The sequence below is a fragment of the Prosopis cineraria genome, unplaced genomic scaffold (assembly GCF_029017545.1).
Source record: "Prosopis cineraria cultivar Desert tree isolate PC_DT_omini unplaced genomic scaffold, ASM2901754v1 PC5, whole genome shotgun sequence".
NCBI lineage: Eukaryota > Viridiplantae > Streptophyta > Magnoliopsida > Fabales > Fabaceae > Prosopis > Prosopis cineraria.
The window spans coordinates 39,056,176-39,125,013 of record NW_026555336.1 but is presented as its reverse complement, the minus strand read 5'-3'; the positions used below and the strand labels follow the sequence as shown (position 1 = coordinate 39,125,013).

At 33.4% G+C, this 68,838-nt stretch overlaps 10 protein-coding genes and 1 long non-coding RNA gene across 22 annotated transcripts; 5 read left to right on the top strand and 6 right to left on the bottom strand.

Annotated features, from left to right (window-relative positions):
* Positions 1 to 324: 324 nt before the first annotated feature.
* On the bottom strand, positions 325 to 1,405 carry LOC129310391 (uncharacterized). The gene has a single exon (XM_054952212.1). The coding sequence runs from the start codon at positions 1,332 to 1,334 to the stop codon at positions 489 to 491; it is 846 nt and encodes a 281-aa protein (XP_054808187.1). The 5' UTR covers positions 1,335 to 1,405; the 3' UTR covers positions 325 to 488.
* Positions 1,406 to 4,296: 2,891 nt separating this feature from the next.
* On the bottom strand, positions 4,297 to 7,548 carry LOC129312085 (uncharacterized). 11 transcript variants are annotated; one of them, XM_054954652.1, is made up of 6 exons: positions 7,459 to 7,548; positions 7,114 to 7,226; positions 6,940 to 6,997; positions 6,205 to 6,813; positions 5,693 to 6,110; positions 4,297 to 4,708 (listed from the first exon to the last, which is right to left on the bottom strand). In XM_054954652.1, exons 4-6 carry the CDS (start codon positions 6,285 to 6,287, stop codon positions 4,604 to 4,606), a joined length of 606 nt encoding a protein of 201 aa, XP_054810627.1. In that variant the 5' UTR covers positions 6,288 to 6,813; positions 6,940 to 6,997; positions 7,114 to 7,226; positions 7,459 to 7,548; the 3' UTR covers positions 4,297 to 4,603. The 11 variants fall into 11 exon arrangements, with proteins under 11 accessions (XP_054810627.1, XP_054810625.1, XP_054810633.1 ...); XM_054954650.1 differs by having other exon boundaries at positions 7,114 to 7,246; positions 7,459 to 7,518; XM_054954658.1 differs by lacking the exon at positions 7,459 to 7,548 and having other exon boundaries at positions 5,693 to 5,827; positions 5,951 to 6,110; positions 7,114 to 7,392.
* Positions 7,549 to 10,523: 2,975 nt separating this feature from the next.
* Positions 10,524 to 14,224, bottom strand: LOC129310283 (pentatricopeptide repeat-containing protein At2g17670). Its single transcript, XM_054952094.1, has 3 exons — positions 13,953 to 14,224; positions 11,713 to 13,325; positions 10,524 to 11,121 (listed from the first exon to the last, which is right to left on the bottom strand). The coding sequence occupies exon 2, from the start codon at positions 13,153 to 13,155 to the stop codon at positions 11,716 to 11,718; it is 1,440 nt and encodes a 479-aa protein (XP_054808069.1). The 5' UTR covers positions 13,156 to 13,325; positions 13,953 to 14,224; the 3' UTR covers positions 10,524 to 11,121; positions 11,713 to 11,715.
* Positions 14,225 to 18,419: 4,195 nt separating this feature from the next.
* On the top strand, positions 18,420 to 24,218 carry LOC129310717 (protein STRICTOSIDINE SYNTHASE-LIKE 6-like). The gene is made up of 4 exons (XM_054952634.1): positions 18,420 to 18,998; positions 22,491 to 22,798; positions 23,267 to 23,399; positions 23,667 to 24,218. Exons 1-4 carry the CDS (start codon positions 18,540 to 18,542, stop codon positions 23,982 to 23,984), a joined length of 1,218 nt encoding a protein of 405 aa, XP_054808609.1. The 5' UTR covers positions 18,420 to 18,539; the 3' UTR covers positions 23,985 to 24,218.
* A 541-nt stretch (positions 24,219 to 24,759) lies between these two features.
* LOC129310408 (DNA replication licensing factor MCM2) lies at positions 24,760 to 30,180 on the top strand. The gene is made up of 17 exons (XM_054952239.1): positions 24,760 to 25,081; positions 25,163 to 25,344; positions 25,769 to 25,941; positions 26,031 to 26,220; positions 26,328 to 26,547; positions 26,650 to 26,857; positions 27,127 to 27,261; positions 27,350 to 27,541; positions 27,623 to 27,795; positions 27,882 to 28,070; positions 28,200 to 28,316; positions 28,508 to 28,592; positions 28,669 to 28,812; positions 28,902 to 29,027; positions 29,115 to 29,297; positions 29,551 to 29,712; positions 29,805 to 30,180. Exons 1-17 carry the CDS (start codon positions 24,864 to 24,866, stop codon positions 29,919 to 29,921), a joined length of 2,814 nt encoding a protein of 937 aa, XP_054808214.1. The 5' UTR covers positions 24,760 to 24,863; the 3' UTR covers positions 29,922 to 30,180.
* A 196-nt stretch (positions 30,181 to 30,376) lies between these two features.
* LOC129310409 (protein STRICTOSIDINE SYNTHASE-LIKE 5-like) lies at positions 30,377 to 31,941 on the top strand. The gene is made up of 4 exons (XM_054952240.1): positions 30,377 to 30,778; positions 30,864 to 31,171; positions 31,240 to 31,375; positions 31,704 to 31,941. The coding sequence occupies exons 1-4, from the start codon at positions 30,377 to 30,379 to the stop codon at positions 31,872 to 31,874; spliced, it is 1,017 nt and encodes a 338-aa protein (XP_054808215.1). The 3' UTR covers positions 31,875 to 31,941.
* A 1,972-nt stretch (positions 31,942 to 33,913) lies between these two features.
* Positions 33,914 to 34,455, top strand: LOC129310893 (squamosa promoter-binding-like protein 5). The gene is made up of 2 exons (XM_054952793.1): positions 33,914 to 34,221; positions 34,298 to 34,455. Exons 1-2 carry the CDS (start codon positions 33,960 to 33,962, stop codon positions 34,453 to 34,455), a joined length of 420 nt encoding a protein of 139 aa, XP_054808768.1. The 5' UTR covers positions 33,914 to 33,959.
* A 903-nt stretch (positions 34,456 to 35,358) lies between these two features.
* On the bottom strand, positions 35,359 to 38,649 carry LOC129310306 (isocitrate dehydrogenase [NAD] regulatory subunit 1, mitochondrial-like). 2 transcript variants are annotated; one of them, XM_054952121.1, is made up of 5 exons: positions 37,976 to 38,649; positions 37,830 to 37,886; positions 37,293 to 37,532; positions 36,686 to 36,764; positions 35,359 to 35,921 (listed from the first exon to the last, which is right to left on the bottom strand). In XM_054952121.1, exons 1-5 carry the CDS (start codon positions 38,516 to 38,518, stop codon positions 35,647 to 35,649), a joined length of 1,194 nt encoding a protein of 397 aa, XP_054808096.1. In that variant the 5' UTR covers positions 38,519 to 38,649; the 3' UTR covers positions 35,359 to 35,646. The 2 variants fall into 2 exon arrangements, with proteins under 2 accessions (XP_054808096.1, XP_054808097.1); XM_054952122.1 differs by lacking the exon at positions 37,830 to 37,886 and having other exon boundaries at positions 37,976 to 38,645.
* Positions 38,650 to 41,908: 3,259 nt separating this feature from the next.
* On the top strand, positions 41,909 to 42,952 carry LOC129310412 (uncharacterized). The gene is made up of 3 exons (XR_008593108.1): positions 41,909 to 42,077; positions 42,437 to 42,593; positions 42,702 to 42,952. It is a non-coding gene; the product is annotated as an uncharacterized LOC129310412 (long non-coding RNA).
* Positions 42,953 to 43,564: 612 nt separating this feature from the next.
* Positions 43,565 to 45,251, bottom strand: LOC129310529 (phosphoserine aminotransferase 2, chloroplastic-like). The gene has a single exon (XM_054952391.1). It carries the CDS (start codon positions 45,142 to 45,144, stop codon positions 43,849 to 43,851), a length of 1,296 nt encoding a protein of 431 aa, XP_054808366.1. The 5' UTR covers positions 45,145 to 45,251; the 3' UTR covers positions 43,565 to 43,848.
* Positions 45,252 to 50,371: 5,120 nt separating this feature from the next.
* On the bottom strand, positions 50,372 to 55,544 carry LOC129310689 (G2/mitotic-specific cyclin-1-like). The gene is made up of 11 exons (XM_054952606.1): positions 55,338 to 55,544; positions 55,147 to 55,228; positions 54,978 to 55,034; positions 53,702 to 53,747; positions 53,418 to 53,570; positions 53,212 to 53,337; positions 52,648 to 52,737; positions 52,312 to 52,533; positions 52,116 to 52,214; positions 51,070 to 51,248; positions 50,372 to 50,929 (listed from the first exon to the last, which is right to left on the bottom strand). Exons 1-11 carry the CDS (start codon positions 55,390 to 55,392, stop codon positions 50,785 to 50,787), a joined length of 1,254 nt encoding a protein of 417 aa, XP_054808581.1. The 5' UTR covers positions 55,393 to 55,544; the 3' UTR covers positions 50,372 to 50,784.
* Positions 55,545 to 68,838: the final 13,294 nt, after the last annotated feature.

Sequence of the window (68,838 nt, the reverse complement as noted above, 5' to 3'; positions counted from 1 at the left end):
TTTTATTTCACATAATTACAACATAATCTTTCAAACTCTATCATTTATGATCCTTGAAAAATGTTTAAATTTCAAGGATCTTGGCTATCATTAAAATCTCTGTTTTTCTGTATCAGCTATATCACCTTGGCTTTCTTTAAGTTGAGATGTCATGAATGCAAGACAAAGTGTGAGAACGAGATAGGTATGGACATTTAATCTTTTATTTCAAGCTGTATATGTTTTTAAGAAGCCAGAACGCCAGATTATCATTATAATTCATTTAGAAGTGCCCCATCCAGAAATTTAAAAAAAAAAAAACTAGAAACAAGTAAGAAGGCCTCAAATTATAAAGTATAAACTTCTGTTTATATTTCAGAGTATAAATATTCACTTACATGTATATATATACGTTCATAAAATTGAATCCTCATCCCTAAAATATGGATGGCTTGCAGGATTTTGAACAGAATTTGCCAGAGATTGATTCTCTTATTGAGAGATTATGTTCAAAAGGGAGCCCTAGTTTTGATCAACCTCCTAAACACAATCTCCAACCCAGTCTCAAGGCTTTCAATGGCCATCTCCAAAGCCTCCAATCTTGCATGAACAATCTTCATCTTCTCAACACGACCACCTTCGCTCACAACACTGTTCAGTACTGATTCTACACTCTTCAACTCATTCACCATTTCTGATTTTTCTTCACATGCTTCCACGGTCCCTTTGTGCATCCATTTCGCGACCACAAACCATTTTGCCTCCTTTGGCATGACCAAGAAGGCTAACAGCGATTGGAAGATTGACACGTTCATCACAATGGCTTCTCTGATCACTCTTATCACAGAAGCCATCTGATCATCGAGATTCAGAAGTGGGGTAGCACCAAATCTGCTTTCCATATGCTTCAAGTCTGTGATCAGCGTCTTTACATTCTTCTTCATCTTCTTGGTGAAGAACTCGTATTCTGCTACACTTTTTTCAACAGACGAGTCTCCTTTTCTTCTTCTGACAGCAGAATGAAGGGCTCCAACGTTTTCCTTGATCTGCAACAAAATGTCCCTCGTGATGCCACATGTGTCCAAAACCCTAACCGATCCATCTAAAAGCTCCTCCACGCAGGTATCAGCTTGATGCTGAGAAACGGCCATTTGGGTTGACGGCATGTTAAGAAGCTCGTCCAAGCTCACGTAGACATCTTCAAGCAAGAACAGGCCTGAACGAACCGAGTCTGATGTGGGTGTGGATGTTGCTTCCCAAGTCTTGAGATTGTTGAGCTCTTCGTCTACTTTAATGGTGGTAGGGTGAGATCTAGAGGGCAAGCTGATAGAGCGAGCATGGTATTTGAGAACCATGCCTGATCTGTTTTCTGCGTGTAGAGCCTCAAAATTGATGTTTGTATTTAAATTTCAAGTCTTGAAATGCTGTTTATGTATAAGTGACGGGGACATTTTTTAAGAGGGAAAAAGTAGAGACGGCAGAGAAGGTGAAGGAGCATGTGGTGCCCGCGTGGATTCCCTTTAAGTTTGGCGAAATTGTCTCGTTTCTGCCCGACATTGAGTCCCACAATTGTTATATGTTGTCATTGTTATTTGAAAAATTAGATATGTTCTTGTCTTATTATAAAATTAATATATTCTCTTCAATCTGATATATAATGAAAGAAAAAGTGATTTCTTATTTTATTTATAAGATATGTTGTTGATTTTATATTATAATTTTTTTTTTTTTACTATCATTAATGCTAGTGATGAAGAAAAAAAGTACATTAAATTATTTATATTTTATAAAAAATAAAGTTATAAATTTGTTTTCTTTTAGAGAGCGATGATTAATTTTAAGATTTTTTTTAATTTTGATTGAAATATACCCAAATGATTTATAATTAGAATTAAAAGGAATGTCAAAATTTACACAAATAACCTTTTAGCATATGCATATGTGCGTATCTTTTTTTTTTCCCCTTCCAATCCCAGCCGCCTCATAAACAACGGCTCTCCTCATCATCAAAAGCAAATTTGTCTGTTTTTTCCCAGCTCAAGAGCACATTTCTCTTACGAATTTCTATTAAAACTAGTATGTAGAAGTCACATGATTATCACATAAATTTTTAAGTGTGAAAAAAGCATAAAAAACAACAATTGTCATTTTAAAAAAAATAAATAATATGTTAGAGGACAGAGGATTGTGGAAGATTGAGAAACATTTTGTGGCCATAATTTTGACAATCAATCAAATGTTATATATATTTATGGGTGTAAAGAATATTAGAATAAATTTGTGTTGGGAAACAAAAAAACGCCATTAGTCATCACGTAGTGTGCTTCCTCTATTGCCACACTAGCCTCCCATTTCCATCAACAAAAGTGAAGCCTGCTTCATCTTCAAACATGTCACCTGTCTCGCCTGTCCCCTTAAAAAGCTGCTTCCACTTCAAAACGATTTTTTTTTTTAAAAAAAGGGTTTTTGGGAGAGTGAGATTTGGGTCTTCTTAATTAGGAATTAAGAAAATGGGTTATAATTTGAGTGTTAGATAAGTATTAGAAGTCCAATGAACACTTTGTTTAATGTGTGCACGAGTGGCATGTACTCTTAAGTCTTAATGTCTCCTTTTTGTTTAACCAATGCTTTCATTACTCACTCCTATGAGCTCTCGATCTATTGGGTTATCGAGCTTCTCACCCCTTTTCCCTTCCGGTGATTGTTTTTACGTGTTTTAAAAGTTTCATATTTTATTTATTAAAAAATTTTAACATTTAATTATTCTCTTATTAAGTAAAAAAATATAATTAAGATATCTTTTATTTTTATAAAATATCTGATAAATAAGATCAGACCAGTAGGTGCTGAAAGGAGGACACGTACACGTATTCTGCTGGCAGGTGGCGAGGATGGGTTGTATGTCAGGCTTGTATGTCAGACTCAGACTCAGAGTGACACAATATTTAATTAAGTTTATTCCAACTATAATCGAACGCATTCCATAGTACCGAAATCTAATTATATCAGCGGCCTCGGCCGACCTCACCAGGATAGTTTTATTTGAGAAATTATTATTAATCAATCAATTAGATCTCATCATCTCATGTCTCGTGCGTGTTTTTTTTTTTTTAAGAAAAATATATAAGGTCACAAGGAAAAATCAATTTACATTAGAGTATAAAATATTTCTGCACTTTAAAGACGGTTTTACAGAAGCTATACCTCTCAATTTTCTCTATAAATTATTTCTACTAATATTATTAATACGAATGTGAAAAAAATATATAAAATAAAATATATAAAATTTTAAATATGTCTCTATATAATAAATTTAAAAAGTAATATCATATTATTTTTTATGAAGAGTAATTTTAAAAATATTTTTTAAATGTTAATTAAAAAGTCATAACATAGCTTATAAATAAAATTAAATAGATATTTTTAAACGTGCCTGATAAATGAGACCGAAAGGAGTAAGTAACTAATTGACTTTTAATGCTTGATGAAGAAGCCTATGGGTGATGTGTGTCTAACCCACAACTTCATAACATTGCTCTTGACAAAAGAAAAATCACTATGAAGTATAATACAAGTATTTAAAATACTTAAAAATCTTATAAAATCACAAAATATCTGGCAAATCCCAAGGAATTTAGGGATAAATAAGTTATAAAAGACAATGACCAATTTTGAATGAGTATTTATAAATAATAATGTTTATATTATTAAATATTTTAGCAATATTTATTTTATTTCAAAAAAATTTTAAGGTGTCAAGCACTCATAAAAAAGATTTTAGAATATTCAAAACTTTTAAAAAAGAATTAAGGAACAAATTTGCATAAAAAAACATTGTCAGAATCTCACATGGGACCTAACATACATGTCATGTCACCAAAAAATAAAAAAAATCAACGGTTGACTAATAAAAAGTGTTTTTTGCTCTTAAAAAAATAATTCAATGAATAAATTATCTCATTTATTGATATAAAGAATCAACATTTTTTAATAAAGTTCAAGGTAAAAACACACCTTAATCTTAATATTAATGATGTAAGCCTAGGTTCCAGGTCTATGTTGGAAACTTTGGGCTCAAAGATTATTTAAATATATTCGTCACTTATCCCTTTGAAGGAGCGCATGCATGGACAGAATATCTTAGAGAAATGTTCACGAGTATTAATTGACGTGAACAAGAGGGGAAGCTCAGGGAACCACATACTGGTGCCATATCTTGCATATATTCTTGGAAAAGAAAATTCGATTGATTCAGTTGATGAGAGCTTGTTTAAATTATAATAGTAATTAATCTGTTTCTGTACAAATCCGTGTGACTGACAAGGAAACAGCTCAACTATCTATCCATCTATAAGTCATGTTCCTTTTGAATGAAGACTGGATTTATCATTCAAAACAGAAATACAATTATACAAACAGAATACAACCTAAAAATGAACTAATCTCTCATCATTTACCACCTCCAATCAACAAGTTGGTAGACGATCAACCACCCGAAAATTAGCTTCATTCTCAAGTCCCATCCTAGCTAAAGAATAAACACTATCAATTACACCTCTATACACAGTCTAATGATACATGACAGTCCTTATTGAGGACACTAATTGTATATGCGATAATTATCTCAGTAAAGGTGACGTCTATGATGATCTTTGATGCATAATCTGGTTGCTTTGGTGAATTGGTGCTGCTGCGGTAAACCTTCACACGTCCAAAACCTTCTCTCCAGCTGAAATCCAGTCCAACATATCAAACCTCAACAATAGCAGGAGGATATATTCCAACTTTAACACAAAAATCCACCTTCCAGTTAGTTTGCCTGTCTTGAATGATACAACGTATTTTTTGTCTCAGAACTATACAACCAACAGTTTTTAAAAGTCACAATAACTAGTATTCACATAATGGGATATCAATTACTTGTACATTTTCATGGCCACATCTCCACTTTCTTGTTAAAGATACCCCTATCAGTATGAAGAAGAAGAGGGAATTGAGACAGTACAAAGAGGAATATTGGAACACTTGCAAGTATAATAAAAAGGAGACTCCCACAAGTACTTTGCATGCTTCAGCATGAGGTGAATGGTAGAGAGAAATGCTATTATCATGGTTACAATGGAGATACGAAGTAAGGAGAGACCTAAAATCAACTTTATGGGTAAGGATTTGAGGAATTTTTCCTCTGAGCTGTGAGAGGTAAGGATTGCTAAAAACATTAGAACAAAAGTTGAAGAAGATAGGAGAAATAATATAGCTGAGAATATGAAAATTTCAAGAATAGGTTGTTTCAACAATAATGGAAATCCAAAATTTTTATCATTTCCTCCTGGAACAGTAAAAGCTGCAGCAAACATGATTGTGACAATTAGAATGCCTACAACACAACAGAATAAGAGAACAAGAGGATTATGTGTCCTTTATCCAATTTTCTCCTTCCTTCATTAAGTAATTCCTCAGCTGTCAAGCCTTCCTTGTTTTGAACTACTCTATTAGCTAGAGTATTATACTCTCCACCTCCTGCATTTATTTCAAAAGATTAAAAAAAGACAGCATTTTATCTCAGAACATGGTTACGTGATTTGTTACTTTCCTTTACAATTCCTCAAATAAGTCACGAACATTGAATGTTTAACTTAAGAAAGATATGAGATAGGAAGAACATGACAAAGATATGGTGACACAACAATGAATGCATGTTTCTTTTTCTAACCTTGAACCATTGCAATTCTCTTTGCATTTGTAGTGTTGGTCCATAGATGTGGTTAAGAGATGAAGCAGGAGCCTGTGTAGCTGCCATATGGAGCAAGGCATTTCCATGTCCATCTTTGCTTGTAGCTATTACATCCTTCAAGCGAAGCCCATGAATGAGGCTAAAAACCCTAGCTTGTTGGCAATTAACAGCACAGCAGAAAATGTTTCGAAATGAGCTGTCCCCAATAAGCATAATTTCTGGGTTTGCTTTTGATACCTGAAACACAAACTCAATATTCCCTTCTTTATCTGCACGAAACAGAGCATCTGCAGAAGCATTCACTTGATCACACTTCCTGGCATTCATGCAAACTAGGGGAAGAATGTTAACCGCTAGAGCATGCAGCAACTTCAGCTCTTGTAGTTTCTTAATTCCTAGATTTGTAAACATTAGTCTTTTTGTCAGGTGAGTTTATGAGGATTAAACGCTAGGAAAAGTAAGCAATTTTGGGAAGAAATAAGCTAGCATGTCTTAAATTATTGGCATAAGAGATAAGCCTTTGTAGTAAACCTGTTGCAACTTGTAAGGTAAGTGTTAGTCCCACTCCACGCATTCAAAAGTTGAGCAAGAGATTAAAAAAGATTAAAGATGAAATAAATAGGAACACATATTTCTTGGGATGTGAAAAAAGATTAAAGATGAAACACACTAGTATTCTGTAAAATTAAGGATAATTCAGTGACTAGTTTTCGTTCAAACCTAAATAATACTCGATGCTGATCAAGGTCAATGATGAATGCAATTTTTTCATGTGCCCAGATGTAACTATTCTATAAGAGACAAAAGTTCAGGGTGTACAAATATAAGTACCGAAACATTGTGTTCGCAGGCAACAGCGAAGAAGCATAGGAGCTAGAGAGCCTTTGTCTGGTTTGAGATGCTCCAATGGAGTAACAGAATACCAAGTATGTTGAGATTCTTACAAACTAGCCACTGGAGTGAACAAGTAATTTCTGGAGACTGCAGTCAAGGCACTGTGACCTTCATCGATGAAAGATTTTGCAACGGTCCAATTGTTAGGACATATAGCCCCATATCCTCTTTCTCTGCCTGACGAAGTGGTTGGAATATGTGATGCACTTTCAGGTTCAAGTTCAGGCAGTAAACGGAGAAGGTCAGAATTGAAGTATAGGGTGGTGCTTTCAAATTTTGGCAACGACAAGGTCCTTCATAGCTTGCAATAAAGTTAGTGGCTAGAAGCTTACCTGAAGGAAGCTTCAAGCTTGGGCACGTTATCCAAATCTAAAACGGGACCGAATCAACCTGCGATCACAAATTCCACTAATCATTCACATCAACTTAATCAAAGAAGGAAAGATTAACGCCTGCGAGGGCCAAGAGAATAAAAGAAGAGAGCAAAAGTTTAGTTTGCCACTTACAGCTTCAAGGGTGGACGGTGAATAAGAGCGGAAGGAAAATGCAGCCACAAAAATAACAGAACGGCCTTTAAGGTGAACAAGTCGCCAGCTCAGGTGAAGCTTCCTTGGATTCTCTACACAAAACAGAAAGAAACTAATAATTTATCGTCAGAATTGGTGGAAAGTGACAGAGGCATGCACTTCACAACTTTTTTTGTTTCTTTCTGAATTTCATTTTTTATTTATGCAGAGAGAAAGGAAGAAGGGAAGAAACGAGAAGGCTGCTCTCTCTCTCTCTCTCTCTCTTTAAGAGTTAAAGTTGAGGTGAATAAAGATAAGGAGGCTGGGGAGAAAGAGAGAACCTACCACGCATGATTGATCCGGAGGAATCGAATGAAGTTCCAGAATTGGCTCCGCTACTCTGCGTCTCGGCTCGACCACCGAACCATAGAGAAGATCTGGACCTACTAAATTAATCTATTTAAATTTAATATTTTAATTTTAATTTTATATTTATTAAAATAAAATATTTATAAAAATTATCAAAAAAATTTAACAAATCTAATCACCAAACAGTTTAGATTTATAACACCAAAATAAAAATGATAACTCATCACTAATTTAGGTAGTATTGATTTAATTTGAATAGTTGAATAATATTAAAATTTTTGCTGGTAAAAAACAAGCCAGTAAAAAATAATATTAAAATTTTTTATAACTTTTACAAATTTATCATCTAAATATATTTTAAATAATAAAAATTTAATGTTAATTTTTTTATAAATGTTTATTTTGGTAATAAAAAATTACAAACCTAGGTTGCTTAGTGATCAGATTTATTATTTTTTTTGTAATTTTTATAAATATTTCATTTTAATAAATATAAAATTAAAATTAAAATATTAAATCTAGTTCCATAGAGTCAGTTACTGTAAAGCAGGGAAGATGTGGAGGAGCAAAGTCACTTCCTAAGCTGATACTCTATCTCATTTCGTTTATAAGGAATATTTTAAAATATTTATTTAATTTTATTTATAAATTATGGTGAATTTTTTAGATAATATTTAAAAAATATGTATAAAATTATTTTTTATGGGAGAGAAAAAAATAACATGATATTATTTTTTATTTTTATATAAAAAATATATTTAAAATTTTTATATATTATTATTTTTTATATTTTTTTACATTAATATTAATGAAATTAATAGAAATAATTTATAATGAAAAAAATGTCTGAAATCTGGCCTGGTCAAACAAATAAAACAAAAAAGAACTAACAATTTCTGTAACGTTGATTTGATTGATGATTTAATTTGCCAATGCAACAAAATCTGCCCCCAAAATCACAGGACCACTTTTCTCATTTTGTATTCCATTTCGCAAAGCAACTTTTCTTTTTCTTTTTTTTTTTTTTTGTTGAAATATGGACAATGGCAAATTATTCTTGTCAGGTATTAAGAATACTTCAACGCATTCTCCGCCTGGCCAACACTATCATCAGCAGCCTCTTTACAATGATAGGATTCTTCGTTCGACTTGGGAGGCAAAAAATTATTATGAATCATTTCAATGTTTAGGGAGAATGACAAATAAATTTTTCAAAAATGATAATTTAATTCTGTAAAATGTGATAATATTTTTTAAGTCTTAAGAGATATAATTATTATTAAAATTTTTATAAATTAACAAAAATATCCTTTAATTTAAAAAACATACCCCCTCTATTAAAAAATATAAGACATTTTTAATTAAATTTTACCTCAATAAAGTAGTTATCTACTTTTAAACTAACCCTATCTTTTCATATTTATCCCTATTAAACACCTTATAATAAATATAACATCACTATTAATAAGGAAACTTTTAAAAAAATAATGTTTACACCTTAAAAAACTAAAAATATTTTACATTTTTTAACATCTAACTCTCAAAAAATGACTTACATTTTTTAACGAAGAAAGTAACAAAAGTTTTTTCATCAGAATTTAAGTTTTGAAATTCACAACTTTAATTTAAAAATGACTAAAATAATTTAAGTATTCACAATTTTCTCTCATCATTTTTCTTCAATTAGCAAGGTTTAACAAAAAAAATTTAGTTCACAACTCTAATTTAATAAATAATAAAGTAATCTAAGAATTCACAACCTTCTCTTACTATTTTTTTTTCAATCAGCACAGTCCAACAATTTTTTTCCTCACAACTTTAGTTCTAAAATTTACAAGTCTAATTTAATAAATGATTAAAGTGGTTTAGGCACTTATAACTTTTTCTTACTATTTTTCCTCATTTTTTTAAATTAAAAAGTATTTTTTATCATTTCATCAAAACCTTCAATGACTTAAAAGACATTATCACATTTTGCAAGGTGAAATTGTCATTTTTACATTAAATTTTCAAAATTAATTAAAAAGAAAATAAATACATATATTGTTCAAATTAACTATGAACTCATTATATTTATATTTCCAAACTTCAAGCTCAATAAAAGTTCTGGACCCAGGCGCAAGTGAGTCTCCTAAAATTGAGATCTATAAATTTCTGTACAGTTTCTCTTTTTAAAATCTTTTTCATTTTATTTTTTATGAAAAAAAATATTCTCTTTCTTTTTCAAATAGACAAATTTGAGAAAATCCATAATTTTTCAATTTTAAAGGATCCATTTCCATCCGACACCAAGAATTTGTCAAACAAACTGCATGAACTGCCAGCTGATTTCCGTAGCTTGGGGCTTGTTGCACAGAGTTGCTTTGGGTGTTGCCCACCCAAGACTCGTTTCCTTGAGTTTTGCCGTTGGGTAGAGCTGAAAATATAAGTCAAATTATGTGGGTTGGCTGAATAACTGATTATTAGGTTTGAGTCAGGTTGGGAAAAAAATTAATCTAAATAAAAAAGAATTTTTTTTTTAATCCGGACCATATAAACCGCGAAACATAATTAATCTTGATATGTTAAAATTAACTTATTTAACCTATATTATTTTTTCAAAAAATTTAACAAAAAGGGAAAAGGGAAAAAAATTTATAAATATAAAGTCATATTAGGCATGATTTAATTAACTAAATCAATTTATATATTTTATAAAAACATTGTAAATTAACATTTTAATATATTTAGATTGAATATGAAAGATTATCAAATTAAAACGTATTATTTAGATGTATTTAAAAAAATTCATAAAAAAAAAATAAATGAGTTGGTGAGTTAACCTATTTAATCCACCAACCTTCAAAGATTAAGTTAGATTGAAATTTTTTTAACTTATATAAAAATGAGTTCAACTCAACCCATATTTCTTTCAATTCATATTGACCAACTCCCTATATTCTCACTTTACTTTTGAGGCCTAGATCCCCAACTGTTTACGAAAAAACTCTCTTACAACTCCCTCCCACAAAAAAGAGGGCTCCAAAAAGTGGCCGAAAAAGTTGAAAAGGCTAGTCGCATTTCGCCATTTTCATATTGTTGCATGAATTACATAGAAGCATTCCCTCCACAAATCTGCGTAGAAATTAACACCTTTCAACATACCGCTATATAAAATCAATTGTATATCAATGCCGCAATGAGGCATGGTTGCACAGTATGAAACCAAAATAAGGAACAATTGATGACAAAATTAGGGTCTGCACCACAAACAGATCCCAGAAGAGTGTATGAAGGCGCCATTTGGCATGAAAAAACTGGCAGCTTAGAGCTTCCACATATCTTAAAAAGCTGAAAGTCGGGGAGTTCAATCGGGTTTCAGTACCTAGCAGTTTACCCTTCACACTCGATTTTGCTGCATCCCATTTACGCTGCTATGATGCTGGAAACTTGTTCAAAGCAAAGGATCAAGGCCGAGACACTCCTTCGACAGCTACGAGATCTCATATGCACCACCACTGCAGCTGGCTCGTAAATGAACAATTAAGCTTACCCATGTGATTTCCATGTTTAGCTGTCAGCCGACCTCAATTTTTAGTAGGGACATGTTCGCCACGGTTCCAATGAGGAACTCAGCTAAGCAGCCGTCGCATTGCAGAGCTGGCAACAAGGACACACAAATATTTACTTGGTTTAACATGTCTTGTAAGAGAAAATGCAATAGCTAAGATGAATCATACAATTTTAAGAACAAAAAATTAAATAACTCCAACTACCCAAAATTACATTACAATGGAAGAATATGTCAGAAAAACAAAAGGCGCACTTATCGTGACAGGGTGGGGAACATAAACATGGGTACCATATCAAAATTTAAAACATTACAACTCCGTCTATCTTAGGTATCAAGTCTTTCATGGACTACTACCATGGCCCATTCATAGAACTTGAGTGAGAGCAACTTGTTCTAGCCATAACCAATATATCAGGTGTTTCCGAGAAAAATAACATGATCTAAATACCAGAGCAAGACAAATACCTCGAGCTACAATATGCCCAGCTATTCTTCATGGACTATCCAAAGAGCATGGATTCAACTATTTGTAAAAAACAAATTTCAAAAGGAGAAAAAACCTCCGATGTACATATTTTCTTCATAGTGTCTTGCAACAAAAGAAGTATAAACATCGATAGTGTAACAAGCCTTCAGGACAATGAGACACATAACTTTAAGTAGACAGTGACACGTACCAATCAAATTGTGTAACCTTGTTGTTTGACCTTCTTGAGCCATTTAAGAGTGCTCTCTAACGTTGAGTAAGCAGTGAAGTCTGTCAGACTCTTGCTCCCAATTGCATAGTCAAACACTTCATAAGCTTTTGCAATTCTCCCATCCCTACACAGAGTCCGGACAAAAGTAGCATAAGAAGCAGTTTCAAGCTTCAGACCACCTGATTTCATCACTTCATATAACTCGATGGCCTTATCCAACATCCTTGATTTACACAATCCATGTAGCAGTGTGTTATATGTGCATGAATTTGGACTGCACCCTTTTGCTTCCATTTCCTCCAACAATGCCAATGCACCCAAGGCATTCCCCTCCCTGCACATTCCATTCATTAGTGAGGTATACGTGACCTCATCAGGGGAATGGCCCATTTCTGCCATGATACCCAAGAACTTTTTAGCTTCCTTGACTCGGCCAGCTTTTGATAAGCCAAAAATCAAAGTGTTGTAAGTGACAAGATCAGGCTCCACACCTTCCTCCTTCATTTTATTATAAACCTCAATTGCCTCACTTCCCTTACTTAGCATACAGTATCCTTTCATTATTGTGTTGTAAACAAAGCAATCAGGCTTAAACCCCTCCTCTCTGAGCACACCCACCAATCGCAAAGCCTCACGTAAGTTTTTTGTATTGCAAACATTATCAATCAAAATTGTATAAGTAACAAGATCAGGCTTTATATTAAAAGAGTTCCGCATGTCATCAATAAAATTGTAGACAGTGCCCAATTTACTGGATTTACACAAATGTTTAACAAGAAAATTGAACGTGTAAGTGTCAGGGACTGAGTGTTTCAAGGACAATTCCTTGACCAATTCAATTGCATGCTCTAAGCGACCTGCCAAACATAGTGATCGGACAGCTATATCAGTTGTAACTTTGTCAGGGTTTACGCCATTAGTGACCATTAAATTCAGGGCTTGATGAACAGGAGCAAGGCTTGGATCAGGTGTTTTACATGATTGGGAGAGCAAGGTGTGGTATATTGATCTGTCAGGTGAGAAAGTAGGATTGCTTTTCATCATGTGTCGGAGAAAGGCAACAGAATCACTGACAGTAGAGATTGAGGCATATGCTTGAAAGATGGAGTTATAAAAACGATGGTCAATTAAGGTCTTTGAACTCTTAATGATCGAGTCAAAAACATCCTTGGCATCAGAGAGGCTTGGAGATTTAAATAGTTTTAGTGCTTTTTGAGTAGTTGAAGAGTCAGAATCCTCAGTTTCTCTCACTTTTCCAGGAAGTTGGGATGATTTTTTATTGGAGGTCTTCTTGGGTAAATTATGGGGCTTTCCTGGTGGAGTTACAGTTGATTTTGAGGTTTCTGCTGGAACTAGAGACGATGGCTTTCTAAGAAATGGGTTTGAAATTGCAGAACGGAAGGAAGGTGGAATTTTCCCCATTTGTGGTACCTAGTATTCTGTCTCTACTAGGGTTACTGCAGATTTATAATGCTTAAGGTTTAAGATTTTGCGACAAGAGAAGGAGAAAAACGAACAATTGACTGTGCCACTTTATCGCATTGGCAGCTCGCTGTAACGTTGCATATATATATAGCTTCCTTTAGAGGGTCCTGCAGTTTCATGGGGTGATTATATAAGCAGAATGACATCAAATGAATAGAGAAAAAAAAATAAAAAGATAATATTGCGGAGGAGGTAAAAAAAAAATGTTTTATAAGAAAATCATAAGTTTCACCAATTTTAAGTTGCAAAATTAAATTCGAATAGACTAAAATAGCAAATATAATAACAACAGCTTATAGACTAAATATTAGCCGCAACTCTGTAGCTTGTAGTGACAAAAAAAAATAAAATCGAACACGAATTTCTCGAAAATAAGGCAAGAGATTTGGAAAAGCTTTGCATCACAGAAAAACATCCAAATTTCTTCCCAATTGAATCACATTGCCGATTCAGCCCGAACCCCGGAAGGGACGGGATGAGACGGGGCAGGGCTAGCCCTATTAACCAGGAAGGCTACGTAGGCTGTAAAAACTTGCTCGTAGAAGGAAGTCGAAGAAGTGAGAATACAACACAGATAAGAAATAGCTAAGAAAAAGATTTCTTTCATTGCATGTTAGATTAAGGATTGGGAAAACCAAAGAGCAAACATTTCCAGTAAATTACACTAAATTAATCACAATCACTAAACAATTTAAAAAAATAATCACTGAAATTACACATAAACTCAAACCAACCACGTTGACCTCCTTCAACGATAGGCCGACCCAATCACATCATTGGCGATCCCTTCGACGCAATCTGGAAACTGGATTGGCGCTTGGAGACAAAGGCGTTGGTCTCTAGTTGGATGAAGAGGGCGAATTGAAGAGGGCAGAAAGAAGAAAGAAGAGGGAGGGGCAACGGAGACCAAGGCGATGAGGGAGAGGAGAAGGAAGGGGGGATGTGGCGGCAATTTTAATCGAAGGAGATGATAGGGCATGGATTCCAAATTGAATTTCAGACTTGAGCTGACCGTGGTCCTTTTGCGTCATTCTTCCTAAGTTCAATCAAACATGGGCCTTCCTTCAACTTGACCAGTCACTCTGGGCTTTCTGCTCATAAATCAGCCTACCCTTCCCAGGGCCCTCCTCCTACTTTTCATGGTGGAGGTCCGTTTATAAAACATAAACAATAATCAATAGTGCGTATGTGGCTCTCCTTCCTTTATTATTTTATTATTTATACGTTTTTTTTCTTTTTTGAAATTTGGACATTGCATGTCTTATTTATTACTATTTTTAAAATTTGATCTCAGAGTAACTAGTGTGACTCAAAAAAGATTATTTTACTAAATAATTCTAATTTCCCCTCACAACATATGATATAAAATCCTAAATCTTGTTGAAAGAGATATTTATATTTAATACTTAATTCTTGAATAAAATTATTTTTAATATGAGCACACCTACGTGTAATAAAAAATAATTGTGATTTTATTATATTAATAGATGGATCATATAATATTATCAGAGTAACTAGTGTTGCTTTGGATCAGAATGGTGAACTTGTCATTGCTGACCTTGACAAAGTAGTCTCCTTTTTTTCTCACTGTGCCATGATAGAACAAGGTAGTTTCTTTCTTTTTTTATGTTGGAAGAAGATATTTTTTTTTCTTTCGATTGCGTTCCATGTTTAATTAGTTAATTCTAGATTTTTTTTTACTTAAGTAAGCTGTTGCCTTATATGTCGTCCATGTAATGCATCCCCAATCCATCAACGACTCTACCTTCCCTTCTCTCGCTACTCTCACGAATCCCTAAAAAGGCCACTTTCGTTTCATCATTGGTTGAATAAGGGTATTTTAGTCCATCTAATTCAAAGTACTTCTTTTCCTTGAGTAAGCCACTACCTTATATGTCGTTCCTGTAATGCATCCCCAATTTCAACCAGGATAGGGGCCTATATTTTCCCTAACAGTATTGAACGCTATGTAGGACTCGAAAATGCAATGGCGATGTTGGTTTGAAATTGACAGGAAGGCGAAACATGTGGCACTTGCTATCTCAAAGTTTAGTTCGCTCGCCTTTCTGGCATTTTCTTTTTCCCCTTCACTCTTTTTTTAAGTTATTAACTTAAATTTTTAGCTATTTAATTTTAATATCCGAGAGAGAGCACATCTGCTAATTGAATTTTATTAATGTGTCCATTCAAATTTAAGATACAGCCAACTTGGATTGAAACTAACAACGGAGTGGATGTTGTAAAAGATGGCACCATTTATTTCACAGACACTTCTTACAAATAGAGTTTTAGTGATTTCTTCTTTGACATATTAGAAGGGAAGCCTCATGGCCGTCTCCTCATCCAACAACCACACAGTACTTACTTGCCTCCGATCTCTACTCCCCAAAGGAGTTGTGGTGTCCCCAAATCAACAATTTGTCGTTGTTTGTGAAACTGCTCTATAAGTCACTAAACATGATGTGCTAAATTTATAGGAGGAGGTGCAAAAGTATTACATCAAGGGCCCTAAGAAAGGGGGCATGGAAATTTTTGTTGATTATATGCTTGGTTTCCCCGATGACATTCATTATGACGGACAAGGCCAGTATTGAATGTCATTAGGCTTAATAATGTTGTAACCCCTACAACACTTCTTCGCTAAGTTTCATGTTAAAAAGAAAAAGGGCAAGTTCATGTTTCAAAACCTTGTCATAACCGTTTGTTACTTGAGTTATGTTTGAATATGTATGTTGCTATAGTAGCAAGTAATGAGTAAGAAATTCGCCTTATCTTTGGATACACCGCACAACACTGCAAATGATACAACTGCATTTTTGTATTGTTATTAACTTAATGGTTTTTGGTGCATGAATGGTAGTCACCCACGTATACTTAGGAATTAGCAAAAAGATATCCAATGATTCTTAAGACATTGGCAATGATTGTGAAGTATGTGGGAAAACCACATTTGGAGAAGAATGGAGGAGTCATTGATGTGGACTTAGAAGGAAAGCCAATTACTCATTAATAGGGGCAAGGCCAGAATTCAAGAATGAGGAGAGCCAAAGCATATACTACAGGATTTTTATAAATTTTAGGAGGGTTGAAAGTATATAACACCTATATAATATAAAGAAAATTTAAAAAAATTGAGAGGTTGCAACCCCTGCAGATTTTCTTTCTTTCCACCATTGATGATTATTATAATATTGAATTTTCATTGATTTCGAATGCCATTAAGATTGGCAATAACTTATACTGTGATTCCTTCACCATCCTTTTATCATGCGTTTAGACTTGAACAAGTATCCTGCTCTTCACACCACAAACCAACCACATGTGTATATGATATTTATGGTATAATGTATCCTATATTTTGCACTTGCTAGTTACACTCTAACAAGTGAGATTTGTATCCTCGCCAATCCCTCGTTCTTTCTCTCCCCTTCCTAGTCTAACCATGTTGGATTTTGTTAGAAGGTAAACTTGATTTTGCACTTTGATCCATTATATATGTAGGCCTCCATTGCCGCTCATTATCACGAGGCTACTGTTTCTTTTTTCTTTTTTTAATTACAGACGGAGTTAAAAGTTTTCAGGTAGAAAAAAGGAATAAGAGGAAATTAACCCACGTCCTTAGAACTGTACCTAAGGTCATAGATCATGATGGCTAAACATTCGAGGGATGGATCCATTATAACGTGTTGTTTAGAATAATCATGAATGTAAGTTAAATTGAATATTCAACGGTGTGATGAACACAATTGTAATTAGTTTAAAATTGTTGTCAGTGTTAAAAGTTGGGAGGTATAAGAAATATTAGTAGCTGGTAGGCAAGTCTAAAACTTTATCAAGAGATGCGAAGTCTTTCAGTGTTCTATCAGTTTTGGCAGTAATTTTTAAATAAAATAGATGTTCTATGAATTCTGTGAGTGATTTTCTAATAAAAAGTTCCATTCTTCTCTTTCACTCCAATTTGTTAATTTCCTCTTTCTATGTCCTTGCCTCAACATGTGCAAGATTAATTTGATTAAATTTATTGTCAATTATTACTAGGTAATTATTTGAACATTTTTCAGATTTAATTGGATAAAATTAGTCCCACTATAGGTAAATCAATAACATTGGAGTCTTTGCTGAAGTGACTGCACCCCTAAAAGAAAAAAACTCGAAGAGATTGCCTCGTATACTCTATGTGTACTATATATATATATATATTGTAATTTCATTGGGAAAAAGGTTTTTACATCAAGTTTTTATTATCTTTTTAATTAGCATTTCATGAGCATGATTTGTGCCATTAATGTAACACGTTTGTTATTCTACAGTCATAGTAACACACAAAACAATATCGTGCCAGCACCGAAACAAGCCCTGCTTGATGATACCTCCCCTGCGTGTCTTCTTTTCATCCACACGCTCTAAAGGCAAAACAACTTTTTATCGCTGTGGAGGGCGATGAAGAGCTACAGAAACATTTTTTTTTATAAATATAATAACTTGTTTAAATCTTCATAGATTTTTATATGAACTGTGAAGTGCCTTGTCGACCATATGGTATGGTGCGCGCACGGAAAATATTACTTAACTATGCTCAAAAAAATTTAATATTTGATAAAATTTCTCACAAGTAAATATTTACAATTAACAGATAAATATTTACAATTAACAGATGAAAATTTAAATTTAACAAGTATCCAAACAATTTAAGTACTTATTAGATATTAAAGTTTTTCAATATCTTTCTTTGATATTCTCTTGTAAATTGTAATAATAGTGTATCATTCTGGGCAAAAAATGTTTCACACGGCTTGTTATGTTCCGTATCGTCTCAGACAACCCCGCAGCTGTGACAAACCAGCTGATGGTCACGTGGATGATGTGGGTGGGCCCAAGGAATCAACACCTTGATTTCTTCAATTTAATTTGGTTGAAATATCGAATTGCTGAAAATGGACCATCAATTCGTCAATAAAAAAAGGGAAATGGTCAAGGAAGGAAAAATTGATTGAGAAAAAAATTAATTATTAAAATGTAATGGTGTTTGGATAAAATTTTAAAAATTAATTATGATATTAATTTTTTAAAATAAAATAAAACTTTGCTTCATTGAAATGGAGTTTACAAAATTAAATAAAATTTTAAAAACGTGGATGTTTGGATAAAAATTATCAAAATTATGAATTTGTGGCTAAAATCGATTTTTCAGGTGTTCCCAAACAGGCTCTGCGTCTTCGCCCGTCACTAATACTGACGAGTCTGATGCATTTTCTTTTCACCTCTCAGGTCTCAGCCTCTCACCAGCAGCCGGAGCACATTTTTGATTTTCCTCACTACACATGCCCCAGTCAACGCAGTTCCGCTTGTCTTCTCCGACTCACTCAAGTCGGAGACCAGCAAAAACGACGTCCACGTCTTCATGGCGTCTCTTGTTCTTCACCTTTGTCGTCCCCATCGCCCTGGCCTCCGTTCTCTTCTGGCTCGAACCCTTCCAGCCGGCCCACATCCCCGCCAACTTGATGAGCCGGCGCATCATGACGGTGCCGGTGCGCTACGACAGGATGCGTGGAGGATCGGAAGCTCTGGCGGAGGGAGACGTGGAGGGACCTGAAGACTTGGTTTACGATGCGGCCGCCGGTGTCATTTATACGGGGTGTATGGATGGGTGGATCAAGCGAGTCACGGTGAACGAATCGGTGGGCGACTCGGTGGTGGAAAGTTTGGCCCGGACTGAAGGAAGACCGCTCGGTGTTGCTTTGCACCGCAACGGTGAACTTCTTGTCGCCGACTCCGACAAGGTAATAATTTATTGCGATTATATTCAACTATATTCAAAATTCAAAAGTCTTTTTAAATTGTGTATGTGTATCGGTGTGTGTGTGTTATAAAATACAATAAAATTATAATACAACAGCTTTATAAGTCATGAATTTCAGATTTAAATCCAATGTTGTTGGGGTATAACTTGTTGGCAACAAGCGGGACGGATCTAGCGATTAGTACATGGAGGGCCAAAATTGAAAAATAACAGGGGGTCCAAAATTAATTTTCACATGAGTTACGAATAAAAATATATACATTTTATAAAGAAAAATTATATGGGAAAAGCACCCCTGCTTGTATCCGCCGCAACAACTATTATCATGAACGTCCTGACAAAAAAAAAAAAAAACTATTATCATAAACATTGATTTGGGCTTTGAGTTCCCCCCATTAAATACAATTATAATCCTTCCATTTATCAGAGAAAATAAATTAACTTTCACGCATTTAAAAAAATTAATTAATTATAAAATTATATCTGAAATTTAAAAATTGGATTAAATTATTTCTGTAATTAATAAAACGAATTTGTGTAATAAAAATAAGCACTGACTATTTATGACAGATAATTTTAAAAATGTCATCAATATTTTTTGAAATTTATAGTTTTACTTATAAATAAAAAAAGACATGACATTTTTTTGAAAAAACATACTTGTAGGTCTTTACAGTTTCACTCAATTTTGAATTAGGTCCCTGAAGTTTTTTTTTATTTTAATTGAACCCTTACATCTTAACCAACTAAAGTTTTAATCATTAAAAGTTAAAATCCTTACATTTTTCCTTTAAAAAACAAAATTAAGAACTTTTATATTTTTATTAAATGATTATATGACTTTAGAATTAATTATATATTTTTTATAATTCAAAATTTATGTAATTAAATTGTTTTTTTTGAATAATTTTTTATACATGAAGAATTTCCATTAAAATTCATAATAAAAATATAAACAGTAGATTAAATTAAATTTTTTCAATTTTGGCTAAAAGTATTAAATTAAATTTTCTGCAAACTTCAAAAGTATTATTGTTTTGTAAAATTTAATAATTTATTATTAATTTTAACCTTTATGGGTCAATATATGTAATAGATAAAACTATAAAAGTTTGATTAAAACAAAATAAAGTGCAAGGGCTTAGTTCAAAATTGAATGGAACTGTAAGAACTTACAAGTATATTTTTCTTAATTTTTTTATATTTAAAAAACGGAAGGAGTACGGGGCAATGTAATGGTTTTAGATCAAACTTAACTTAATGAGGAGAGGAGATTGGGGTTGGTTAGGGGTACTTAGTAGGTTGGTCGGGTAAAAGCGGGCACATTCAATAGTATTTGGATAATCCTTGTGTTGTGGTGGAGAAAAACCTTCATCGTGCGTGAAATTTAGACCTCATCCGAGTTCATACAAAATGTGTCTTTCTTTATATTATACGGACCTAATAAAAGTATATTTTAAATTTTATAGAACCCCCGCGTGATGAGCCCGCTCATTATTTCTGGCACCAGATATCTATAATGAAAAATTCTAATCATAGAAGAACATTTATTACTTGGCATGATTAAACAATTTTGAAATTGTTTTACAGGATTAAGGAATCTAAATATAATTGAAATTTGTTGTGAAAAAACAAAATTACTCCTTATATATATCTTTTTAAAAAATCTCACCACGGTCAGTTGCTAGACCATTGCTGATGGTTATCGGGGCTTTGGTGCCAGCTGTTAGACCAACGTCGAAGCTCCAGCCAGTGATTATGGTGAAAATTTTAAAATATATATATATATATATATATGAGGAGTGGTTTCGTTTAAGCACAACAAACTTTAATCACATTTAAATCTTTTAAATCTTACAATGCAATAAAAGTTCTTCAACGATCCTTGTTTGTGAATTTCCTTTTCTATAACGGCAATTAGGAGGGGCGTCCAATTGAGTTTCCCAAGTTTAGCATAGTTAGTGGGACTGATGAACATGCGTCTTTATATATATGTGGGTGTAAAAGTTTAGGTGAGCCTTATTACAATGTCATCTGTTAAGCCCAACAAGGCCCAATTGTAAAGTTGTATACCAGGTTTGTTTATGTAATTATTAAGTCTGTTATTCTTCGTGTAAAGAAGAGACTAGATACATGTTTAGTAACACTTAAAAGTACATTAAAACAACATCTGGAATGTGTTTTTGTCCAACGAAGAGTCAAAATTTTCAAATGTATTTTTGTCAAATGTAAACTAAAAACCAAACATATACTAGAATGGCTTACATATGTATTTCTGTTGTAACTGATTCATTCCTATGGATATGAATAATATTCAATTGTCCTTCGCGCATTGTGAGAGTGAGAACCTAAACTTATGAGTTTCTATTTTGATATATATTGATCAGAACATGATCAATATATACACAAAGACTTACAAAGATATTTTAAAGAATATTTACAAAAATATTTATACAAATTGGCTGAATCATTACATCAGCAGCAAGATCTAATTCTTATAAATTATGACTTTTGAACCAAATTCTTACTGAGTGAACTAAATTTGTTTGGTGATGTCTTTTTATTAGAAAGAGTGAGCTTCATATCGAGGGGCTTGTGCCAAGTTTTTTCTCTTCCGTACGTACAAAAAAATCTTCAGGCTCTCACGTCAATCTATTATTATATTACTATATACTTCCATCTTCATTGATTTTGCTTATATTTTGGTTCTCTTTGCTATCCTTGTATATACCATGCCCTGCCCATTCTATCCAGACTTTTGAAGCTTCGCTTTTTAAAAAAAATAAATAAATAAAAAATCAGCCAGTATCTTAAGAAACTTGAGAGGATTACCATATTTCGTTTAAACTAATCGAACTCCTACTATATGGGACTGTTATTATAAATGGCAACCTAGTAGTGTTATAATTTATTTCCTAAATTGAATGCAGTATACCAAATTTACATTTTTTTAGAGAAAATATAATTATTGGTCCCTATAATTTTATCAAATTTTACTTTTAATTCTTATATTTTTTTTAGTATTTTCAATTTCTACAGTTTTAGTAAGATTGGGTGACCTTTGCTACTTAAATCCTTATAATTTTAGAGTTTTTAATCCTTATAAAGACTAAAAATATTGAGAAAAGCCACAAAGACTAAAAACAAAATCCGATAAAATTATAGGGATCAATGATTATGTTTTCCCTCCTTTTTTAATTGTGTACAATATGCTTAATAAAGTACTTTTGTACATTAAAAGACAAATATTCTCCCATGCCATAATCAAAACACGACATCCTTCTTCACGGGGTCATCAATTTACATCTCTTATGGGAATACTTGTTAAATTAATGAATCAATTCAATTTAAATTTTAAATCAGTGTTTTGATCGGTTTTAGAAACATAATTACATGTGTGACTAAGTATTTGTGATTTTTTTTTAAAGGAATTAGATATCAACTTAAATACTAATACAAGCTAAATTATCAGGGACTAGTAAAAGTGACAAGAGAAGGACAGATTGAGTTGTTAACAGATGAGGTGGAGGGGTTGAAGTTCAAGTTCACAGATGGGGTAGATGTTGCAGAAGATGGCACCATTTATCTCACAGATGCTTCCTACAAATATAGTTTCAGTGATTTCATGTTTGACATATTGGAAGGGAAGCCTCATGGCCGACTCATAAGCTATGATCCATCCACCAACCACACAACCCTTCTGGTTTCCAATCTCTACTTTGCTAACGGAGTTGCAGTCTCACCAGATCAGCAATTCGTGGTCTTCTGTGAAACTATGTTGTGAGTTACTATATGACTCGTATATATTGAATTACCTTGGGATCCTTCCTTTGTTGGAAAGGAAAGGAACGGAATGGATTATAGAAACAAAGACAAAATAAAATGATTAAAATATGGAGGGTAAATAAGTCAATCTTGTTCACAAGAATGAAAGCGTAATTTAATTTATGAAGTTAAAAGTCATGATTTATGAAGACCGCAAAGGGTATGTTGATTCCTACATTTATATTATATGGTATTAGGTTTTATCATGCTTGCCATGAACTTGATGATATAATTTACTTTGTTTTTGTTCTTATTTATTTTCTCAATTCCATTCCTATTCTTTCCAGCAAAAAAAAAAAAAAAAAACCGTATTTGAGTATCTCTTTTGTCTATCAAAATGTATGTATCAAGTGAAAAGTTGTAGAGATATATGAGTGCCAGAACATATTTTCTGTGAATCTTGATCAGGTGTCATATTTACAGGAGAAGGTGCAGAAAATATTACATAGAAGGTCCTAAAAAAGGAAGCATAGAAAAATTTGTAGAGGATTTGCCTGGCTATCCTGATAACATTCATCATGATGGAGAAGGCCAGTATTGGATTGGATTAGCCTCGGTACGTAATGCGTATCTCTACGCCAATTTATCCCTTCTTTGCAACTCATTTAATTTGACCCTAGGATTGTGAAAAAGAAGGATGAGATATCCTCCATAAGAAATTCAGTTTCTTTATGGTTAGATATACCTAGAAACTTACTATCATGATGACCTTCTTGTGTATTTAATAACGAGAGAGCTCCACTTTCACATTTTTTGTTGCTTGAGGCATGCAATAACGTCTTAATGTTTTTTTTTTTTTTTGGTTGTGCATGAACAATGGCAGTCACCTACATATTCTTGGGAATTAGCAATGAGATATCCAGTGATTCGGAAGGCAGTGGCAATGGTGATGAAGTATGTGGGAAAGCCTCGTATGGAGAAGAATGGAGGAGTTATTGCTGTGGACTTGGAAGGAAAGCCAATTGCACATTACTATGATGCTGAGTTTTCAATGATTTCAAGTGTCATTAGGATTGGCAATCACTTGTATTGTGGCTCTCTTCACTATCCTTTCATCATACGTTTGGATCTGAACAAGTATGCTGCTCTTCACACCACAAACCAGCCACATGTACAAACTGACAAGACAAGCGAAGGTTGAGTTGTTGACAGAGGAAATGGAGAGGCTTGAAGTTCAGACTATAACAGAGATTGAGTGGATGTTGTGGAAGATGGCACCATGTAATTTGATTGTTCATGTCAAACTAGTCGTAGTTTATACTATATAGGTGTTTAATGACTTCCTTTACACTAGTATGTTACGAGTGAATTTGGTTTGTGGGATTTTTCCTGTTTAATTTCTAAACAAATTGGAGCAGGTTGTGATGTTCTTGAACATAGTTTGTTCGCCCATTCGTTTTTCCTTATGGTTTGCACTAAAAATGTAAAATATAGTATTTCAGTGAAAATATCATTCAAACCATTTCTTCATAAAAATATATTTTAATCTCTAATTTCTGTTCATGATAATTTTATTTTTATTTTAAAATACAAATATATTTGTAATTAAAGACATACGAAAAAATTACAGAGAAATTTTGGGTAAGGAATTTAATTTCAACAAGTCTAATATATTTAAATTCCTTATTTCTTTGCGAAAGAAGCAACATTTGTAGAGAAACAAAATTGAAGATTTTACCAATGAATAAAAAAAATACAATATCTAATAAATCATAAAATTAAATTTATAATCAGATAAAATTAAAAAATAATAATAAATAATCCTCTGTATACTTTGTATTTGGGATTAAAAAAATCTGGAAAGCTTTGCAAAACGGGCCGGAAACAGTTATCCCCGCATGTGTAAGGGCAATGCACATGTGCGCGTGACATACACGTTACACAGCTGGCCATTTTGGCGCCAAGCTTTCCCGCCATTGAGCGACCCCGCCAACTCCTTGGGGGTTTATCATCTATGTTTTGCCCTACCGGAGAAAGAGACAGTGCTCCATTTGGATCGGAAGAATTAGCGTAGACAAGTATGGCAGGAGAAGAGTCAACGCCAGGGAATCCGCCATCAACGCCGGAGTCGCCGACCTCTCCTTCGGTTGGCTTCAACACCGATCAACTTCCTTACACTAGCCGTGCCTCCGATGATGACGCCGAGGCTTCCGTTGATCCGGAGATTGTACGGGATGAACCCGAAGAACTTGAGGAAGAGGAAGATGGGGAGGATCTTTACCATGACAATTTCATGGAGTAAGTCCTATTTGAATTTTCTCAGAAAACCCATCCAATTTTTACTGCTATTCTCTAACTCGATATTTACTTGAATTTTAGTGACTACCGGAGGATGGAGGAACATGACCAGTACGAATCAATTGGATTGGACGACTCCTTGGACGATGATAGGGATTTTGATCAGATCATGGAGGACCGGAGGGCTGCTGAGATGGAGCTCGAAGCCCGTGATGGTCGCCTTCCCATTCGCAACAAGCTTCCTCAGCTTCTTTTCGACCAGGGTAAGGCCATTTCATTTCTTATTTTTACCTTTAATCGTTTGATGGTAAACGCCGACACATGGCCCATTTCCTCGAACTCTTCTTATCATAATACCTGTGTTTACTTATCAGCTGGAGGTCGTTTATTTGGAAATTGCTGCTGGTGGCTTAAAAATAAACGTGTATAATGATATTGGTTCTTGGAATTATGGCATTATTAAAGTAGGAGAGCCTTGCTTGAGCCTCGTTATTGGCTTAATTGAGCAAGGAGGGGAGCATCAATATTATGAAGCATTGAATTGAAGTTTGGCCTGATGATCAATTTTTTATTTATTCTTGCTACCATAGTAATCTCTGAAGGACGGAAGGAGATTTTTTAACACTATTTTTATGGACGTCTGGGCAAGGAAAAATTTGGTTTTGATCATTGACCCTTGTATTGCAGATACTGATGATGACAGCTATAGGCCTTCAAAAAGGGCTCGAGCTGATTTCAGGCCTCCACGTGGTGGAGGTAATGATAATATTGATGGGACACAAAGTTCACCCGGAAGGTCCCAAGGGCACTCAAGAGAGGACATTCCAATGACTGATCAAACAGAGGATGAGCGATATGATGTAATAAACATTTTGACTCTTTGCGTTTTATATCCTGGGATAAATTGTTGGTGTCATTTAACAGTTAACAGGGATACTTGGGATCGTAGGATGAATATGGTGACGACAGTGAATATGAGATGTATCGTGTTCAAGGAACACTAAGAGAATGGGTGACAAGAGATGAAGTGCGTCGCTTCATTGCCAAAAAATTCAAGGATTTCTTACTTACATATGTTAATTCAAAGAACGAGCATGGTGAATTTGAATATGTGCGGCTGATAAATGAGATGGTCTCAGGTATATCTATTGTGCTGAAGCTTAGATTGATGAAATTGTGAGTTTATTGCTGTATTTTGCTTACTGATCTCTGACGAATCATGAAATGGTTTGTCATTAACATGCAGCTAATAAGTGCAGTTTGGAGATTGATTACAAACAATTTATATATGTTCATCCTAACATTGCCATTTGGCTGGCTGATGCGCCTCAGTCTGTTTTAGAAGTAATGGAAGATGTTGCCCAGAAGGTTGTGTTTCAATTACATCCCAACTACAGAAACATACATCAAAAAATTTATGTTCGCATCGCCAACTTGCCAGTTTATGATCAGATTCGAAATATAAGGTAATGCAAACAAAAAAATTATACTGAAGCGTCGTTCCGCCTTCCTTCCCTTTCTGAACTTGATAAAGGATAAAGCCTTGTCTCTAATTTTTTTGAGAGCAGGCAGATCCACTTGAACACCATGATCCGGATTGGGGGAGTTGTAACCAGGCGTTCTGGAGTCTTCCCCCAGTTGCAACAAGTAAAATATGACTGCAACAAATGTGGATCAATTCTGGGGCCATTTTTTCAGAATTCTTATTCAGAAGTGAAAGTTGGATCTTGCCCTGAGTGCCAAGCGAAAGGACCATTCACTGTCAATATTGAGCAGGTACTACTTCCCAAATCCTTACATAGTTCTCTTTTTCTGCAATGTTTAAAACAAGAATATCGAATGAAAATTTTGATAACAGAAACTATGTTATGGACTTGTCACTAATCCTTGCATCAACTTGGCTAGACAGCTGTATAGGGCTAGTTTGTTTTTATTGTTTTTTATTCCCAAATTATATAACGTCATGTATTTGTTTTTACAATTTCATTAGCAACCAATGTTTCTGTTTCTGAGAGGCTAATTAAATCTTGTTTTCATGTTTATAGACAATTTATAGGAATTACCAGAAGCTTACTCTCCAAGAAAGTCCTGGAACAGTTCCTGCAGGTCGACTTCCAAGATACAAAGAAGTGATACTACTGAATGATCTGATTGATTGTGCGCGACCTGGGGAAGAGATTGTATTGTCTTTACTCAGACTAGTTACTTAGCGCGCGTTTGTCACTGAATGATTTCCTTATTTTGCTTTCTGTACTATAAAACTTGCAGGAAGTCACAGGAATTTATACGAACAACTTTGACTTGTCTCTGAACACAAAGAATGGTTTTCCGGTATTTGCCACTGTGGTTGAGGCAAATTATATTTTGAAGAAGCAAGATCTCTTTTCTTCCTACAAACTTACACAGGAGGACAAAGATGAGATTGAGAAGTTGGCCAAAGACCCCAGAATTGGAGAAAGGGTTTGTTCTCTAGTAGTTGATATATTGTTATTTTGGTGCATCAAGTACCTGATCTGAAACACGCTGTAAATTGGATTTCAGATTATCAAGTCTATTGCTCCATCAATTTATGGTCATGAAGACATAAAAACTGCAATAGCTTTAGCTATGTTTGGAGGTCTCGAAAAAAATGTTGAAGGAAAGCATCGCCTACGAGGAGACATAAATGTTCTTCTTCTTGGTGATCCAGGAACAGCGAAGTCACAATTTTTGAAGTAAGAGTGTAGCGATTGTCTTCTAGAGATTTCTCTGAAATGTTTATGGTGATCTAGCATTGAATCTTACAACAATCTTTTTCCAGATATGTTGAAAAGACTGGGCAGAGGGCTGTTTATACCACTGGGAAAGGAGCTTCTGCAGTAGGGCTCACTGCAGCAGTTCACAGGGATCCAGTCACAAGGGAGTGGACCCTTGAAGGGGGAGCACTTGTTCTAGCTGACAAAGGAATTTGTCTCATTGATGAGTTTGACAAGATGAATGATCAGGATAGGTAACAAAATTAGATACCATCCTTGTAATCTTGTGATTTCCAATTTACGCTTCTAACTCCCAACTTCACCAGAGGAAGGGAGAAGGTAAGCAAATGTTTGTTTAGCTTAAAGATATTCGTAAATACCAGGGTGAGTATCCATGAAGCTATGGAACAACAGAGTATAAGCATATCAAAAGCAGGCATTGTTACATCTCTTCAGGCGCGTTGCTCTGTCATTGCTGCTGCCAATCCTATTGGAGGAAGGTAAGCAAATATACATTATCTTGAGCTGGACATGTGCTAGATGAGCGTTAATATGGTTGTAATGTAGACAAATATGCAATGCATAAACTACGACATGTGCACTACTTGGTTGTTTCAGAAGGTTTAGTTGCATTTTCCAAGCCTTTCTCTCATGAAGTACTCTTAGCTTGAAGTTTTTGTTTTTTTGGCAGATATGACTCCTCAAAAACATTTTCTCAAAATGTTGAATTGACGGATCCTATCATTTCTCGATTTGACATCCTCTGTGTTGTGAAGGTTATGTTCACTTTCACCGTTTCTCCTACAAACTTATATTTTGTAATATTAACAGCGGCGACTCTTGATTCTTCAGGATGTTGTTGATCCAGTCACTGATGAAATGCTTGCAAAGTTTGTTGTGGACAGTCACTTCAAGTCACAGCCTAAGGGTGCTAACATGGATTCATCACATGAATTTGAAGATGTTTATACTGCTTCCATGCCTGCTGATCCTGAGGTCATTACTAAATACTGTTTAGTAGTTTTATTGTGGATAACGGAGACTGTGGCTTCCAAAGCTATTATATTTTTTAATTATGTCTGCAGATACTTCCCCAAGACCTGCTGAAGAAGTATATCACATATGCCAAGATGAATGTGGTTCCGAGGTTACATGATGCTGATATGGATAAACTGACACATGTTTATGCTGAATTGCGGAGAGAATCTTCAGTAATGCTTCATTTCTGCTTACCATTTCTTGCTAGTGATTATTTATATCAGCTTTGCTCACATGCTGCACCCATTATCTTTATACAGCATGGACAAGGAGTTCCCATTGCTGTAAGGCACATAGAATCAATGATAAGGATGTCGGAAGCCCATGCTAGAATGCATCTCAGACAGCATATCACGCAAGAAGATGTGGACATGGCAATTCGTGTTCTACTTGATTCATTCATTTCAACCCAGAAGTTTGGGGTGCAGAAAGCCCTGCAGAAGGTTTATTTTTTTGGATTTACCTCATTGACTCTTTCTATTCTTTCTCTAGCATATTGTTCCATCACTGAAAAGCTGTTTTTGGTGTTGTTTGAATTTATTGTCTATGGTGTTAAATCTACAATGATGCATGCAAACTACCATGCCATAGTTATGGAACAAACGAGTGTATTCTTTTCTTGCCGTAGGAATTTAGATTGCAATTAGTGAAAAATATTCAGCCCATGGCCTTAATCTAGAAAGTGGGCTTTTGCAGAGCTTTAGGAAGTATATGACTTTCAAGAAAGACTACAATGAATTGCTCCTATACCTTCTTCGTGAGCTTGTAAAGAATGCATTGCATTTTGAAAAAATTGTTACTGGATCTACTTCAAACCTCTCGCACATTGAGGTCAGAATTGATGATCTCTCCAACAAGGTAACATTCATATCCAACAAAGAAACAGAAAAGAAGATATGGTTATTTTGGAAACTGGGTAATAGTGACCGGCTTTGTTTTACATTGTGCAGGCTCAAGAGCATGAAATTTATGATCTTAAACCCTTTTTTAATAGCAATCACTTTACAAGAGCCAATTTTGTGCTGGATGAGGAGCGAGGAGTAATCAGGCATCGCCTTGGAAGATGAAGGTAGGATGCAGCTAGAGTCATCGGCGGATGTAATTGTGCGATGTCTTCAACAGTGAAGTTAAGATGATATGGCACTATTTAGTATGGCATAGTTTTATCAGATATTGAAGTAGGATGGTTTTCTTTTCAATGATTAGTTTTTCAGAGTTTATAAACTTGTATTTCCCTTTCTTTTCGGTGTTATATAAATATATTTCTTTTTGGCACCAGCATTTGATGCCAAGGTTCAATCGTCATGAAGACGAACATTTCCACTCTTTGTATTGTCACTCCAAGTTTTAGAAGATCTTGTCAAAAGCATTGTCCTACGCTGTTGCACATGTAAGGGGCCTAACTGCCCTGTAACAACTGCACATGTCGAAGTGGTAAGCACACTTTTACGCTTCAGATGCCTAACACGGATCTTCATCTCAGTTAAGGCTTAACAATAAAGCCATACGCAAGTTTGACTATATGAAATCTCCTTCGCTGCACTTAATATTTCTGTCTATTTATCTACTCGGAGAACTCTATTCGCGTATATCAATTCCAAAGCAAATGTCACCTTGGTCGAATCAGACAAGGCATTTTGCTGTGGTCTTTACGATCATGTCCTCCATGGTGGTGGCTCCGGTTCTATGCCGGCGATGGGAGGTTATGGGAATGGGACAAGTGGAGGGACCTGAAGACTTGGTTTACGACGGAGGTGGCGGAGGTGTGATATATGCAGGGTGTAGCGATGGGTGGATCAAGCGAGTCACGGTGAACGATTCGGTGTCTGACTTGGTGGTCCATAACTGGGTCAACACCGGAGGAAGACCTCTCGGTCTTGCTTTGAGCTCCAATGGTGATATCTTAGTCAGTGACGCGGACAAGGTTATTTTCTTTCATATTTAGTTTTGTAATGTATTAATTCAGTCAAAACAGTCAGTCCGTGTATTTCCTTGAATCAATGATGCAGGGATTGATGAGAGTGACAAAGGAGGGAAAGGTTAGGGTGTTGGTGGAGGAGGTTGGGGGAGTGAGGTTCAAGTTAACAGACGGAGTGGATGTTGCGGAAGATGACACCATTTATTTCACAGACGCTTCTTACAAATACAGTTTAAGTAATTTCATGCTTGACTTCTTGGAAGGGAAGCCTCATGGCAGACTCATGAGCTTTGATCCTTCAACCAACCACACCACACTTTTGGCCTCTAAACTCTACTTTGCCAATGGGGTTGCAGTCTCGCCAGATCAGCAATATGTGGTCTTTTGTGAAACCCTCATGTGAGATGTTGAAGCTCATGTTCCACGTACATGCTTTACATAAGATTCATGTTTGAGCTATTGTGCAGGAGAAGATGCAGAAAATATAACATAAAGGGCTCTAAGAAGGGCAAAATTGAAAATTTCGTTCAGCATCTGCCTGGTCTTCCCGATAACATTCATTATGACGCACAATCACAACTTTATTGGATTGCCATGACCATGGTAATTAACAATAGAAATCTGCTTGTACATACATGCGATATTGTTTCGATGGAGTTAAGAGATAAGCTACATTATTCACAATTTTTTTCTTTAAATCTTAGTGAGGATTATCTAGAAAGTTTTGTACAAGGCATTGAAAATCGGATTTACCATTAAACTGATCAAGATATTAATTCAACGATTAATGAATAAAATTGTAGTAAAACCCTAATCAGATTGGTCAGGAACAAAACATTTCATTAAATTTATTAGTTTAACCAGCAGATAGACTTGATTTTCAATGCTATGATTTTACGGACTAATAAAAATTTGTGGGTATGAATGGCAGTCTTCAAACGAGACAAGTGGTGCGGGCCTTGTTGGGGTGGATATGGAAGGAAAAGCAAAATGTGGTTACAATGATAGAGAGTTGGCTTTGGTTTCAAGTGGCATTAGGATCGGAAGTTTCATCTACTGTGGCTCTTTGCTCTATCCCTTCATCCTTCGTCTCCGTCTCTAGATCTTCCATTATTCAGCGCCTCTATAATTTATCTTCACCCTTGATCCGAAAATACATATATACATATAGTTATCTTCATCCCATGTGGTTTGCATAATAGTGAATATATTGTGTCTGTTTATAACATCCCATCTTATTTAATTGAAACATCTTAATGTGTGTTTGTTATAAAAAGTAACTAGTAAATAAAATCAGGAGGAAGCACGAAGTGTGATAAAGTTTAGCAAGGGACGCTATGAAAATATTCCCTTTGTCTCCACCAATGATTATTTTTAAAATAAAAACACAATTGAGTTTAGCAGAATGGTGCTGTAGCCTATAGTTGGTTTATCCCCGCCCAAAAACAAAATTAGGTAATATGTTTTAATTAATAAATATCTTGATTTTCATTCTAATATTTTTGCTGAATTTTTGGAGAGTTTTGAAGATCTCACCTTTTGTTATAAGGAAAATTTCTCCAAAGTTAAGGTTACCTTAATTTAATTGAGGCTCCCATTCTCATCCAGAATGAGCATTTTCATGTTGGGTAAGATTTAGATACTTAATTTTTTATCTTAATATATTAACAATATTAATGATAAGAGTTTGTTATATAATAAATAATTTATAAAAAATTTATATGTCTTGGTTTAATTAGAAATAAAAAAACATAAATTTAAGTACTTATATTTTACTAGTGTTTTGCTATTGATTCCTGCACTTTTTTTAGTATTTTTAGTCTATATATTTTTATTTTTTATTGTTTTAGGTTCCTCCATCAAAAATAATGAAAAACAAAAATATAAATATAAAAAATACTTAAAAAAAGTGCAAGAACTAATAACAAAATATGATTTAAAATTTTGTTTTTCAAAAAATAAGCATATCAAATATTTTCGGTCAGACCTATAATTTTTTTTCTTTTTTTATTGCTCATTCATATTCTTCTATAAGAGGCTATTCTTCTTAAGATATAATCAAGCATTAAATGTGAATATTTTTTAAGTGAGATTCTGATTTTTTTTTTCTTTTAGATTCACTATGTCTTCAATACAATCCAAAAAATTCAGGATCTTATTATTAAAAAAAAAAAATAGATCACTACCTTCAGCCATAATTTTAGAGACACAAATAAATAGCCTGGTTTTTTTTTTTCGGAACAAAAACTAAATAGCCTAGTTGATTTGCTCGCCAAGCACATTAAAAAAACCTGGATATTATAATTCTTTTTTTTTTTTGAAATTTGCACGGCTCAATTCACTTTGTTTTTGTGTTCTGTATATCAAGAAAGAGTAGCCAGGGATGCTTGAGTACGCGTGCCGCTGAAGAAGATCTAACTGTCCATTTTGGCACATCTCAAATCCTTTTGGAAGGATCCAACGGTATATATTCACTAGCATGGACATCGTACGGCCTTAACATCCTTAAATTAAATTATATTTTTAAATTGCACCTCTTTTCAAATTTTAGGTGTATTTTCTGAAAATAAATAAATTTTTTTAATATTTAAATGAAGTTTTATGTTATAGGAACAAAGCAGGTAAATAATTCAATATTTATTATATTTTATGTTATGATTGATTTTTTTTATTTATCAGTGATATATTATTGTATATTAATAATAAATTTTTTGTATATTAATAAAAATTGATTACACTTCTAAATTTTAAAAAATTTGGTCTATATTTTTTGAGCACAAAATTTATTTCAGTTAGCGAACATTTTATCCGACTTGAATCTTACAAATTTAACTTTGAAATCATCATTATTTTATGAACACAAGTTATTATTTGCTTGATATTTAATAGTAATTATTTTTCTAGACTATTGTAACATATTTCATAAAATTTAAAACTTAATTTATTAAGTGGGAGTGATAACGTCAAGAATAAGCTAAGCTCAGCGAAGCATGGAATCAGGACGGGGTCATAGTGGGTAGGGCCACCAAGCGTCGTACGGAATGGCAAGTGCTCCTTAACGTCGCTCTTTTCTTCCCCAAATCGTATCTTTCTCGTTCCGTCTCTGTCCAGAGAAGCACCCACCCAGCGGCTTCCACTTCACTAGTCTCTCTCAACTCTCCAATTGGGAACCTTGATCGTGTTTCCGATGGCCGAGAGATCACTCAAAAGCGAAGAAGAAGACGGTGAGACGAAGTGGAAGAAGATAGTGATAAGGGTGGTATTTGGGGAGAGGACGAAGACAGAGAAGGGTAATGAGAGAGCAATGCTGCGTTGTCAAGCAGACGAATGTGGGGTGGACTTGAGAATGGCGAGCAAGTACCAGCAGAGGCACAAGGTTTGTGGCAGACATTCTAAAGCTTCTGTGGTTTTGGTCTGTGGCATTCGTCAGAGATTCTGCCAACAGTGCAGTAAGTATGTAGCTTCCTCAATCCTTTATTTTCATCCTCATTGCTTTTCTACTTCATAGCCATGCTGATGCTGCAGGTTTCATGAAGTGTCGCAGTTCCATGGCAACAAAAGGAGTTGTAGGGATAGACTGGCAGGTCATAACCAACGTCGAAGAAAAACCCACTCACGCATTCCCTCAGTTTCAACCACTCAGCCTCATTCAAATCATCAATCTATCCAAATTTGTGGGCTAACATCCCAGCAATAGTCGTAAAAACTCCCTTTAATATTTATTATATAATACTTTTAATCATTTTACATATTTTAAAATAATTTATTTTTTTATATCATAAAAAAAATAAGATGTACTTTTATTTTTATCTTTGACTTTAAATAATAATATAACTATATTAAATATATTTACACTAATTAATAAAGGATAAAATTAAAAAAATAATTTAATTATTATAAGATGTTCTATATTTTAAACTAAAAATTATGTCTGAAAAATATCTTGTAAATATGATTGGAGGGAGTATTATCATAAATATGAATGTGTTTGGAAGTTTAGAGCAGATTTTAACAAGTGGTGATTTCTCTATTTTCCTGTTCACAATTGATTCCAACTTGTTATAATGGTAACTAACCCATCGATATTTTGAATTTAAGGGTGTGTTTAAATTTCAATTAGGTAAAATTAATTAAAAAATTGATTATCAAATAAAATTTCAAAATACTTGATTGTCAAGCGGAACTTCAAATAGCTTCTTCCAACGATGAAATTTCAAGTTATAATTTATTATCAAATAGAGTTTTGAAAAATAAGATGTTTAGCTGATTTTTTTTTGTTAAATGTTCGGAGCTTTAATTGTTTACAAAAGGATATCCATGCACACCTTAACCCAACAAGTGAATGTGCCATGTCGATTTCAATGAGATAGAAAATCGAATAACAAGAGGCGAGACTCTACCTTTCGCATGTTTCACATAAGCGGGTCTCGCTTCTATCTTTTTCTCGCCTACTTCAACTAAAATTAACACAATCCATTTTTCTCTCCCTTAAATACATAGTGTATGATTGTACAGGATCGCAATCCATGACTCCACAGATGCTAGTTAATGATTCAAAAGAACAACCAAAGACTGAAGTGGTGTGATTTCTAGTTGATCAAGTTAATCTGTTTATTTCACGGAAAGTCATTCCAAAATTACACAACTCTATATGAAACGCCATGACCAAAAAGAGCTACAAGATAAATTTATAATGTCATCAAAGGAGTGATGCCATTTTGATCACCTCCTCTATAAATTGTTTCAGAAAATTGAATCATTTTCTGCACTCGATTGACATTATTCCGGACCAAGAATGGGCAATTTCAGCTATGAAGCTTAGTATGGAATGTACGAGGCTTCCTCTATGAGGCAGATAGCATAAATATGTTGTATCAGTCTAAAGCACTCAACACTGCATCGACAACCTCTTGAGTTGTGCTTTGCCCTCCGAGGTCTTTTGTCCGGTGTTTGCCCCCAAGAATGACTCGTTTCACAGCAGTTTCCAAGCGGTCAGCAAATGCAGGAAATTGAAGATGTCTGAGCATCATGGCCGACGAGAGAAGCAGTGCTACTGGGTTTGCTATTTTTTGTTCCAATAATTTATCATTACCAACATTTCCTGCCGAAGCGCCTTGTTCAAACACAGCATGATCTGCTCCAACATTTCCTGCAAGGATTGACACCTATTCTTAGTGACTTTCATGCAATAATCTCTTCAGTTTAGTATACAGATTGGAATTGTATTGATGAAAAAGTGAGATAGAAAAAAGTTATTTTGTGGATAGAAAAAAGACACTCATCTCCCTAAACAAAAAATAATAAAAAGAGATAAATATTGATTATATAAGTATTATGAATCTTGTTTTATGTGCAAGGGAAAAGCAATTCCTTTCCACAAGGATGAACCAAACAGGTTAATTATAGTGTTAAATTTTTATCAATAACCACTTCCATGTTTATGCAAATGCCACTTCACTTCCATGCATCAACCCATTTGCTGTCCTCAATGCACCCAACTCCATCCAAACCCTTACAATCTTGATACTACTGCTATTACAACCAAGAGCAATTCCATTATGTCAACGATGACAACTGCCTTCATTACCGCTTGCACATTTTGACGTACAAAACAAGGTTCAAGTTTGATTCTCATGCTATCAAATGATTGAAAGTGATTAAAAATTTTTAACTCCAAAATTTTCAATGCAAGGAAATGTTCCCCATAATAACTGTTCCAAAATAAGGACTAGTTAGAATTATCCATCGGGGGCACAAAAAAAAAAAGAGAGACTATTTAGAAAGGAGCATACAATTAATAATCTCATCCTTGACTGAGTAGTTCTAGACTGTAGTGATGCATTGAAGAATATGGTATAACGGAGTGGCCAACATTCAATAAGCTAGGTAAGAAGTAAGTAATAAAATCCATACCTCCTGGCATTACTCCAGTGCCTCCAGCAATACCTGCTGCTGTATTTGCAACTAGATTTCCGTAAAGATTCGGGGTCACCTAACAAGTTAACAGTGGTATTCATGAACTTCAAAATGTATTAAATTTATATAAAAATCACGGATAACTGCGTTAGAAGGAAAATTAGTGAATTGCAACTTGGAAAAGAACCATCAAATCAATCAGAAGCTTCTCATCTATAATCGTTAGTGGAGAAAGTAAGGCAAAAGTTATGTTTCCCAGTAATATTAATATAATTCCCAGATGGTCCTTCTCATCTACATCATTCATTATTACAACTCATTAATCCTTCTCAAAAGATCAAGAATTGATAACCACTTAATCTTAACGGTCCCATGAAAAAACTAGTTTGAATACAATAAAAATTAAGAGGAATATAGAAAAAAGAGATGGCCAAAGACTAATCATATCCATTTTAGCTTTTTCGATAATACTTCTCCCTCACATTCTTTTCAATTTCTACCACTATCACGAATACAAATGAATATCAGATACCAATTAATTAAAGAGTCATCTAACAGTCAAAAAATCAGATAGATCCAAGTTTATAACAGCAGATTCACATACCATGACATCAAACTGCTCAGGCTTTGAAACAAGCTGCATGCAGCAATTATCCACAATAATTTCATTATACTTAATTCCAGGGTACTTTGTGGCAACTTCTCGACAAGATTCCAAAAATAAACCATCTGCCAGCTTCATAATATTTGCTTTGTGCACCGCAGTCACTTTTTTTCTGTTGTTTAGGTAAGCGTACTCAAAGGCATATTTAGCAATACGCTCTGAGCAGAACTTTGTGATTACCTAGCAAAAGACTGGTATGAGAGTCCCAACTTTATGTTACATATATGTTATACATTATACGAAAAAATCCACAATTACGTGGGAAAATGAATCAATTACTCACCCAGCATGGATTACAATTTAAAGCAGAATCATCTGCCATATTCATGAAAAATCAGATGCGACTCCCTATCGGATCTTATATCTCATCTCATCTTCTCTAATTAATATGTATGTAATAATTTTAACCAATAAATTTCAACTTGTCCAAAAAAAGCACGTTAGAATGAAAGAGCTATTAGTTCAACAAACAGTGACCTGTATCTTGATACAATTGAATTCACCAGAGGAAAATGCATCCCACCGATAACAGAGCTAGCCAGAGAGAAAAACGTAAGTTGATCATCAATTGTTCTACCATTCAGAAAGTTCAGCAGAGAATAGCAACCTAATTTATCATATACCTTGAGGCTTTCAACGACTCCAGGAACGACCTCATGTTCCAGGCCAGAATACTCTCCCTCCGTATTCTCCCTAATCACGACAATATCAACATTCTCGTGCCTCGTTGGCAAGCCAGGAAGATTAAAGCAATTCACGAGCGAAGCATACAGATCAAGCTCTTTCCTTAGCTGCACGTTCAACGAGCTCACACCACCACCCATGGGTGTAGCCAATCCACCCTTCAAGCAAACCTTGTTCTTCTTTATCGAATCGATCACCTCCTGCGGCACTCTCGGCATGTCACCGTGCACTTCATACTTTTCGAAGTACACAGGCGCGTGCATCGCCTCCATCACTTGCTCAACAGCGCCTGTAACGAGTGGTCCAATTCCATCGCCGGGAATAAGGGTCACGGCGCGTGGAGTCCCATCCCCAGGTCGGGGCATGTAAGTCACGGATCGGGAAGGAATAAATCGGGAGCATGATGAGAAGATGTTGGGAGTGTTCGATGATTGTGATCCATCGAAAAGCTGTCTAAGAAGTGACACTGATCTTCTCGCCATTTTTGGAGCAGTTATCGGCACGTATGCTAGGGTTATGAAGAATGAAGATTCAGATTTGCTGGGAAGAAGACCGAGGAGCCATGAAAATTGCTACAGAAATACCGGTGAGAGCCGCAGGCAAAATTAGATTCTTTGAAAAGTAAAGGGCTTTTATTTACAGCGTTGAAGACTTGGGGGCCGTTTATCTCAGATTAAAAAAAGTGATTTTATCTTTGATAGTTGATACAGCAATAAATCAAAGGCAAATATTATTTTATCTTTGATACAGCGATAAAAAAAATAATTATTGTTTAATTATCTTAAAATTTTATTATATTTTTAAATATCTTCATTTATGAAAAAATAATTTATTATTTAAAAAATTTAAAATTATGTAATATTTCCATCCATCCTTGCTTTTTAATGATAATCTTACCTACATATTATATTATTTAAAAAATATTTAAAATAAATTTTCAAAATAATAAAAAAATTAAATTCGGATTACTTTCAAAAATTTAAACAAATATTACAATTTTTTACAAAACAATTTTTTTTAAAAAATATAATTTTTCATAAAAAAATGTTTAAATAGAGGGAGAATGATAGTAAAATTTAAAAGGATAAATTAATGATAGTAAAGTTTTTGATAAAAATTTTTTGTAAAATAAATTGTAAATACAATTTTAAACATGTATAAATTGGAATTTGAATTACAAATTAATTGTTATATTTATAATTAAAAAATTTAAATTTGTAATTGTTAAATCAATATTTGTAACTAATTTTTAAAAAAATTGTCAAAAATTTAATAGTCATTAATTTCTTCTTTTGATACTTAATTGCCAATCTTCCTTAAATAAAAATAAAAACTAGGTTTCATTATTTAACATTTTTTTGGTGAAACATTATTTAGCACCATGTTGATTATTCCTGTTTTATTTATAAAAAAAGGTAACGAAAGGAGAAAAGGAAGGAAGAGAAAAAGAAAATAACTAATATATGTTTTTTTTTCGAGCCTAAGAAAATAAATAATATAGGTTGAGTTCCATAAAAGAAGCTAGTTTCTCAAAATTTTACAAATGAATGTTTGAATTCTTGTTTAAAAAAGTATTAACATTTAATGTCCAAAACATAATTATCGAAAAATATTTATAAGCAATGAAAAAAGAAAGAGAGAATAGAAAATATGGGCCTGTTTTTACTTTTTATTTTACAGATTGATTTAATGTATATTCAATTTAAAAATTAAGGAGAATACTTAAGGCTTCCAGATCAAAGAATTTTTTTAGACTTGGATTAATTTCAAAAATTTAAACAAACATTATAATTTTTAAAAAAACAATGTTTTAAAAAATATGTAATTTTTCATAAAAAGATGTTTATACAAAGGGAAAATAACAATAAAACCTCAAAAATATGAATTAATGACTGTAAAGTTCTTGATAGAATTTTTTATAAAATAAATTATAAATATCAATTGAAATGTAAATTAATTGTTATATTTATAATTTAAAAATTGTATTTGCAATTGAATTTTTAAATTTGTAACTGTTTAAATTGATATTTTTAACTTTTTTTAATTTTAAAGACTTGATTATCATTAATTTCTTCTTTCGAGGCTTAATAATCATTCTTCCTTAAACAAACATACAAAGTTACAAACTAGGTTTCACTATTTGACATTTTTTCCAATGAAACATCATTTAGCACCATATATGTGTATCATGTTAATTACTCTTGTTTTACTTCCTCTGATTTAAAATATAAGCAGTTTTTAAGAAAAATTTGCATATAAATAAAGTCTTCATTTTTATAAAAATATATACTCCCTTCATTTAAAAATATAGAATATTTTTAACTAAATCTCACCTTTCAATAAAGTAGTTATCTATTTTTTAACTAATCCTATCTTTTCATATTTATCCCTATTAAATACTCTACAATAAATATAAAGTCATCATCAATAGAGGCATTTTTATAAAAAAAAACAATGATTACACCTCAAAAAACTAAAAATACCATACATTTTTGAATATTCAAATTCTCAAAAAATGCCTTATATTTTTAAACGGAAGAAGTATTATTTTTTCTTTTTACCCTTAATTTAAATTACCAAAGTACTTAATAACAAGTGAGAGACACACTTACACAAATATCTAGATTAATAAATGTAAGGGGTAAACTAGTAATTTTTTTTTAACATATACTTTGTTGCTTATATTTTGAACCAAAGCTAGTTAAAAAAAAATGCTTGCATTTTGGATTGGAGGGTGAGTATTTAAAAAAAAAATTAACAAAAGGTGAAGAAAGAAGAAAGAGAGAGAAAATAACTAATATATATTGAGTCTAGTAAAAGGGACTAATTTCTCACAATTAAACAAATTAATGTTTGAATTCTTATTTGGAGAAATATCTGCATTTAATGTCCAACTATTTAAAACATAATTGTCTCTAAAATAAAAACATGTATGAGCAATAAAAAAAAATGAAAGAGAGAATATAAATCATGGGCTTGTTTTTACTTTTTTTATAAATTAATTTAATGTATACTCAATTTAAAAATTAGGGAGAGTACTTAAGGCTTCCCGATCAAAGAATTTTGTACATAAAGTTTAATTCATTTTGAATTAATTTTGCAAGGCCCAAAAGCCTTATACGTGAACATGTTTTTTGATGAAAAGTCTCATTTGCCTCTCGTTTGAAAAAATAATATCATGTGTGGAGTGTGAATTATATATAATAAATAAATATTGTGTTGTTAATATATAAAACTTGTCATGTTACATATGAATATTTTATTGTTCATACATTATTAATACAACAGCAACAACAAACATTATATATTATTTGTCAATTAAATCACATGAATTATGTATAAGAAATAGACATTAAATTGTTAATATATGAACTTTGTTATAGTATATATACACATTTTGTTGTACAAAAATTTAAAAAACTTATATATTCAAATAAAGGGCAAATGAATCTTTTTACCAGCAGAATCAATTTAGAATGTATATTAAATTTTTGGTGCATATTTTTTTTTATTCGAGGGCGTTAAGTGTGATTCTCCTTTTAAATTATTCTGTTGGTCAACGTATCTAAGGGTTGAAAATGTTATAATTATAAAAATGTTTAATTTAATTCTTGCACAAAATATAATGAGTATCTCATCAATCATGCGACATGCTGATCGGTTGATGTGATGATATAAAATTTATATAACAATTATATGAAATATGATTTGATGATTCTGAATTTTGCGTTTAAATTGAAAGGCAACGATCAAATTAAAGATGTGCTAAACTTTTAAATTGTATAGATACATGTGAAAGTACCAAAACGGATGTAATATCTAGTTGGAAGCCACCGCCATTTGGACGTATCAAAATAAATTGTGACGCGGCTTTTTGTAAATATTCTTCTGTGGCTAGTTTGGGAATTTTATGCAGCGACGATGACGGAAAGTTTGCGCAGGGGATGGATGGAGCGACCCTCTGCGGGATCAAGTTTCATGGCCGAGATGTTTGCTGTCAGCAAAGCTTTGGAAATTGCAAAAAGCTTCAATTATTTTCAGGTAATTATGGAGACTGATTGTTTGATTCTATTCAAAGCCCTTACTGTGAAAGAGTATACATTTTGTGATTGGGTGTGTCAAAGCTTTCCACAGCGGAATCTTTAAGTTTTGCATCCCTCTTCTCTTTCATGCCTAGAGAAAGGAATTGTGCTGCCGATTAGGAATTGGTTAAGAGAACTTCTTTGTTTTGTTTTTTCGTTTGCGATTTGCGTTTTGCTGTTTTAGTTTTGTTTCTTTTCCTTTACTGTAATGCAGAACCTGGTATTTTGCCGTGGTTTTTTTTTTTTTATTGAATTGAAGATTCTCCATTGGTCCAACAAAGTAAAAGTATAAACTGCCTAACATCTCATCCATATAAGGACTCGGGCCAAATTGGAGAGAGAGAGGGAGAGAGATAAAAATGAAAGCAGTGAATACATCGGCAAGGGATGCACGCAGCCTTGTTTAAATCAAATGGAGCGTTTCATGTCTGTTCACGCAGCCTCAGAAACACAAGTCAATGGCAATAATAACATGGTTGGTATTAGATTCTCGTTGTAGGAGTTATTGTGATGAGATCTACACTAAATAAATTTTTTAAATTTCTTAATTTTTAATCTTTATTTTAAATTCTTCAATGATTAGGAGAGACCATCCAGGAGCAGGAGGGACGAGCCGAAGAACGTGGATCTATTTTCGGGTTGGGTTCCCAACCATCCCCGTCTTTGCCTGGATTGGGCTATTTTTATTGGGCCCAGTAAGTCATTGCAAGGCCCTATTGAATCTTGTTTAAAAACCAAAAAAAAGAAGTGCTATGACACAAATGATAGAAGTCCGGACCTCTCAAACATTATTCCAAAATTTGATTTTTAGAAGTGCGTTTGGAGAGCATTAATTGGAATAACGCCTTAAATAAATAGAGTTCAAATTTTTTGAGAAATTAATCTCATGACTAGAAGTAGTAGGAATATCTTAAAAAATCAGGTAAAAAATACGTTTCCCACGTCCCACCCAAAAATAAGGAAAATAAAAAATATAAAATTTATCTTATTCAAAACATATATTTATATTTACATGCAATTTGATTTTGATAAAATTCCATTTTCAATACTTTAATTTTACATTAAATTTAAATTTTATTACATCTATTTTTTGTTATTAAATTTTGAAAATATCTTAAACTATTTATTCTCATTTAAAATTGTTAACTTACTTAACTAAAAACAATGGCATGAAAATAAATTTATTTAGTCATTTTTACCACTTATTGTCGGCAAATAAAAACTGAAGTCTCATTCATTTGTTGGTTACAAAAAACCCTAAATATTATGCTATCTATAAAAATCCCTAAACAACCACGAGATGTAAGCAATACAACTTGCCAGTTTTTTAGGAATAACTCAAAACTTTAAAATTTAAATTTATATATTAAATTTAATTTTATTTCAAGCGATGCTTTCACTTCCACGTTAACTAAACTCTGCCCACACTTAAACATCACAACAAACTAAATTAACAAGCGAACTTGCACACTTTTCCTTCATGACTGAGTTGAAATCGTCTCAGAAAGTGGTAAGATGCCAAGCCCATTTTCTTTATTTTTACATCTCTAGCCATTAAACATAACATTATTGACAACCCGCCCATGTTACTCTTATCACTTAAGCTATGGTCTGGCGGCATACCAATCCCAATCTCAGCAATAAAGGACTAAACTAAAAAGTAAAAAACCTGCTCAAAGAAGCCAAAAATTCCCAAAGACATGATTCTTAGGGAGATACTATCACTTGCTTCAGGCATGCCTGCTTTGAAATTCCTTCATGAAAACCACCAGCTTCTCAACTCCAGCCAAAGGCATTGCGTTGTATATAGAAGCTCGCATCCCACCCACCGACCTATGTCCCTTGAGCTGAACCATCTTCTGAATGGCTGCTTCCTTGATGAACTCACCTTCTAACTCTGATTTCTCCAGTGTAAATGGAACATTCATCAACGACCTCACAGATTTTTCAACTGGGCATCTGTAAAACCCACTGCTTTCATCAATGGCATTGTACAAAATCTCAGCCTTCTTCTTGTTCTTCTTCTCCACCTCTTTCAAACCTCCTTGCCCCAACAGATCCTCAAACACCAAACCACACATGTAAATTCCATAACAAGGTGGAGTATTGTACAGCGAGCTGTTCTCAACCTGTGTCTTGTAATCAAGCATCACCGGAGTGATATCCTGAGCATTTCCGATCAAATCTTTTCTGATGATCACAATCGTCACCCCAGATGGCCCAACGTTTTTCTGAGCCCCAGCATAGATCACACCAAATCGAGAGACATCCACAGGTTTGGAACAGAAATTTGAAGACATATCAGCGACCAAAACACCATTCGGATTCTTTGGGGTTGGGTAATCCTTGAACTCAACACCATGAATGGTCTCGTTTGCACATATATGCAAATACCTTGCGTGCGGATTCTGAAGTTGATCTAATTCGGAGAAGCATGGAATTTTGGTGTACTTCTCGGATTTACCAGACCAGATTACATTGGGTTTACAGAATTTCTGAGCCTCCTTGAATGCTTTGTCTCCCCACGATCCAGTGACTACGTAATCAACCTGATCATCCGACTTGCAGAGGTTCAACGGCACGGCGGCAAATTGTGTGGTGGCGCCGCCCTGCAAGAACAGAACATGATATTCCGGCGGAATATCTAAAAGGGCGCGTAGATCTGATTCCGCCTTCTGGATTATAGAGAGGAAATCCTTGCCCCTGTGGCTCATTTCCATCACGCTCATGCCTGAATCGCGCCATATGTAGAGCTCCGACTCCGCCTTCTTGAGCACGGTCTCCGGCAAGGTGGCGGGTCCAGCGGCGAAGTTGAAGACACGATCCTGGGATGAGGTCGGAGCTGGCGGACGGTCGCTAGTCTGGGTGGTGGACGACACGGCGGCGCATTTGATAGAGATTGGTCTGACGGAGGCGGCGAGGCGTATGGAGGTGACGAGGGAAAGATTGTTGTTGGTGGCGAAGTTGTTGATGTGGTGATTAGGATTCTGAAGAACATGAGTGTGAGAGAGAGCGGCCATTGGCATGGTGATGGCGATCTGGGAATAAGAGAGAGAGACAGATCGAGAGAGAAATTTCTGAGAAATTTGATTTATGAATCGGAAACGTTGGGGCGAAGATCTGAATCAAGAGGGCCATATTTATACAAGTGAGGGTGTGAGAGTGGAAGACTAAAGTCCGTGAATCTGTGCATCAGGGTTTCTACTTTCTAGGGTGACCGCATTGGGGAAAAAAAGTGAAAGAAACAGAAATTGCCTTTAAAACATATACTCCGATTTTTTTTTATAAATTATTTTTATTAATTTTATTAATATTAATATAAAAAAATATAAAAATTAAGAATGTGTAAAATTTTAAATATACTTCTATATATAAATTTTAAAAAATAATATTATGTTATTTTTTTCTTTTATAAAAGATAATTTTAAAAATATTTTTTAAATATTATTTAAAGAGTTGCATCATAATTTATAAATAAAATTAAATAAATTTTTTAAAATATATTTTATAAATGGGATAGGAGAGATTATATAATTTGAAAATGCTAACCTAATATATTATGTAATTTTTTGAAAGGCAAAATGTATTTATTTATTTATTTTAAATTTCATAGCAAGCCACATGCCCATATTACCGGCAAATCATGGGGTTGGTGAGAGGAAGCGTGCGCTTTGCAAGTTTGCAGTGCAAAGGTTTGGCAAGTGGGCAACTCGGGCGTTTGAAGATCCAGCCATAAAATATTTTTTTAAAATTGTACAATCCAAGTGACTGTTTGTATTTCCCCATTTAATTCATTATTGCTAGGAAAGCCATGGTTAGGATAAAAAAAATACCCAACCACTTCATTTTGCCCCTAATTAATTATTTGGGTGTTAAGTGTTAACTGTGCTTTGGAACAAATTAGGAAAAGTAGCTTTTTAATTTCAATTTTTACTATTACTTACAAGAAATTTTCACCTTCCCAAATGTAGGAACTTACCCAATATACCCTCAACTTAAGTACGACTATTCAGCGTACTCTTTTCATAGCGTCATCTTCGTTATGCTGTTCTCCTCCAATATGCGATGTCCTTTATGGTAAATAATTAATATTATGTACAATTTTATCAGTATTTTAATTGTTAAAAGTAATGTTCTTCATAATAATTTACATATTTAAAATTAATTTTGATTAAAGATATATTTAAGAGTATAAGATAAAATGAAAAGGAACAATTCATTGTTTAGAAGTTTTATTAAAGAAATAAATTATTTTATTTGATTATTATTTATGAATAATTATAAAATCAATATATTGAATTAGATATAATTATATTTTGTACTCTTAAGGTGAGAGGAGTGAGAGGAAGTAAAAAGGATGAAAGCAATTTTGTAATAATATTATTTACATTATATTATTCTATCTTTGACTCTTCAAATTGAAAGATTAAGAAAAAAAAAAAAAGTTTATGATGGTAAAGGATGGCTTGAAAGGTTACCTCAAATCATTCCACTCTCTTTTTAAAAATTCTCCCAAATAATTGTATAAGATTTCTAACCAAGACATTCCATACTATTCTATCTTTAAAAAAAACCTCACAGACAGTACATAAATTATTCAAACGTTTTTAATTATATCAAAATTAATTTTTAAAAAATAATATCCAAAATTGATCACAATATCATTAATATAATCAAATATAATTAAAATTAATTAATTTTTTATAATTAATTATACCTAACTAAAATTCAAATACATCCTAAAATATAGTATAACATGTGTGCCTGGAGTCTCTTAGTTGAATAACATCTCATATCCCCCATAAATAAAAACATTGTAGGTTCTATAAGGAGTTGGGGTTGTGTACATGAATGTGATTGTTTCAATGATAAATCATGTATAGTTGATCTATTTTAAATATATTTAATATATCATAACTTAATACAAAACATAAAATTATGGTGGATTATTAAATGACTACTAATTATTTGCCATCTTAATTTGGATTTTATATTATACTTTTCAAATATATTTATTAAATTATATGACTATAGTATTTGGAAGCCAGACATGGCCTAAATTAACTTCGAAGTGGTGGGCGCACCCGGGTGAACGAAAAACGACCTGCCGCCGTCAAATCGCCTTCTGTTGGTTCCTAAGCCTTAGAAACCAAATCCCACTTCCCTTTGCATTGCTTCAAAAAAAAAAAAAACCAAAAAATAATCTTATAATTAATCGTTCTTGTCATTTCAATTCTAGATCTCACTCACAAAACTTTTGCTTTGTTTACTGTTTCTTTCTAATTTAGTTTTCTTTTTTTTTTTCAAAAAAAGAAGAAGGACGGTAGGTATTTAGTTTAAATGATTACATTCTTACTTGGAGTGCACTGGAAGAGGGCTTGAGTGAATAAAGACAAACTCTATTATTAATAATTAATAATAATAGATAAATTACAAAACAAAGCAGATCGACCATATATATGATGATTTTCGCACGAATGAGAACTCTCTCTCTCTCTCTCTCTCTCTCTCTCTCTCTCTCTCTCTCTCTCCCTCTTTTTCTTTGCATGTGTTCTCCCATAAGGAAGAAGATTTTATGATATGGTAAAAAAAGCATCTGAATTAATTAAAACAATAGCTAATGTTAATTTAGTTTAATTTAATTACTAGTTATTAAATCATGGTATATAATAAGTCAGTCCATCATAAATATTTCAAATTCCAACGACAAACGTCAAACATTTAGCTTTATTAACTAACTGACTTGATGCAATCATCTACGTAAAGAGTGGAAAAGGTTGTAGTATGGAATTTGAATTCTCCACCTATGAGATTCATACCATAATATCAATATATGCAGTGTATTACTAGTAATAATATTATATTACTCTGTTTTTATTTATAAAAAAAATTATTATTATTTATTTATTTTTTTATATGAGCAAAATTACATATTTCAATAAATATTTATTACATATTTTTTAAATCACCTCTCATAATTTATATTAATAAAAAATAATTAATGCATGTTTATGTTGATTAATATAAAGTATTTTAATTTAATTTTTTTATTTTTAAATATAATTATTATGGTTAATTAATTTTTTTAAATTATGTAATATAATTTTTTTATATATATAAAAACGGAGAGAGTAGGCGTTAGTTTATTATTACATGGAATCTGCAAAAAAAAAAAAAAAAAAACGGTCCCAAAGGATTGTCGACGCATTGAATGCTTCCAATCTGAGCTGAAGATGTTGAAGACTTTTTCTTTCTTTTTTTTTTTTGATAAAATAAATTTGCCACCAAAACAAAAGACGAGCCTTGGCTACCTTATCTAGACTTGTCAATGTGCTGAGCAGAAACAAAAGGTCATCAGACAAATGATGCAGGTCTGCTAAAAAGAAGCTGAAGATCTGAACCACATTGTAATTAAGTCGAGTCAGCTGGCAAATGATCCTTCCTGATCATTTGACTTGCCTTTTGCTGATTGGATCCCTAGCTTTCAACTTAATTCACATTCTCACGTGGAGAATTACTTTTGGGATAATGTGCTGCAAGTTATGGGAATCTCAGGATGATTTTCTCTCATCCTCATAGCTTTGTGTTATTGCCATTACCAATCATACCATTAAAGCTGCTGATTTTTGTAATACATAGGCCTTTCGTGTCGCTCTTTACAGCCTCCTTTTGATTGTTTCCTGGTTATCTTTTTTGGCACACCAGGCCTTTTGTGTTGTACAGTTCTTTCTGAATGAAATTCACACCTACACTCAAAATAATAATAACAATTACAATAATGGGGATGGAGAGAGCCTCAAGGTTTGGGTTTCCATTCTGTTACCTCCCTCTTAGTCTCCTTCTTGTACTCACATGGGTATGTGGGTTTTGGGGGGAAAAAAAAACACAACTAAAGAAAAAGAAACAAAAACCTGCTGATGTGAGTGCAGGAAAGGGGCACGAGGACACAACATATGTAGGAGTCCTGAGGTATTGTAATGCAAAAAATTGATAAGAGGAATTCGGCTTAACACAGTCACATATGGAAGCTTAGCAAATATACCAGGTGTAAAATTGTAAGGATTTTAATAAAATTGAAGCTTATGTTATGTTGTTAGCCAAATAAAAAAAGAAGAAGAAGAAGCTAATAATTAAAGTCGAGAATAAGAATTGGGTTTAAAAGTTGAGCCTAAAGACCCTGTTTAAATAACGATTCAAACTTAAAAAATAGATAATTTTTAAGGAAATCAGATTTTGAGCCTTAGCTCTTATAAGCTCTAAAAAAAAGAGCTTGTGTCCCAAACAGCTCTCCAAGCCTTGTTCAATTAAAAAAAATAAAAAAATTACCGTATAATTAGATTAGAGAGTTTTTAGATGTAAGATTTTTTTAATTTCAAAAGTAGGGATATTTCTTCCATTGAAAAATTTGAATTAGATTATTATTTTAAAAAAAACTTTTCTTAGTGGTCACTGGTTTCTAGAATTAGACATGTTGTATTAGAAAAAAAGACTAATGATTTGTCAATCTTTCAAGCATGACATATGATATTTGAAGTATTTCAATCACTACATTAGTTAGTGAACATGCTTTTAGCATAGGCTCCCGTATTCTAACAAAGTATCATTCTTTACTCCTTTTATATAATATGCAAGCATTAATTTGTACATGTGGTTAATTAATTTTGTGCCATTTTATGGCAATTTTCATATTTTGTCTTTTGATATATATATATATATATATATATGATAATGACACAATTTAGTTAACATTTATTATAAGTGATGAAAAAGAAGTTGCAAAAATAATTAACATTAAACCTCCACCTCCATCTGCAGTAGATGGACTTATATCTGGGAGATCTAATATTTTATTTTTAAATGATGATGAGGAGGATTTAAATTTAGATTGATGAAAATTTTGATTTTCATCTTAAATGTAAACTTTTAAATCTTTGTTCGATGTAAAACCTTGATTTGCTTTATATTATAAGGCAAAGCCTTTTGAATAAAGATTAAGCTTCAGGATTAGATTAAAAATTAGAAAATCGGGCGGGTCCTACTCTTAAGAGTTCAAGCTCTAAAGCTCGATTTTTCATCTTTATTTATGATAATCTGACAAATTATCTGCTTTTTATGTCATTCTTAGTTTGCCCTTTTTTTTGGGGGGATGCTTGGCAAATATGTTTGTCTCTAGTAAGCTTTTAACATAACAAGAGTGATTATACAACTCAAAAAGCTATGTAAAGACAAAATGGTAAAGCACGTAAAAACTACTTGAACAAATGAGATTGTTCTATCATTTCCATTATTTTATTCAATGGGAACAAGAGAAAATACAATCTTCAAATTAGAAGTTGTGCTCAATTAGAAAAATGAAAATACAAAGGACCACCAACGCAACCCAAGTTGCTGTTATGCATGCATTTTTAACCCAATCTCATTTGAATCTTCTTGATTCCTCTTTGAAATTGATGAGTCAAAAAGAAATGGAAAGAGCATGTAAGGTCTTACACTCAAGTGACGAAATAATTTCTCTCTTGAATGCGTAAAAAGGGTTTCAAGTTCACTGTCTATTCGTCTCTAAGATTGACACTGTCAATTTTGAAGTAATTGAGAGAACCCCATTTGCTTATACCAATTATAAAAGTCATGTATGTGGTTTGTTAGTTCTTCTATACATGGCCTTGCTACAATTGGTTCACCACAAGGAAGCTCGCTGGTTCACATTTTGAAGAATAGTTGAATTTAGACGTGCAATACTTCCTATGTACAGCAGTAAGTTTTCCCTTTTCAGCCTTTTGGTGCAAATCAACCATCAATTTAGAGCATTCCCTGCAAGTTAGGGGTTATTTCAGCGTAGACATAATAAAGACCAATTTTAACTCAAAAGCTCAAGCAAAACAACAAAACTAACACAAGTTCCGGTCATTTCAAGCAAATTAAAGTTGATATCTCTTGTGGATGTTACTTACAGTAGTTGATCTTCTGAGTAGTTCGTGTGCCATTCGCATGTCTTGCTCCATTGCTTGAAACCACATATGCAGCATTGAGCTGTAAAAACTGCAGCTGCAGCTAGCAAAGATGGCGGGAAGTTCAACATGCCATACTCCACTAAAGATAGCTCTATCAAGAAGAAAGCAAGCAACTCCATCTGCTCCACAGTGAAAATTGCAAGCAAAGACTTTAGTACAAAGCAGCTGCTATTGGTGCAGAATCCCACTGCTTGGAAAATTGGATTGCACTAGCTCATTTGACTAGAAAATTTGGTAAATTCATCTTTAGTTTAATTCGGTTGGGATTCAAGTGAAAAGAATCCTACATTAAATGAAGTTGAGCAGAAGCAAAGGCATATATATATAAGTCAAAAACCTATAGCCCTAGGCATATGTATACTTTAACCTGTCCATGGAGTAACTCATAGGTAGATTTTATTTCTTAGGCTTGAAAAGAATCATAAATAGGGGGGAAAATAAAACTTGGCCAAGAGATAGAGGAGGATAATAAATATAAGTAGGTTGGGTACCACGTCTTCATAAACCTTTTGCTTATATACCTTTCATTTAGAGAAGACTTAACATTCCAACAATCTCTACATCAAGTATGAGTTCACTATTGACCCCCTGTCATAACCAAAGATCTGAAATCCAGCAATCTCCTTACCATATGTGAGTACACTATTGACTCCCAATTATAACAAGAGGCCTAATTTTTCAACAATATTTCCACCAAGTATGAGTTCATTATTGACCCCAGTTATAATTAGAGGTCTAGCATCCCAACAATCTCCTCCTCAAATGTGAATCTTTTGAGTACACTTTCTTTCCAAATCAACTTTATTCAATATTGAACTTCTCCCCACGCCATATGATTTTTTTTTTTTAAGATACTGATATGCTTTTTCTCAAAATCCCATAAAATAGTAGGATGACTCTTCCAACTTCAACAAGCCTAATTTAAAAAACCTCAACGTTTAAAAAATGGTTATTAAATTTTATTGAAAAGAATGATGTGTACTAACTTTTCTATCTGCTTGAGCAGCCTTTAGAAACCTTCTCATGAACACATACGGTGTGGGCACTGTCATGTTAAATTGCAAAGTGTTAAGCATCAACTTCTCCTGCATCGTTAGAGAAAGGACAGCCTTAGCTTCTTATGCTTCAACAAACGGGAAAAAAAAACGTCAAACAATTTCATTAAGTAAAAAGAAATATTACCATTTCTAGAACTTCTTTCCTTGTATATGCTTTGTCTGATATAAGTATAAGATCCTCCACTACAGGAACTGAAACTTCCTCATACTTGCATGCCAAAAGCATGGCCACCAAACCCACTAACTGAAGCCTATTCCTTACCACTGATTGCTTTTCCAAAAACCTATCTATCAGGTTCACTGTAAGGAACAAAGTCTCATGCATGAGATCAAACTTGTCTTGCACCTGAAGGTTCAATTCCAAACAAAAATATATGAGTATTTAATCTAATGGCAACTACATTTCAACCAGAAAGCCAACTACTATTATTAGTCAGTGAGGAATATTCAAGTCATATACCTCAATGAGCCAGTCAATTAGTATAGCTCTCATCCTTTCATTAATGTCAAATTGTTGTAGCATATAATTTGGTGAGACGCAGCTAGTACTCTGCATGTAGCTTCATTGTGTTAGTTGTTAGAGGAAAAAAAAAACAAAGAAATTAATTGCACTTGATATAAATCATCACCATCAATCAATAAAAATTGTGAAGTTTACAGCAAGTCTTGTATAAACATGTTTGAGTTATTTCTGAAATTCTATCCATGTATTAAAGGCCTAACGATATTTTTATGCCAAGTCACATTCATAATTTGATTGGTATTTAACACTAATTCATGCTCAAAAACAAGCTCAAGTGAAGACAGTTCTCATGCAAAGACATGATGTTTACATAGCCGATATTTCCAAATCCAAGCCCTGTGTAAGTTTCATGCAACTTGCAGACCCAAAGTGGGAAAGACATAATTAGGCTTAATAACTATGCAGATCCAATCAAATTATGATTGGAGGATCTCTTCATGATCGGCTTTAAGAACTTGAGAATTTCTCATGTTTAGAAAAGTTAACTGACTATTGCTTTACCTCCATTTTTCTGTAGTAAGAATAAAGTTCTTGAATGTACTCCACAACTGCAAGATGGTTGTTCACATCACTACTATCAATGTCGATGATAGGATCTTCAATTATATCCTCCATCTCAACTTCCTTCTAGCATGTTTAAGAACAATATAGTTAATTAATGATTACTGAGCTAAATTTAAAGGAAACAAAGTGAGAAAGACATATACCATCTGATCCGTTTCTGTCTGCATTACTTCTTCAGATTGTTCTACAGACATGGCCACTGGATGGTCCTTCACTGACTTATGTACTTCATCCACAAAAATACATTCTCCAAATCCATTTGAGTTTAAACTTGATCCATTCAACTTCTTGTTTTCCTATTCAAATCCAACCCGGCAATTATCATCATCATTTTAGAGCCCTTTTGGTTTAATCAAAAGAAAAAAGATCAAATTTTAAAGGCACAAATACCCAGAGAGAGAGAGAGAGAGAGAGAGAGAGAGAGTACCTCAACAAGAGGCTGCTTTGTGGGAGCAATTTGTGCAGCAAATGTCCTGAAAAAGAGTAAATCAAGATGTTTCATTATTAATCTTTACTAAAAATAAGAAATAATTAATGTTCATAACATATGGCACCGCATGCAACATCATTTATATGCTAATTAATTAATTATAAGTTATAAATACATGAAAAAATTATTTAAAAAATTCAGTCCTAAATGATATCAAACCTGAAAAAGAATTATCATATCAATTTTTTTTATAAAATGCTTAAAATAAGTTAAAACCATATTTCTTTATTTCAACTAAATACGCACGTCTTTTGTAAAAGACTGAGATGGGGAAAAAAAACCAACCATACATGTATTTATAAGAGTTACATTTTTTTTTTCTTGTTTGACTTATCGGCGCAACGTAATTTTCAAATTTTGAAAAAAAAATTGAATATTTATATCAAGCCATTGACTTCAATTTGTTTTTTCAGTAGATTGAATTTTGTCATAGTGAATCAAACATCCTAATCAAAAGTGTATGCATTATGTATGTATATGCCTATCCTATCAAATAATTTCAATGACTAAAAGTTTTTAACATAATTTTAAGCCAAAAAACTATATCATATAAAATTAAATAATAAAATTATATAAATTTGTATATATAAAAACCAAATATATTATCTGATAGAAAATAAGATTCACAAATTTAGATGAAGAATATTATTCCTCTAGTATTTTTCAAAGTTATCATATCATGACATCATCATAGCTTTAGAACTTTCAAATCATATTTTAACATAAACAAGGGATACAATTACTCATTCAAAAATAAATTAGTGCATCACATATTCAAAAACATTATTTAAACACATTTAGATTAAAAAAGTGAATAAATTATATAAAAAATAAAAATATGTCTATTGTAATTAAAAAAAAAAAACAAATGACCCTTATTCAACCTTCTAGTATATATGACCATTTGTGAACATGCTTGTAACTGGACCCCACCATATATTTCCTTTTTCCTTCCGACTTCTTCCTCAGACGCCATTGATGAGGACGAAGCTCTCATGAAGAAAGCTTTTTTTTTTTTCCTCCTCTCACTTGGACATGCAACAACATAATAAGCTACACTATGTTCATCCACTAGTTCCCTCTTGAATCCTCACTGTTTTCATCTTCTGTCTCAGATTAGTGATGGGGCTGGGCCATGATACTAGATAACATATTACTCATTTCGGTTTCACTAATCTGATTCTCGGGAAAGGGGAGAGAGAGAACGGCTAACCTCGTAATTGGTCGATGCACTGGATCGCCGATCTTCTTTTCAACAATCTCCCGTTGTCTGGGTGAACAGAGATTTAACGTCAAAAGCAAAGCCAGACAAGAAGAAATTAACAAAGGAGAGATTTGAATCACTTAATAATCTTCCAGATAACAAAATCCGAGAAAATTACATTGTGAATTCATTCTTGTTAACTACGCAATGGTTCTGATTGATGACGCTCAATGCCCTCCTATTCTCCACGACCACACCTCCTGTAATATTAAATCCCAAACAGATCAGAAAACAAGCTAAGCACTTCAATCTTCAAGCTTTCCGATCCAGCTGCGTTAATTGATTCAAACCCAGACAAGAAAAATTCACCTTGCAAGCTTGGGGGTTTGATGGCATCAGCATTGTTCTCATGAGAAATCACCATTTTGGTTGATAGTCTCAGAAACCCACAAACCCCAGAAGATAGAACTGAGCAGTACGATTGAGAGAAAGTAGTACTGAAGAGAGCATTCTTACGGGTAAAATATTTGTCTGGGGACGCGTCGAACTCAACGGCTAGTGGTTTAGTGACCGTTGGATGAGTGAGAGAGACCGGCAAAGACACGCTTTGTTTCCACGTTTGTCTTAATAACGGTAATGTGCAGACAGACAGCCTGCATGTCTGATTTCAAAATGTTTTCAAGTCTTTAGGTCCAATCATTGGCCTTTGCGCTCTTCCGCACTATCATGGGCTTTTTTCCTTTTCTTAATCTTTTTGGTTGATTCGTTTTCAAATGCATTAATAAATCCCGGAATGTTAAGCTTATAATAAACCTAAATTAGGAAGTTATTTATGGGCACCATATCCAAAACCCAAATAAAATAGATCATGTTGACTCGTCATAGATGAAGATTTAATATATACATATATATTAATTTTTTAAGAAATGAATTATATTGGTCCTTTTTAACAATGCACACCAATGATTTTATTTTTGAAATTCGAATTTTATTCCATGTTTAATTTTTTAATTACAATTCTCTTCGTTATTCCAAATGTTTTTTTTTAACCTAAAGTCTTTTTTCTCAGTTCAATAAAGATTAATCTCTTTCAAGCCAGAGAGTAGTGCAGCCAAAAAATTGCTTTTTTTTTTTTTGAAAGATTCACAATTTTGTTTAAAGATAAGCATATGAGAATGGGGTCATGCTTTTCTTTACTTTGGTTAAAGATTGTTACTATTACTATCATCTAAGAAAAATAATATATTTCACTAAAATTCTTATATATTTTTATGGAAGTTTTTTTCTTGGTAAGCTTTTTCATAGAACTTATTTCATTAAAAATTTTGAAATTGAACTAACTACGAAAAAATGCAGAGGAAAAGGAAGTCACAAAAAATAAGAAAAATTTTATGTGATATCCAATACATCTTGATTGTTGTTATGATATGCTACTCAATGATGTTCTGTCCTTTTATTATTTTTCTCCAGGTATGACTTATGAATATGACATTGATCAAAACTTCCTAACGCAAAATTCCTTTCAACAAAAGTGTATATTTTAAGAATATAAAATTATGTATTTCAAAACAACTAGAGAATTTCCCCCTAAGAAAAATAAATGACAACAAAAATGCCTTAAAGTCAGATCTAAAATCCTACTGCAACATACAGTAAATCCATAAAAAGTTGGGGTGCACAATAAATCCAGAAAATCCCTTGTCATAGGTTGTAAAGAGAAATTAAAATACAATGGTTAGTCTTGTAATTTTAAGTGTTTTAGTATTATTTCTCATATTTTGTATTGTTCAAAGTCCATTAAAATTTTTTTATTTGCAATATCAATGCTCATTATCATCAAGTTTTTAAATTTGTTGATGTGCTTATAACTTTATTTATTTTGTTGTTAGGTTGATAAAATTATGATGAGTTGAATATTATATGAATAAGATGACGAGTTGGTGTAACATCCTGATTTTTATATAATAAAGAAATTGTGGAATTTAGGTTTTGAGAAAAAAAATGATAATAATAGGAATTTATATTATTTGAGGTTATTTAGAAATAATATTATGATTAGGTATTTAATTATGAATTTAAAAATTTAAATTTAAAATCACATAAGCAATATTTAGTTAAGATATAATACATAAATAATTTTTTTTTATTGTGTTGTCCAGCGCCTGGGAAAAGACCCGGAGAGTGGCAGTGGTGACCCAGGAGGGCTGTTACATAAAAGGCGCCTTTTATGTAACAGCACGGAGCCACCCCTTGAGCCTCGACTCGGTATGGACTCTGGCCCATCACTGGACCAAAGCCGACTTTCCCACAGGTGGTACTGTGGTTATTCCTCACCACTGCCTCTCCAGGGTCTTTTGGAACCTCCCAGACTCGAACCTCCAACCTCTACCACCTTAATGAAGTTGAGGCGAAGTCTGGTACCATTGAGTCACTTGGTTCAATGGTACCAGACTTCGCCTCAACTTCATTAAGGTGGTAGAGGTTGGAGGTTCGAGTCTGGGGAGGTTCCAAAAGACCCTGGAGAGGCAGTAGGAATAACCACAGGTGGGAAAGTTGTTGTTTGTTGTTTCTAAGTCCCACATTGGTTAGATGAGGGAAGAGAAGAGGTGCCTTCATGTATAAAAAGGAGGGGGTGTGTGCATTAGGAAGCATGAGAGGCTAAGATGCAATTTAGAGAAATTGCAACTTTGGGCCCAAAGGTTTGAATAATTAAATTCAAACCTATAGTTTTTTTTAATATAATTTTGGGACTCACAATCCCATTTTTATATTATTTTTCTCTCTTCCTCTCACGTTGCTCGGCGTTTTCTCGCAAGGGGGATTATTTTTTTTTTCTTCAGGTATGTTCTAACTTTCCTGTTTAGATTAGCATTTAAAAATTTATTTAATTACAAAATTAATTTTATAGTTATTTTCTAAATAATATTAGCTTTCTAGTGATATGATTATTTTGTAGGATAGAGTAAATATTTTGATTAGGATTTTTCTATAGGATAGTTAATCTGATGATATGATGGATTAAAAATATAGGTTAAAATTCTTAGGGATATAGTAAATATTATAGAATATTTTCTTAAGGTTGAAACTCATGTTTAAGAATTTTTGAGTTAAAATCTAGATCTATATGGTTGAATTTATGTGGAATCTGAGATGTAGGGATAAATCTATGATTATTAAATATTTATTTAAGTATGAATAGGTATTTTTGAGGTTTATAGAAAGGTGATTTGAGGCTTCAGGATAATTCTAAAATTTTTAATTTATTTTTAGATGAATTTTTAGAATGTAGAAGGATGAAATTGCGATACTAGAAGTGAATTGAGGATAAAAAAAAAATAGTTCATTAGGGTACGAGAATTTTAGAAAAGAATTTGGGAAGTTAAATAAGGCATAAATCTTAAATTAGTGTTAATATGGACTATAGATTTAAGACTTTCTAACTCTTTAAATTAGAGTTATTTATTTAATGTAAAATTAATATATAGTATTGTGAAATAATTATGTAGATTATATTGACAAAGATAGTGGTGAAAAAGGAGTTGTGAAGGGGAACTTGTTTATTCAGACACAAGGTAACCATTATTAATGTGTTGTGATGAGTGTGTTTGTGAATGGTTATGTGTTGTTTTGTTGTTTGGAAAAATTATGAATTATTGAAAATAAATACTGTATATACTTGTTTGAAATTATTGCCAAGTGGGTTAAAAATTTATTTTTGTTTATCATGATGAGATTTATTGTTCGGATATATTCCTGTTTGGATATTTGAATGATGCATGACTTGTCAGGGTATTTTAATGTATGGTGTTTAATGGGAATTTCTGTTCGGTTAATTATTACCACGTGGTAAGCCCTCATTGGACCCAATGAGTGGCGTGTCGCTTGGTCCAACTCACCTTTGGCCGGGTGATTTGGCGTCCGAGCATGGTGAAAGGAGGATATAAGGTGCAGTCATGCAATTAAATACTTGTTCGGTTTGTTTGAAAATATTGTTCGGTTAAATGTTTTGGTGCCCCACTTAGCAATCGCATGATTAGTTACATCCGCATGCATCATTACATATTAATTTTTGGTTACTGAGACTTTTAAGTCTCATTCCCCGTGGTTAATATTTTTACAGGAGCGAATCCGGCCGAGAAAGAAGCACCAGAGGTGTAATTATGGTGTATGAGACACCATCTTTTACGTTGCCTCTTATTTTGGATTATACAATGTATCTTGTGCCAACTTAGGACATATCTTGTCTATGGAGCATGTAAACTCTAATCCTTTTTATTAAATGCATTATATGTCCAAGAGGATTATGTCTGTCCCTTTTGATTCATGACCTAATTTAAATAACATGCTATGAGGATCATGTCTGTCCCTCATGGTTCTAATTGCTTTTTGAGATATTTTAAGACCTGTGGTATATTGTCTTGGATGTATCATGGTAGAAATTTTTCTACCATGATAAGGGTATGATAAGGGTTCAATGAAAAAAAAAATGATTTCTTGAATTAATAACTTGCGAAAAATTGGTTTGTAAATTTGAGGGTGTTACATATAGGTATCAGAGCATATAGTCGGTTGGCAATATACATGTTATGGTGCTTCTCATTGTATGGCCATGATATAGCTAGGCTAATTTTATTATTTATATCTTGTATCCTTTAGGAGGGAGAGAGAAAATGCCTGTTACTCGTGGTAACTCAGGATTCCAACATGAGCACCTGCCACCGCCACTGCCAAATGAGGAGCCTGACTTGGCGGAATTAAGAATGCTTGTAAAAACATTAACAGACAAGGTTCAAGGATACGAACAAGAGTTGACGGAGCTAAAGAGGCAAAAGGTAACTGAAAATGGAGATAGGGGCTCATGTTGAGAGTCATGTGGGGGAAGGCAGTTCCTCACATCCTGCACTCTGAGAGATCATGAGTCTAGAAGGAAAGAAATTAGGCAGGAGGAACAGAGAGCCCCACCGACCATTACTGATGTGTGGGAAACTGTTAGGAAGTTTAACCCTCCTACGTTTGATGGTAAACCTTAAACCATCCGTGGTAGAGGAATGGGTGAAGAGACTCGAATCCATCTTTCGAGTAGTAGTCACATGCACCAGCAATCAAAAAGTACAAGTAGCATTAGTGCTCCTAGTGAAAGGAGCAAGAGCTGGTGGGAGACAGCAGGGCCCAGGGATGATTCTACACTCACCTGGGAGGAATTCAAGGAAAAATTATTTAGGCATTACTTTCCATCAGAGTTAAGGTCTGAGAAGGAAGCGGAATTCCATGCCTTTAAGCAAGGGAACCTCGATGAGGACACATTCATTGCTAAGTTTCAGGAGTTATCTAGATACACGTACCTGCAGTATAGGGATGATTCCGAATGGAAGGCTAAGCGCTTATTGGAGAAGGCTAGACCAGAATTGAGGGAACAATTGGCTCATCTAGATATCCGAGATTATGAGAAATGGCATAAAACTACAAGTAGTAGCTCGCAGTAAGAAGGAGGTTGAGAGAGAGAAGAGGGGTTATTCATATAGTAGACCCCCAACCTACCCTCGACCCACCGGAGGCATTATGAAAAGAAAAACCATCAGGGTTCGAGTAGCTCATGGAACCCAGGAAGGCAGAAGAAGGGTCCATTTCAAAGGGGCCAAGGACAGAGGAGCTATCATAGTAGTTATTACGGGTCACAGAGGAGCCCACCGTATCTACCCCTGCCCCGCGTACAGCGAGCTCTCAACAGTGCACTCCTGCGGGCGGGCGTCGTCATTTCGGACAGTGCTGGATCTGTTACATTTGTGGGAAAACCCGGTCACATTGCAAAGTTTTGTGGGGGACAACCAGGGCTCAAATATGAAGAACCCTTCCCAACATCCTACTGTCTCTGGTCGTGTGTTTGCTCTTACTCAGGACACCATGAACTCCCCAGATGCCATTAGAGGTAACATCAAAATCCTTCATCATGATATGTTTGCACTATTTGATTCGGGGGTGCTACACACTCTTTATTTCTGCAAACTTGTGTAAAGAACCTTGATTTGCCTGTGTGTATTTTTACCGTTTTGATATGAATGGTCTACTCCTGCGGGAGAATTGTGAGGGACGCTAAGGCATGCCTTAAACTAGTAGTCGAGTTTAAAAATAGGAAAACAACTATGGACTTAATTATCCTACCACTGAGAGGTATGGAGTGTATTGTGGGAATGAATTGGATGGCTGCAAATGGTGCTATCTAGATTGTAGAGAGAGGAGTGTGTCTTTATCTTCTTTGTCGGTTGACCCAGTCGAGGCTCAAGATCATGTTTTTCTTGTCGGCGGCGCAAGTTGATAGATGTATGAAGAAGGGTTTCAGGCCTACATGGTTTTCTTCTCTATCCAAGCTAAGATTGATGAAGGCGTGAAGAAATATCCCAATTGTAAAAGAATTTGCGGATGTATTACCAGACGAAGTCTCCGGTTTACCCCGAAGCGCGAGGTAGAGTTCTCAATTGAATTGGTACCGGTACAGGCCAATTCTAAGGCTCCTTATCGGATGTCCCTTCAGAGTTAGCGGAACTGAAAAGGCAAATCGAAGAGCCGAGTGTTTCACCTGGGGATCTCCAGTCCTTTTTGTAAAGAAGAAGGACGGAAGCCTCCGATTGTGCATTGATTATAGACAATTGAACAAAGTAACCATCAAGAACAATATCCACTTCCGAGAATCGATGATTTGCTGGATCAGCTTGTGGGATCCGCAGTTTTCTCAAAGATTGACTTAAGGTCAGGGTACACCAATGAGAGTGAGAGCAGAGGATATACCTAAGACAGCATTTCGGACGAGATATGGGCATTATGAATTCATGGTGATGCCGTTTGGACTTACGAATGCTCCTGCGGTATTCATGGATTACATGAATAGGATCTTTCGACCCTATTTAGATAAGTTTGTAGTAGTGTTTATTGATGACATTCTTATTTATTCAAAGGATGAGGAGGCTCATGGTGAACATTTAAGAATCGTCTTGCAAGTTTTGAGGGAACATAAGCTTTATGCAAATAAGCAAGTGTGAATTTTGGCTCCAAGAAGTAAAGTTTTTGGGCCATGTTGTGTCCAGAGATGGAGTTGGGTGGATCCTAGTAAGATGATGCAGTGATGAAGTGGGAACAGCCAAATCTGTTACAGAGATACGAAGCTTTTTAGGTTTAGCAGGTTATTATCGTCGCTTTATTAAGGGATTTTCGCAAATTGCGATGCCCTTAACTAAGCTAACTAAGAAGGATCCCCATTTATTTGGACTGACAAATGTGAAGCTGCTTTCCAAGAATTGAAAAGAGGTTAACCCTACTCCAGTATTGACTATTCCGACCCTTGGTGCCGTACACTCTGTACACTGATGCTTCTTTAAAGGGTTTAGGATGTGTTTGATGCAAAATGACCGAGTGGTGCCTATTCCTCCGACAGTGAGACCACACGAGGAAAATTACTACTCATGATTTGGAGTTACTGCATTGTGTTTGCTCTAAAGATATGGAGACACTACTTGTATGGATCTAAGTTTCAAATCTTCATGACATAAGAGCCTGAAGTATTTATTTGATCAAAAAGAGCTTAATATGAGGCAGCGACATGGATGGAATTTCTAAAGGATTATGACTTTGAATTACATTACCATCCGGGTAAGGCTAACGTGGTAGCTGATGCCTTAAGTAGAAAGACTATTCATGCTGCACATTTGATGGTTCATGAATATCATTTATGGAACAGTTTTCATGATGTTCCAGTAGATGTGATTGAACATCAAATGGCCGCACTCCAGGTAGCAGACTTTGAGAGCAAATTCTGGGAAGATCTCAGAGTCTCACAGCAAAGTGATGACTACTTAAGGAATATAAGGAAGGAGATAGTGGTAGGTAAGGCCCCAAATTTTACCATCTCTGAGGACACAGTGATGAAGTATAAAGGTAGAGTTTGTGTACCTAATGATCCAAGATTGAGGAATATCCTTTTAGAAGAAGCTCATAGGAGCAAATATACAATTCATCCCGGTATAACTAAAATGTACCATGATTTGAAGCGAGGTTGGTGGTGGCCAGGAATGAAGAAAGATGTAACTGAATTTGTTTCTAGATGTTTAACGTGTCAGAAGATAAAGATAGAACATCAGAAGCCAGCTGGAACACTGCAACCGTTAGATATTCCAAAGTGGAAATGGGATGATATTTCTATGGATTTCATCACTGGACTGCCAAGAACACCCTCGAGTAAGGATGCTATTTGGGTGATAGTAGACCGACTCACCAAATCAGCTCACTTTTTGGCGATCAAGTTTACCTCTACATTAGAGAAATTTGCTGAGATATACATTAAGGAGATAGTTAGACTTCATGGTATACCCTCTAGAATTGTGTCAGATCGTGACCCAAGGTTCACTTCAAACTTTTGGGGTGCGCTACAGAAGGCTATGGGTACCAGACTGAGTTTTAGCACCGCATACCACCCCCAAACAGATGGACAAACAGAGAGGACGATCCAGACTTTGGAGGACATGTTGAGAGCTTGTGCCATTGAACTACCAGGTAGTTGGGATAATCATTTGCCATTAGCTGAATTTGCTTATAATAACAGCTATCATTCTAGTATTGGGATGGCGCCTTATGAGGCCTTGTATGGAAGGAAGTGTAGATCGCCTTTATGTTGGACAGAATTAAGTGAGAGGAGTATCATTGGTCCAGAAATTGTAGAGCAAACCACCCAGAAGATTGCAATGATTAAGCAAAAATTGCTAACCGCTCAGAGCCGACAGAAGAGCTATGCTGATAAGAGGAGACGGCCGTTAGAGTTTGAAGTAGGAGATCATGTATTTTTGAAGGTTTCTCCAGTGACAGGCATTGGTAGATCCATTAAGGCAAAGAAATTGACACCTAGATTTATGGGCCCGTATGAGATCTTGGAGCGAATTGGATCTACTGCATATAGAGTTGCATTACCTCCACAGATTGCAGGTATCCATAATGTGTTCCACGTATCACAGTTGAAGAAGTACAACCCGGATCCCTCCCATGTTATTGAACCTGAAGAAGTAGAATTGAGGGAGAATTTGACCTTTAGATCCGAACCGGAGCGAATTGAGGACTTTAAGGACAAACAACTACGCAATAAGACCATCCGACTCGTGAAGGTGATTTGGAAGGGTGGAGCCCTAGGTGATGCTACTTGGGAGACCGAGGAGAGTATGAGGCGAGATTATCCACATTTATTTGCTTAGGTACATAGTTTCTAAGCTTATCTATTAAATTTTGAGGACAAAATTTCTAAAAGGAGGGGAGAATTGTAACATCCTGATTTTTATATAATAAAGAAATTGTGGAATTTAGGTTTTGAGAAAAAAAAATGATAATAATAGGAATTTATATTATTTGAGGTTATTTAGAAATAATATTATGATTAGGTATTTAATTATGAATTTAAAAATTTAAATTTAAAACCACATAAGCAATATTTAGTTAAGATATAATACATAAATAATTTTTTTTATGTGTGTGTTAAAAAAAAAAAAGAGAAGGTAGAAGGAACAAAAAAAAGGGGGGTGGAAGGTTGTTGTTTCTAAGTCCCACATTGGTTAGATGAGGGAAGAGAAGAGGTGCCTTCATGTATAAAAAGGAGGGGGTGTGTGCATTAGGAAGCATGAGAGGCTAAGATGCAATTTAGAGAAAATTGCAACTTTGGGCCCAAAGGTTTGAATAATTAAATTCAAACCTATAGTTTTTTTTTATAATATAATTTTGGACTCACAATCCCATTTTTATATTATTTTTCTCTCTTCCTCTCACGTTGCTCGGCGTTTTCTCGCAAGGGGGGATTATTTTCTTTTTTCTTCAGGTATGTTCTAACTTTCCTGTTTAGATTAGCATTTAAAAATTTATTTAATTACAAAATTAATTTTATAGTTATTTTCTAAATAATATTAGCTTTCTAGTGATATGATTATTTTGTAGGATAGAGTAAATATTTTGATTAGGATTTTTCTATAGGATAGTTAATCTGATGATATGATGGATTAAAAATATAGGTTAAATTCTTAGGGATATAATAATAATATATAGAATATTTTCTTAAGGTTGAAACTCATGTTTAAGAATTTTTGAGTTAAAATCTAGATCTATATGGTTGAATTTATGTGGAATCTGAGATGTAGGGATAAATCTATGATTATTAAATATTTATTTAAGTATGAATAGGTATTTTTGAGGTTATAGAAAGGTGATTTGAGGCTTCAGGATAATTCTAAAATTTTTAATTTATTTTTGATGAATTTTTAGAATGTAGAAGGATGAAATTGTGATACTAGAAGTGAATTGAGGATAAAAAAAAATAGTTCATTAGGGTACGAGAATTTTTAGAAAAGAATTTGGGAAGTTAAATAAGGCATAAATCTTAAATTAGTGTTAATATGGACTATAGATTTAAGACTTTCTAACTCTTTAAATTAGAGTTATTTATTTTAATGTAAAATTAATATATAGTATTGTGAAATAATTATGTAGATTATATTGACAAAGATAGTGGTGAAAAAGGAGTTGTGAAGGGGAACTTGTTATTCAAGACACAAGGTAACCATTATTAATGTGTTGTGATGAGTGTGTTTGTGAATGGTTATGTGTTGTTTTTGTTGTTTGGAAAAATTATGAATTATTGAAAATAAATACTGTATACCTTGTTTGAAATTTGCCAAGTGGGTTAAAAATTTATTTTTGTTTATCATGATGAGATATTATTGTTCGGATATATTCCTGTTTGGATATTTGAATGATGCATGCATGACTTGTCAGGGTATTTAATGTATGGTGTTAATGGGAATTTCTGTTCGGTTAATTATTACCACGTGGTAAGCCCTCATTGGACCCAATGAGTGGCGTGTCGCTTGGTCCAACTCACCTTTGGCCGGGTGATTTGGCGTCCGAGCATGGTGAAAGGAGGATATAAGGTGCAGTCATGCAATTAAATACTTGTTCGGTTTGTTTGAAAATATTGTTCGGTTAAATGTTTTGTGTGCCCACTTAGCAATCGCATGATTAGTTACATCCGCATGCATCATTACATATTAATTTTTGGTTACTGAGACTTTTAAGTCTCATTCCCCGTGGTTAATATTTTTACAGGAGCGAATCCGGCCGAGAAAGCACCAGAGGTGTAATTATGGTGTATGAGACACCATCTTTTACGTTGCCTCTTATTTTGGATTATACAATGTATCTTGTGCCAACTTAGGACATATCTTGTCTATGGAGCATGTAAACTCTAATCCTTTTTATTAAATGCATTTATATGTCCAAGAGGATTATGTCTGTCCCTTTTGATTCATGACCTAATTTAAATAACATGCTATGAGGATCATGTCTGTCCCTCATGGTTCTAATTGCTTTTTGAGATATTTTAAGACCTGTGGTATATTGTCTTGGATGTATCATGGTAGAAATTTTTCTACCATGATAAGGGTATGATAAGGGTTCAATGAAAAAAAAAATGATTTCTTGAATTAATAACTTGCGAAAAATCGGTTTTGTAAATTTGAGGGTGTTACAGTTGGCCACGAATCTTAAATCTGACACTGAAGCCCCTTTTCCATCATATATTCTTCCCTTTTAAAACTTCATATAGTGCATATTAAAGATAGTTCTAATTAAAAAAAAAAAATCTTTTTTTTTGTCTTTACTCATTTTTATAAACCATCATCTTTTACACTTTTAATAAGCCATGTAAAGAAGTAATCGAGTTATAATATAAATATATATTAACACTCTTAAAATGCTCATGATTGTATTTAAAAATAGACTAACCTGAAGCAATAAAAAAATATAAATAATATAAAATATGCTAAAATGCTACCTTCATTCTGCAACTGTAAGACAATTTAAAATAAGACAGACATCAATAAAATTCAATAATCATACTTCCTTCGTTTAAAAATAAGACATTTTAAACTTTCAATTAAGCAATTACTTGCCTTCTAACTAATCCTATATTTTTAAATTTATTCCTATTTAATAGGGTATTTGACTTTAAAATAAATATAAAGTGATTTATTTAATAAGGATACTTTCAAAAAAAGGCAACATAAATTTTAAAAAATTAAAAATACTTTATATTTTTTTAATGGGGATAGTACTTTACAAACTTACTTTCTCAAAATAATATATATGCTTTTAAAAATACTATTCATTTAATATAATTTTAAATTTACAATCACTTTAGTTTTCTCAAAAGATAATATTAGAAAAATTTTTAATATTAAACTTTATTTTTATTAAATTATATTATATTTTAAATTAATAAAATAAATTTAAAACTTATTTATATTTTTTGTTTGAAACAAAAATTTATTTATAATTTAAGATGGGGAGAATATAAAAGACCAACTTGTATATCACTCTCTATGTAAAACTTTTCAATTTTTATAGTTGTTTTGATAAAGCAGATGTGTCAATATTTACAATTCGATGAGCCCCTTCCAAAAGTCAAATTACTACTTCACAGAATAGAAGCTCATTTGTAAGTAGTCAGGGACATTTTGGGCTCATTTGGTAATTTATTTTGAGTGACAATTTTTTATTCTTCAAAATAAAAGAATAAAAAAATATGTTTGGTAAGGTGTTTTTAAAAGTGTTTTAAAGGATAAAAAAATAAAATATTATTCTGAAGAATAAAAAAATAAAAATAACTTTTAGATGTTCTAGGATTATTGTTCTGAAAAAACAAGGAAGAATAAAAAAAACCTATTTTTATTATTTTTTCATTCTCAAAACAATGTTTTATAAAATATCAATTCTCAAAATAATAAAATAAAAAATAGTTTCAAATAGGTTTTTTTTCTTTAAAACCATTTCTTTTCCCCTACAAATAACTTCATGACATTAAATAGTTTTGATGGACTTGACAAGATAAGGAGCAGGTCAATGATCTTTGAATTATATAAATAATAATATAATCTCTTAAAATATTATAATTTTATTAAAGTATTTATGGACCTGTGTTAATAAAATTTAAAGTAAAAAAATTATTTTATCCTAATAAAAAATAACAAACCCTAAACATAATTCTTGCTTAAGGAATAACAATTTTTATTTTGTGAATTATAAGAGTTGAATAAGAAATCATAATTTATTATGCCTAATTTTTATTATTAAAAAATAAGCCTCAATTATAATTTTTGTTTAAAAAATAACAACTTTTGTTCTGTAAATCGTAAGATTGGACATGAAATCACAACTTGTCAAGTGTAATTTCATTATTTTAATTATTAAAAAATAAGTTCTCAAAATAACAAATTTGATTCACAACTTTTACTAAGGAATAACAAATTTTATCTAAAGAATCGCAAGAATTGAATAAGAAATCATAACTTATCAATAAGAGTAAAATAATTTTTCAATTTAAAATTTATTAATACAAAGATTCTTGGGGACTTAAATAAAATTATGACATTTTAAAAGATCATATTTTTTATATAATTCGTAAGGATTTTATTGTTATGTCTCATAATAAGCCAATTGTGGTATCATCATAGAATTTATTTTATTGAAATAAATAATATATGTAACATCCTGATTTTTATATAATAAAGAAATTGTGGAATTTAGGTTTTGAGGAAAAAAATGATAATAATAGGAATTTATATTATTTGAGGTTATTTAGAAATAATATTATGGTTAGGTATTTAATTATAAATTTAAAAATTTAAATTTAAAACCACATAAGTAATATTTAGTTAAGATATAATACATAAATAATTTTTTTATGTGTGTGTCAGAAAAAAGAGAGAGAGAAGGTAGAAGGAACAAAAAAAAAGGGGGGTGGAAGGTTGTTGTTTCTAAGTCCCACATTGGTTAGATGAGGGAAGAGAAGAGG

What these genes read in the sequence shown, in the direction of transcription:
- LOC129310391 (XM_054952212.1), bottom strand. Translation starts at nt 1,334, where the DNA reads ATGGTTCTCAAATACCATGCTCGCTCTATCAGCTTGCCCTCTAGATCT.
- LOC129312085 (XM_054954652.1), bottom strand. Translation starts at nt 6,287, where the DNA reads ATGCGTGGAGTGGGACTAACACTTACCTTACAAGTTGCAACAGGTTTA. An exon ending in TCTTATGCCAATAATTTAAG is followed by an intron (nt 6,111 to 6,204) that starts ACATGCTAGCTT and finishes GTTTACAAATCT; the next exon opens with AGGAATTAAGAAACTACAAG. An exon ending in GAGAATTGCAATGGTTCAAG is followed by an intron (nt 4,709 to 5,692) that starts GTTAGAAAAAGA and finishes ACTGGATTTCAG; the next exon opens with CTGGAGAGAAGGTTTTGGAC.
- LOC129310283 (XM_054952094.1), bottom strand. Translation starts at nt 13,155, where the DNA reads ATGGGGAAAATTCCACCTTCCTTCCGTTCTGCAATTTCAAACCCATTT.
- LOC129310717 (XM_054952634.1), top strand. Translation starts at nt 18,540, where the DNA reads ATGCCCCAGTCAACGCAGTTCCGCTTGTCTTCTCCGACTCACTCAAGT. An exon ending in GTCTTCTGTGAAACTATGTT is followed by an intron (nt 22,799 to 23,266) that starts GTGAGTTACTAT and finishes TCATATTTACAG; the next exon opens with GAGAAGGTGCAGAAAATATT. An exon ending in ATTGGATTGGATTAGCCTCG is followed by an intron (nt 23,400 to 23,666) that starts GTACGTAATGCG and finishes GAACAATGGCAG; the next exon opens with TCACCTACATATTCTTGGGA.
- LOC129310408 (XM_054952239.1), top strand. Translation starts at nt 24,864, where the DNA reads ATGGCAGGAGAAGAGTCAACGCCAGGGAATCCGCCATCAACGCCGGAG. An exon ending in GATCAGATTCGAAATATAAG is followed by an intron (nt 26,548 to 26,649) that starts GTAATGCAAACA and finishes TTTTGAGAGCAG; the next exon opens with GCAGATCCACTTGAACACCA. An exon ending in GCCAATCCTATTGGAGGAAG is followed by an intron (nt 28,317 to 28,507) that starts GTAAGCAAATAT and finishes TTTTTTTGGCAG; the next exon opens with ATATGACTCCTCAAAAACAT.
- LOC129310409 (XM_054952240.1), top strand. Translation starts at nt 30,377, where the DNA reads ATGAAATCTCCTTCGCTGCACTTAATATTTCTGTCTATTTATCTACTC. An exon ending in TAGTCAGTGACGCGGACAAG is followed by an intron (nt 30,779 to 30,863) that starts GTTATTTTCTTT and finishes TCAATGATGCAG; the next exon opens with GGATTGATGAGAGTGACAAA. An exon ending in GTCTTTTGTGAAACCCTCAT is followed by an intron (nt 31,172 to 31,239) that starts GTGAGATGTTGA and finishes GCTATTGTGCAG; the next exon opens with GAGAAGATGCAGAAAATATA.
- LOC129310893 (XM_054952793.1), top strand. Translation starts at nt 33,960, where the DNA reads ATGGCCGAGAGATCACTCAAAAGCGAAGAAGAAGACGGTGAGACGAAG. An exon ending in GAGATTCTGCCAACAGTGCA is followed by an intron (nt 34,222 to 34,297) that starts GTAAGTATGTAG and finishes CTGATGCTGCAG; the next exon opens with GTTTCATGAAGTGTCGCAGT.
- LOC129310306 (XM_054952121.1), bottom strand. Translation starts at nt 38,518, where the DNA reads ATGGCGAGAAGATCAGTGTCACTTCTTAGACAGCTTTTCGATGGATCA. An exon ending in GAGTCGTTGAAAGCCTCAAG is followed by an intron (nt 37,887 to 37,975) that starts GTATATGATAAA and finishes CTCTCTGGCTAG; the next exon opens with CTCTGTTATCGGTGGGATGC. An exon ending in CTGAGCAGTTTGATGTCATG is followed by an intron (nt 36,765 to 37,292) that starts GTATGTGAATCT and finishes TTAACTTGTTAG; the next exon opens with GTGACCCCGAATCTTTACGG.
- LOC129310529 (XM_054952391.1), bottom strand. Translation starts at nt 45,144, where the DNA reads ATGCCAATGGCCGCTCTCTCTCACACTCATGTTCTTCAGAATCCTAAT.
- LOC129310689 (XM_054952606.1), bottom strand. Translation starts at nt 55,392, where the DNA reads ATGGTGATTTCTCATGAGAACAATGCTGATGCCATCAAACCCCCAAGC. An exon ending in GTGCATCGACCAATTACGAG is followed by an intron (nt 53,748 to 54,977) that starts GTTAGCCGTTCT and finishes ACTCTTTTTCAG; the next exon opens with GACATTTGCTGCACAAATTG. An exon ending in CTGCTCAAGCAGATAGAAAA is followed by an intron (nt 51,249 to 52,115) that starts GTTAGTACACAT and finishes ACTGTGGAGCAG; the next exon opens with ATGGAGTTGCTTGCTTTCTT.